The sequence below is a fragment of the Lactuca serriola genome, chromosome 4 (assembly GCF_051521515.1).
Source record: "Lactuca serriola cultivar US96UC23 chromosome 4, Lser_US96UC23_V15, whole genome shotgun sequence".
NCBI classification, from domain to species: Eukaryota; Viridiplantae; Streptophyta; class Magnoliopsida; order Asterales; family Asteraceae; genus Lactuca; species Lactuca serriola.
Genome location: NC_136411.1, coordinates 97,170,262 through 97,242,350, shown reverse-complemented (window position 1 = coordinate 97,242,350; position 72,089 = coordinate 97,170,262). Strand labels below are relative to the sequence as shown.

The following is a 72,089-nucleotide window of genomic DNA, read 5'->3' as shown; positions in this document are numbered from 1 at the left end:
AGAGGGGATCTGCACTTGCGACCGTAGAGGGCTTCGAACGGGGCAGCCTTGATACTGGTGTGGTAACTGTTGTTATACGAGAACTCGATCAAGTGTAAATGGGTGTCCCACAACTTTCCGAAATCGATGATACATGCTCTCAACATGTCTTCCAAGGTATGAATTATTCTCTCACTCTGTCCTTCAGTCTAAGGATGATAAGTTGTACTTATATCCAGCTTAGTTCCAAGAGCTTTCTAAAGGGACTGCCAAAATCTTGAGGTAAACCTGCTATCTCGATCGGAGATAATAGACACATGCACACCATGCAGTCAGACTATCTCTTGAATGTAGATTCGCGTGAGTCTTTTCATCTTGAATGTTTCTTTAATCGGAAGAAAGTGAGCGGATTTTGTCAGTTGGTTGACAATTACCCAAATGGTATCGTACCCACTTGGAGATTTGGGTAACTTAGTGATGAAATCCATAGTAATCATCTCCCATTTCCATTCAGGTATCTCAGGTTGCTGGAGCAGACCCGAGGGTTTCTAATATTCGACCTTCACCTTGGCGCAAGTCAGACACTTGCCCACGAAGGTAGCGATTTTGGCCTTCATGTTTGGCCACCAGTATAGCTTCTTGAGATCCAAGTACATCTTATCCGAACCTGGGTGAACGGAGTATCTGGTCTTGTGAGCTTCGTTCATGACAACCTCCCTGTAACCACCGAACTTTGGGGTCCAGATTCGGTCCATGAAACAATAAACTCCGTCTCCTCTGATCTCAAGATTCTTATCAATTCCCCTCAAAGCTTCGCTCGACACGTTCTCTGGTTTTAGGGCTTTTAACTGGGCTTCTCGGATTTGTGCGGATAAGTGGGAAGGGATGGTTATTGTCAGTGTCTTCGCCTTGTTGCCTGAGCTTTCCTTTCGGCTAGGGGCATCTGCCACCACATTGGCCTTGCCATGATGGTAGCGGATTTCACACTCGTAGTCACTGAGCAACTCTACCCATCGTTGTTGTCTCACGTTTAATTCTTTCTTATCGAAGATGTGTTGCATGCTTTTATGGTCAGTGAAGATCGTGCACTTGGTTTCGTAAACGTAATGTCTCCAAATCTTCAGTGCGAAGACCACTGCTCCTAACTCCAGGTCGTGAGTTGTATAGTTGACTTCATGTGCTTTTAGCTGTCTCGAGGCATAAGCGATAACTTTTCCTCTCTGCATAAGCACACAGCCTGAGCCCTGATTGGACACATCGCAATAGACAACGAAATCCTCTATCCCTTCGGGCAAGGACAGGATAGGTGCGCTGCACAAGGCTTGCTTCAACGTTTGAAATGCAGTGTCTTGCTTTTCACACCAACAAAAGGGTACACCTTTCTGTGTCAAAGTGGTTAGGGGTTTGGCGATTCTGGAAAAATTCTGAATGAATCTACGATAATAGCCAGTGAGACCCAAGAATTGACGGATTTCTATGGGTGTCTTCGGTTGCGACCAATTTTCTATCGCCTTGATTGTGGACGGGTCCACGTATATACCCTTCTCGCTTACCACGTGACCAAGGAAAGTTACCTTCTGAATCCAGAATTCACACTTGGAGAATTTCACGTACAACTTCTCTGATCTAAGAGTTTCCAAGACTAACCTCAAGTGTTGTTTGTGATCTTCCGCGCATTTGGAATAGACAAGTATGTCGTCAATGAACACGATAAAAAACTTGTCCAGAAAGGGGCGACACACCCGGTTCATCAGATCCATGAACACTGCCAGTGCATTGGTTAGACCGAAGGGCGTCACTACGAACTCATAGTGACCATATCGAGTCCCGAATGTTGTCTTGGAAACATCACTCTCATGAACCCAAAGCTGATGATACCCTGATCTAAGGTCTATTTTCGAGAAATATCTGGCTCCCTGAAGTTGATCGAGAAGGTCGTCTATTCGAGGAAGAGGATAACAATTTTTGATGGTCAGCTTATTCAATTCACGGTAGTCTATACATATCCGAAAGGATCCATCTTTCTTCTTTACGAACCATACGGGGGCTCCCCAGGGTGAGGAACTCGGTTTGATGAACCCTTTACTAAGTAGCTCATTAAGCTGACTGGATAACTCCTGCATTTCTGTTGGCACTAAGTGATACGGAGACTTGGCTACGGGGTTAGCTCCAGGAATTAGGTCGATGCGAAACTCAACTTGACATTCAAGAGGAATTCCCTGGAGCTCTTAGGGAAAGACATCAGGATAGTTGCAGACTTCGGGGATGATCTCTAGGTCTTTAACTTCTTGTTTCTGGTATAACACATGGGCTAGGAATGCATGGCACTCCTTTTGCAGAAGCTTTTGGGCTTTGATGCATGAAATGATGCGATGATTGGAACTAAGTTTATCACTGTAGATCATGAGGATTTAACCAGAAGGAAGATTGAGACGGATAGCTTTTTCATAACAAAGGATATTAGAATGATTGGGGCTCAACCAATCCATGCCAATGATAACATCAAAGCTCTTTATGGATACTGGCATAAGGTCGGTGGGAAAGGAATGATCGTTCAGGGTAAGGGTACAGCCTATGAATATGTCGTTAGCGTTCTCTTTCTCGCCGTTAGCCATCTCGACGGAAAACGTTTCGGTTAATGGTCGAGGATTATGTTTAAGAAGATGTTTGAATGAATGGCTAACAAAACTTCGTTCCGCACCAGAATCAAAAAGGATACATGCATAAGAGTTGTGGAGAAGGAACGTACCCGTGACAACGGTGGGATCGGCGACTGCCTCTTCTTGTCCCATAGTTAGAACTCTCCCAGTGTTATTGGTTGTTGTTGATTTGGGGCAGCTTCGCTTGTAATGCTCGACTTCATCACAACTGTAGCAGGCCTGACCGACACCTGCTCCAGAAGCTTGATTGGTTGGTTGGGCTGGTGTCTTGCAAAATAAACTTTTATGCCCCTTTTTACCACAGTTAGAGCATGACAGTTCATGGCATGGGCCGGAAGTGAGATGATGGTAGTTGCACTTGTCGCACCAAGGGAGGGTACCATCATATCTACTGGTAGGTGCTTGAGTGGCAGGAGTAGCGGCAGGGGTAGTAGCAGCGTGGACTGCTACTGTTTGCTGCTTCTTCGAGGGCTCCTGCGAAGAGTGACCCCTCTTCTGTTTCCAGAATTTTCTTTTCTCACCACTCTTTATTGCCGTTTCAGGATCGGTGGCCACTTTATCGAGATTGTCTCCATGATCTATCAGAGTCTGCGCTAGGCATTTATCGATGTCGAAGGTGTTTGGCTTCGCAGCCAAAACATTTCCCTTAGTTGGCTGGGTCAGCCCCCAGATAAATCTTTCAATCTTTTTGCTTTCCGGGGTGACCATTCCCAGACAGAGGGGCGCTAGGTCTTCAAACCTAGAAGTGTAGGCGGAAACATCGAAACCCTTCATCTTTAGGTTCCAAAGTTTGTGCTCCAGTTTCTGCAATTCGCCCCGAGGGCAGTACTCAGCAAGTGGGAGCTCATTCATGCTCTCCCAAACCATAGCATTTGCTACTGACAGGGTTAAGGATTTGACTCGTCCATTCCACCAAGTCAATGCCCTGTTTGGCGAAAGTGCAAGCGGCGAATTTTACTTTTTTGACTTCGGAACAGGAACAGATTTCGAAAATGGACTTAATTTTCTCAATCCGTTGAGTCAGGGCAATAACACCTCCAGTTTCGTCGAAGGATGTGGGTTTTGCGTTCATGAAGTCTTTATAGGAACACTCCTTCTGGTGTCCTTGACCACCTTCCTGGTTTTGGGGCTGAGTACCACCTCCTAGCCCGCCAGGACCGCCGGGGTTCATTTGAGACATATTAGCAGCCACAGCAGCATTAACGGCTGCTTGGAACATAGCGGGATCAAATTGAGAGGGAGGTGGTGGTGGAGGAGGATTGTTGTTCTTTGAGCTAGGTCTTTTCTTTGGAGGCATCTTGATCTAAAATGATCAAGAAAGAGAGGATGGTAAGTCCTCTGGATGGAATTAAGAGATATGAACCAAGAGATATCTCATTATGGCAGTTAGGGTGTTCTACTAAGCTATAGAACAAGAAAAAGTTACTAAAGCAAGTAAACTATCGCTAAGGAAAGAATGAGTAGCAACACTTGGAATGAATTTTTACAATGTATTCGGCTCTGACTAAAATACTCCTATAGTATGTTATGTTTTGTTGCGATGATGACTAGTTGCTTGGATATTTGGTAACTTTTAGGCCTATTGTACACTACGATCACTCCCAAGCACATGTTGGCCGTGTCTCGAATGAATATAGTTGATCAGGCTATATTGACCCTAGACACGACTACATAACTGCCCAGGTTTAACCGCAGTGCCCAACACCCAATTACTTATGTTTTGTTCTACTCATGGTTAAGGTTTCTGGCGTTTAGGTATTCTTGTATGCTTTTTGAAAAATACTTGTATTTTAAAGTATACTTTTAGTTCAGAGCGCTTCGGCCCCTTAGTGTTTGTAGTTATATACCATGTAAGGTTCGGTATACTTAGTTCACTATAAACAAGGGCTCTACTACCAATCTGTCACACCCCGAAACCGATGGCGGAAACGTTTCGGGGCGCAGGACGTCATGTAAATTATCACAACCAATGTACATAGCAAGCATAGTAAAGACAACCATTACATTACATATGAATATTTACATTTGTTTGAAAGTGGAGAAATACATATTTTATATATACATCAGTATAACAAAAGTATAGACGAGACTTCTATATGCACCGTGTTCTCCAAAAGTAAGCGAGGTACCTATATAACGTGAACCTGAGAATACAAGCAGTTTTAGAAATATCAGCATAAAGCTGGTGAGTTCATAAGTTTCCTTTAGTTTTATGAAAAGTTGTTTCCGAAGAAAATCCCATATTTTCTTATAAAAGTAGTTTGGTTATTCATTTGTTAAACAGTCTGTTCATGAAAAGTAAAGTTATCCCAGGAAAAACCCTTATTTTCCTTAAAATTTGATGGTTGGTTATCGATCCGGAATGAAGTGTACAAGTATCTACCATACTTGCATTGTTAAGTGAAGTTTCCCTGAAAGCTTGGTTATCCTAGAAAAGTACATTAGCTTTAACACGTATATAAAACTAATAAGTAGGTAGTGAACTAATTCCTAAGAGTATTGCTGATACCCTCTAGTAATCAAAACAGTTATTACTTTGAGGTTAGTTCACTAGGTTCATTATTACTTAAAAGTAAATCTCCATTATCTAAGTTGCGAGTTCTATAACCATACAATAAACTAGATATGGCTCGTAACGGGGGCCAGTATCATTTTATGACTTTCTCACCCGTAGACCTGCCGGTCCCACTGTAGCTAGCAGCAAGGTGCGGGATATTCAGTCTCGTATAGATCTATACACACAAGTCACGTTCTCCCTCCAGGAGATTCTGGTTACAGGGTTAGTCCTACACTCGCGTATCTCCGTGGAGTGTTACCAAGGACGTGTCTCCGATCTTAAGAATAACGAATTTACAAGTAATAATATGGAAAATCTCGTTTTATGAATGGCATGAATCCTTTGTAATAGAAAATATAACATTTTATAATGAATTTCACAAGTTTTCCTTGTTTTAGTTCGAAAACAAACTCTACAAGTTAAACGGTTGGTAATACGGTTTCCTATGTTAAAAGCATGTTGAAGATGTAAACATCTCATACGAAATAAAAGGATTTTGAGTACAAGTACCCTTGTACTTTTGCTTGTATCCCCCCCCCCCTGAAAACATGAAAAACACGGAAAAGGTGTAGGGGTATGAACTCACCAGACGAGGATGTGTCGGGTAGGAATCTAGGTGTCAATTTGGGGCTTGGACACATGCGAGGATCCTATGTAACATGAACTGATACACAACTGTATCTAATTAGACATTGACCCACTAATTAAGTAAGATAATACACTCTGATGCGCGAAAACACCTTATCTCAAGTGTTGGAAGTGATACGGGTTGCATCTAAGGAGTGTATGGCCTCGATAAGGAGTTTACTCTTCAAGAGTAAGCCCTTAGGGGTGTTTACGGCCCAAAGACCATATCCCCCATGAGTTTGCGGCCGTAAACTCATGGGTGGGGTGTTTTTGGGTGTTCAATGGTCTTATATTGCACAAGGGAAGGTTCTAGGGTTGAATCAAAGGCTTAGGAAGTGTTCGGTACTTGAAATGACCCAGGAAATGGGGTTTACGGTTCTTGAAGGACCCTTGGTGTGTTTACTGCCGTAAACACATGGGTTTACAGCCGTAAACTCATGTATGGCTCATTTTTGCATGATTTGGTGCATCACATGAAGGGATACAAGGTTCTAGACATTAATCCAAGCTATAGGAGGTGATTAAAGGCAATTTAACACCATGAAAAGGTTTTTACGGTCCATGAATGTTCATGGGTCGTAAACTCATGTTTACCCCCTTAATGTAATACCGTAAATTTTCAAAATAATTTTTTATTTTCAAAATCACATAATGTATCACATCACAAATCAAAATCCATAATCAATTCTTTTTTCAAAAACAAATCCCAAGATCTCTACATATAAAAATCTCCATCAGTGTGTGTGTACGTGTCAAGCCGTCGCCTTCCCACGGTCCTCGCCGGTACCTGAGACATCAAACATAACAACTGTAAGCATAAATGCTTAGTGAGTTCCCCAAAATACCACATACTACAAATACGCCACTCAAGGCTAACCCGACCCTCTGGTCAAGATGTCTCAGCGGGACCTTCCAGTCCCGCAGCTCGTCGGACCCCTGGTCCAGTCCTAGATCATTGGGCCCTCTGGCCCGATCTGAATCGTTGGACCCTCCGGTCCGGTCTATATAGTCATACAGCATACAAATAACAAATAGCATACAATCTCATAAATAGCACATAATCTCATACATAGCACATAAGACCCTCTGGTCAACTTATAATACCACTCAAGGTAACGTATAGTGAGAAGACTCACCTCGCGTGTCTCGGTAACTCGTAAAGCTCTCAACCACTAGTGCTCGATCTCCCGAGCTATTGTCCTCCTACAACACAAGTGTATTTTTTACTTAATACTACTTGACTCTGGCTGACTAATACCACGAAGTCAAACCAGTCAACACTGGTCAACGGTCAACCCGACTCACCGAGTCTGGTGTGGACTCGCCGAGTCCCTACAGGAACCCGATTCCCTCTGAATCTCTTTTAACTCACCGAGTCACTCACCCGACTCGGTTACTCAGTCCCTGGTCCGAAGTCTCTGAACAACCTGCACCAACTCGCCGAGTCTGGGATTGGACTCGGCGAGTGAACTCCATGCACAACCTCAAACGACCTTCTAAGGTCAGATCCACTCTAGTAACTCATAGATCCAGTCCCCTTAAGCTTATTGACCACGTAAAGTCCGAGTCTTGGTGCTCATTAAGCATCAAATAGCTCATTAATGGAGGTTTAGCCTCAAATACATAGATCCCAATCTAAAACCTCCATGGATGCACATAAAGCTTGGGCAAGGAGGTGCTCTGGACCTCTATGGGTCTAGATTCAGAGCCATAACTCGCCAAGGGACCTTAATGATGCTAGATCTAGACACAAATGGGTTCAAAAACCCTAAATCTATATGAACATCATAATAACAAAGAAGGATTCGAATGGTACCTCAGATGTGATGTCCTGGACCTTAGTTCTTCAAGAATCCACTCCTCTCTTGCTTCCTCTTGGCTAGATCTTCTCTTCCCTTGCTAGACAACAACTCCAAGAATCAACAATGGCTCCTTCCCTCACTTGAATCACTCAAATGTTCTAGGGTTTCACTCTGGGGACTAATGAGCGCAAATGACGGCCATAAGGCCCTTTAAATAGGCCACAAACTCGAGAAATTAGGGTTTCATTAAACGACGCAGACTCGTCGAGTCCACTAAGGCGACTCGCCGAGTCCGAGCATCAATCCGGATGAGAACCCGCGTCTCAACTCGGCGAGTCTACGCACCAACTCGCTGAGTCCCTTCTCAAAACTCAAAATAAAAAGATTAATTAATATACCTGAAATCCCGGATGTTACAATTCTCCCCCACTAGAATCTGACTTCGCCCTCGAAGTCTCATTCCTAAAATAACCCTGGATGTTGCTCCCGCATCTCCCGCTCCGGTTCCCAGGTCAACTCGGATCCCTTCCGATGCTGCCACTGAACCTGTACCAGAGGCACTTCCTTGTTCCTCAGAACCTTGATCTTTCGATCCACAATCGCAACTGGTCTCTCTGCGTAGTTTAGGCTCGCATCCACCTGAATATGCTCCAACGGCACCACTGCCGACTCGTTGGCAATACATTTCCTCAACTGCGAGACATGAAAGGTATCATGGATCTGCCCCAGCTCAGCAGGTAGGTCCAACCGGTAGGCTACCCTGCCTACCCTAGCAATTACCCTGATGGGTCCAATGTACCGGGGTCCCAACTTGCCCCTCTTCCTGAATCGTATCACTCCTTTCCAAGGAGAGACCTTTAGGAGCACAAGATCACCGACCTGAAACTCGAGCTCGGACCGACGCCTATCCGCATAACTCTTCTGGCGACTCTGCGCAGTCAACAACCTCTGCCTGACCTGCTGAATCTGCTCGGTCGTCTGGAGTACAATCTCCGTGCTACCCATCACCCGCTGCCCCACCTCTCCCCAACAGATGGGGGTGCGACACCTCCGCCCATACAACAGCTCAAAGGGTGGCATACCAATGCTCGAATGATGGTTGTTGTTATACGAAAACTCTTCTAAAGGTAGGTAGGTGTCCCAGCTCCCTCCAAAATCCAGAACACATGCTCGGAGCATATCCTCAAGCGTCTAAATCGTTCGCTCGCTCTGTCCGTCCGTCTGCGGGTGGTATGCGGTACTGAAATGCAATCTCGTACCCAACTCCTCATGAAACTTCTTCCAAAACCTGGAAGTAAAACGCACATCCTGGTCTGAAACAATCGACATCGGAACCCCATGCCGCGATACCACCTCTCTCACATATAATTCCGCCAATTTCTCCACAGAAGAGCTCTCGCTGATGGATAGAAAATGAGCGCTCTTCGTCAATCTATCCACGATCACCCAAATCGCATCAACTCCTCTCGTAGTCCTTGGCAATTTGGTGATAAAATCCATGGTAATCTGTTCCCACTTCCACTCGGGAATCTCCAACGGTTGCAGCTTACCATGCGGACGTTGGTGCTCGGCCTTAACTTGGCGACAAGTTAGGCACCTCTCGACGAACCAAGCAACATCCCTCTTCATACAGGGCCACCAATACTCCTTCTTTAGGTCCAAATACATCTTGGTAGCCCCAGGATGGATCGAGAACTTTGATCGATGTGCCTCTTCCATCAAAATGGTACGCGTCCCGCCCACAAACGGTACCCAAATCCGACCCAGAAACGTCATAAGTCCCCGACCATTGGTAACGAATTCCGATACCTGACCAACCACCCGCTCCCTCTTTTGATTTTCTGATCTCGCAGCCTCAACCTGAGCCCCTCGGATGGTGTCCAAAATCGGAGTCGTCACCGTCAACCTCAAACAGATGTCTCGCAATGGGGCACTCTCTGCCCTACGACTCAGGGCTTCGGCTACCACATTAGCCTTGCCCGGGTGGTACAGGATCTCGCAATCATAATCCTTTACTACATCCAACCATCTCCTCTATCGCATATACAGATTTGGCTGATCCATCAGGTACTTCAAACTCTTGTGGTCCGTGTATATCGTACACCGAACCCCATACAGATAGTGACGCCAGATCTTGAGGGCGAACACCACAGCCCCCAACTCCAGATCGTGGGTGGGATATCTCGTCTCATGGGGCTTTAACTGCCTCGATGCATACGCGATCACATGCCCTCTCTGCATCAACACCGCTCCCAACCCCGATATCGATGTGTCACAGTACACCACAAAATCCTCCATCCCTTCCGGCAATGCAAGCACGGGAGCTTCGCACAATCTCTGGCGAAGGGTCTCAAATGAGGTCTACTGCTCCGGACCTCATGAGAAAGTAACACCCTTCCGGGTTAACTTGGTAAGTGGCACAGCAATTTTGGAGAAGTCCCTGATAAATCTCCGATAGTAGCCTGCCAGCCCCAAGAAACTCCGGATCTCCGTGGGTGACCTCGGCACTTCCCAATTCATCACGGCCTCGATCTTGGCCGGGTCAACCAATATCCCATTCTAGTTAACGAGATGCCCTAAGAAATGGACCTCCCGTAACCAAAAATCGCACTTGGAGAATTTGGCGAATAGCCTCTCCGACCTCAGAACCCCGAGGAGCTCCCTCAAATGCTCCTCATGCTGCTCTCTGGTCCTCGAATACACCAGGATGTCATCAATGAATACAATGACTGAACGATCCAACATCGGCCTACACACCCTGTTCATGAGATCCATGAATACCACTGGTGCATTGGTGAGCCCGAATGGCAACACCACGAACTCGTAATGCCCGTAACGAGTCCTAAACGCCGTCTTCTGGATATCCTCATCCCAAACTCTCATCTGGTGATATCCCGATCTCAAGTCAATCTTGGAGAACCAAGACGCCCCCTGCAACTGATCGAATAGATCGTCGATCCTCGGCAATTGATAACGGTTTTTGACCGTCAACTTGTTCAACTCCCGGTAATCAATGCACATCCGGTGTGAACCATCCTTTTTCTTGACAAAAAGGATCGGCGCTCCCCAGGGAGAGTTACTGGGACGGATGAACCCTTTCCCCAATAGCTCTTGCAGCTGTGAGGATAACTCCTGCATCTCTGGCGGTGCCAGCCGATATGGCGCCTTAGCGATAGGCGCAGCCCCGGGAATCAAATCGATACGAAACTCCACTTGCCTCTCAGGAGGTACGCCCGGCAACTCCTCGGGGAACACATCCCGGAACTCACGCACTATCGGCACATCATCCACTGAACTTGGCCTCCCAACAGCCTCTCGTACATCCGTCACATAGGCCACGAATCCCTTGCAGCCCTGCTGCAAACTCCGCCTCGCTCTGGCAGCCGAACAGAATACCGAACCACCACGAGTCCCCTCTCCATAAACTGTCAGCACTCCCCCACTAGGATCTCGGATCGTCACCAACTGACGCTCGCAATCTATGACAGCCCCGAAACGGCTCAACCAATCTGTGCCTACTATGACACAAACATCCCCCATAGCAATCGGAATCAAATCAATCAGGAACTCCACCCCGAAGATCTACAGCACGCATCCACGTATCACCTTGGTAGCACATACCTCACGCTCATCTGCTATGGAAACCCGCAGAGGTCGACTCAACGCCTCTCTCAAAATACTAATGTGCCGACTAAAAGCTAAAGATATGAAAGACCGACTCGCACCCGAGTCGAATAAAACCAATGCAGGTACAGAACTCACAAGAAAAGTACCTACGCATAACATATAGCAATTACAATAGCATAAACTCAACATAAAATAGATAAAGATTACATACCCGCCACGACGTCAGGTGCTGCGCGGACCTCCTCCGCAGTCAGTTGGAAGGCTCTCCCCCTAGCCTTCGGTGCTTCGGCCTTCACTAGTCGGGTCTTGGTAGCTCGAACCACAGGTGCAGATCCCTGCGCTGATCTCTGAAGTTGGGGGCACTCGGCCTTCCGATGGCCGGTCTGGTTGCAATGGAAGCAAACCGAGAACCCCTTTGGACAGTCCCTCAGAAAATGTCCTTCCTTCTCGCATTTGTAGCATACCCCAGTCTTGCACGGCCCGTCATGGCTCTTGCCGCACTTCCCACAAGTGCGGCCCCTCGAACTGCCTGTCCTCAAATCAGCGGGCTTTGCCTGCTTGGCGGCCGGCTGCGACTGTGCCAGTCGCCGATCACCCCTCTGCAACTCAGTCTCCTCTCTCGCCTATGTCTCAAGCTCAATCTCCCTCTTCCTGGCATTTTCCTGGAGCTCGGCAAATGTCTGATAAGTCGAGTTCGCCACGAACTCACGGATGTCCCTCCTCAAGATGCTCAGATAACGGCTCATGCGAGCCTACTCACTGGACACCAACTCCGGGCAAAACAGCGCCCGCTCATGAAACATCCTCGTAACCACTGTCACCGACTCGGTCCCCTGCTTGAGGGTCAGAAACTCCTGAGCTAAACGTTCCCTCTCCACCTGGGGAACATACTCGTCACGAAAGATCGCAGTAAACCTCTCCCAGGTCACTGCAGTCAGCTCAGCTGTAGAATAGCTCGCGGTCACGAATTTCTACCAGTCCTTCGCCCCCAAGCGAAGCTGGTTGAGTGCGAATCGCACCCTCAAGTGCTCCAGACACAAGCACATATAGAAACACCCCTCCATGTCTGAGATCCACCTCATAGCGGCGATCGGATCCTGTGTACCATCGAAATCTGGTGGTTTCGTGTTGCTGAACTCTCGGTACAGCAACGAATCACCACCCTGGGGTCTCGCAGCAGCAACAGCTGCGGTGGTTGCAGCAACAGCAGCATCAGTCAAAGCAGCGTAACGCTCGTCAAACGTCTCGATCAGTGTGGTCTTAATAGACCCAAACATCTCCGGAATCTCGGCTCTGATGGCAACGGCCACCTCCTCATGGATGATTCGACGGATCTCCTAATCGCTCACCCCACTGCTCTCGGGGTTATGGCGTGTCCCAACCATGATCAACCTCTGAAATACAACATAAGAAATATCAGGAATACTCTCGAATATACTCACACTCGATAACTCAAACATCCTCTCTCCTGGTACCCCCAAGGATTCTTACTTGGACTGCGCACCAATCCGGTGTTTCGATAGTACAGGCCCAATACTATCGTCCACACCGAATCGATATACAACCCAATTCCTCCTCCTAGGATCCCAAATCGTAAACACTCTACTCTCGCTACGCACTGGCTAATCTCAATAGCCCTCCCCTAAGCTCCTCACTGCTATCTACTCACTCTCTCAAAGTGTCTCCTAGCAGCAGCGATCTCCTAAGCTAAGGCATCACAAATCAGGCCCACTCTAGTCCTAATAGGAATACCTAGCCTCTCTAACATGCACCACATAATATCTCATAACTCATAACATATAATGTAAAGGTATTTTGGGGATTTACCGTTCGGGCGCTGGCTGACCGTACACACCTTCCACTCTGCTTGTTTCCTAAAACCTCTTTTTCTTTTTAGAAAATTTTAGTTTTATTTGAAAATTTCTCAAATCCTCGGTTTGAGTTCAAATACGCCCGAAGGTGCATCCGAATCCCTCAAACCAAGGCTCTGATACCAACTTATAACACCATAAATTTTCAAAATAATTTTTTCATTTTCAAAATCACATAATGTATCACATCAGAAATCAAAATCCATAATCAATTCTGTTTTCAAAAACAAATCCCAAGATCTCTACATATAAAAATCTCCATCAGTGTGTGTGTACGTGTCAAGCCGTCGCCTTCCCACGGTCCTCGCTGGTACCTGAGACATCAAACATAACAACTGTAAGCATAAATGCTTAGTGAGTTCCCCAAAATACCACATACTACAAATACGCCACTCGAGGCTAACCCGACCCTCTGGTCAAGATGTCTCAGCGGGACCTTCCAGTCCCGCAGCTCGTCGGACCCTCTGGTCCAATCATAGCTCATTGGGCCCTCTGGCCCGATATGAATCGTTGGACCCTCCGGTCCGGTCTATATAGTCATACAGCATACAAATAACACATATCATACAATCTCATAAATAGCACATAATCTCATACATAGCACATAAGACCCTCTAGTCAACTCATAATACCACTCAAGGTAACGTATAGTGAGAAGACTCACCTCGCGTGTCTCGGTAACTCGTAAAGCTCTCAACCACTAGTGCTCGATCTCCCGAGCTATCGTCCTCCTACAACACAAGTGTATTTTTTACTTAATACTACTTGACTCTGGCTGACTAATACCACGAAGTCAAACCAGTCAGCAGTCAACGGTCAACGGTCAACGGTCAATGGTCAACCCAACTCGCCGAGTCTGGCGTGGACTCGCCGAGTCCCTACAGGAACCCGATTCCCTCTGAATCTCTTCCAACTCACCGAGTCACTCACCCGACTCGGTTACTCAGTCCCTGGTCCGAAGTCTCTGAACAACCCGCACCAACTCGCCGAGTCTGGGATTGAACTCGGCGAGTGAACTCCATGCACAACCTCAAACGACCTTCTAAGGTCAGATCCACTCTAGTAACTCATAGATCCAGTCCCCTTAAGCTTATTGACCACGTAAAGTCCGAGTCTTGGTGCTCATTAAGCATCAAATAGCTCATTAATGGAGGTTTAGCCTCAAATACATAGATCCCCATCTAAAACCTCCATGGATGCACATAAAGCTTGGGCAAGGAGGTGCTCTGGACCTCTATGGGTCTAGATTCAGAGCCATAACTCGCCAAGGGACCTTGATGATGCTAAATCTAGCCACAAATGGGTTCAAAAACCCTAAATCTATATGAACATCACAATAACAAAGAAGGATTCGAATGGTACCTCCGATGTGATGTCCTGGACCTTAGTTCTTCAAGAATCCACCCCTCTCTTGCTTCCTCTTGGCTAGATCTTCTCTTCCCTTGCTAGACAACAACTCCAAGAATCAACAATGGCTCCTTCCCTCACTTGAATCACTCAAATGTTCTAGGGTTTCACTCTGGGGACTAATGAGCGCAAATGACGGCCATAAGGCCCTTTAAATAGGCCACAAACCCGAGAAATTAGGGTTTCATTAAACGACGCAGACTCGTCGAGTCCACTAAGGCGACTCGCCGAGTCCGAGCATCAATCCGGATGAGAACCCGCGTCTCAACTCGGCGTGTCTACGCACCAACTCGCCGAGTCTCTTCTCAAAACTCAAAATAAAAAGATTAATTAATATACCTGAAATCTTGGATGTTACACTTAAAGACATGTTTTGGGGGTTCTAAGCTCACTCATGCAAGTTCCTAAGTCATAGCTAAGCATTAGGAGTGTTTTGGAAGGGTTTTGGGGCTTGAAAACCCACTTATGGGTGTTTACAGTTTTGGAGGGTGTTCCTCAAATGTAAACACATGGTTTTGAGGCTTTTGGATGATTCAATCACGAATTTGCATACATACCAAGCTAAACAACAAGCTAGGAAGGATTACTTACGATTTTGGAGCTTGAATGAGGTGTTTTCGATCAAAACCCGAGTTGTAGAGAGAGAGTAGAGAGAGAAAGCTATGAGGGTGGGAAAAAGCTTCTAATGGTGACCACTCAACCCTTATATAGGGTTTAAGTCTGTGGCCAGGTAGGGATCTACCCAATACCGACGTTAAACGGGGTTTATGGTCGTACCCGATTAAATGGTCGTAACTCGACTTGGTCGTAACTAAAAACTTTTCAAGGGATATCGAGGGTGTTTCATGTGTTTTTATTTCGTTCCGACACTTAAGAAATCATAATAAAAATCTTAATTGATTTGCCTAACCCAAAAGTTAAAGGAAAATTTCAATAAAAATAAATTTTATTAACGGAAATGGGTTACATTGACGGAATAACTTTCGGGTTGTCACAGCTATAGGATCAATCATGCATGCTATGACCTATAATCGACATGATGTAGCGTTTTCTATGAGCATGGTTAGCAAATATCAGGGAAACTCGGGTACGACTCATTAGATAGCGGTGATGAATATACTCAATTATTTACAAAAGACAAAAAAAAAATATGATTTTTGTATTTGGTGGAAAAAATAAAGTTGAAATGAGTGGATATAGTGACGCTATTTTTCAAACAGATCAAGATAATAGTTATTTGCAATCTGGATAGGTGTTCATGTTGAATGGTGAAGCAGTTACTTGGAAAAGTTCGAAACAACATGCAGTGATTGATTCTACTTGTGGATAAGAGTACATTGCAGCAAGTGAAGTACCAAAGGAAGCAAAATGGTTAGCAAACTTTATTGTGGATCTTGGAGTTGTTCCTTTATTCCAAGAACCAATATACATTTCCTGTGACAAATAAGGTGTGGTTGCTTTGACCAAGGAACCATGGTGGATCAAGGCACATCAATAGAAAATACCATTAGATTCGACATCGAGTAGATGAAAAAATCATGGTGAATCGAGTATCATCAGAGGATAATCTAGTTGATCCTCTCACAAAGGAGTTAAGCAAGATCAAGCACTTAGAGCATGCCATGAGCATTGTGCTGAGAGATGATGTTAGATTTTAGTAGTTAGTTGATAAATTTGATACAATGTTACATTTATAAATGTAATTGAATGTTGATTATTAAATGGAGATTTATTTATATTCATGTTGTTTGATACCATTTGTCAACTAGTTTATTGTTGTGTTTCACTTTGCATGTTTTACTTCCTGAGTATTAAGTTACTCAAATTACCAAAGTCGGTTGTACTTCTGGGAAGTTGGTACTGATTCAAGACTATCATGAATTGTTTGTAGATTGTTCATAGGGATGGAACATTTCATAGAAGTTGTTGCAATATTCACGAGTACTTAGAAAATGAGGATTATAAGTATTGGTTAAACCCACGCTTAGAGATTACCTCATGGATTTTATCATAACTAATTCTAAGATAATAATATCTTCTATTTTTAATATATATATATATATATATATATATATATATATATATATATATATATATATATATACAAGTCATAGTTTATGAATTTGTTGTACATTGGTTTGCATTAACGCAGATGTAATTAGATGTCACAAAGTGTATTTCCATGTATAATATAACAAGTAAAATGTATCCACTTTCATTATACAAGAATTACACTAATTTCACCAACTTATACCATATATACGCATACAAACATGTGTATGCAATACTAGAACTCATTATTAAAAACATGTTCCTATTATTTCTAACGCTCATTTCAGGTATCATTTATTTTTCAAGATTTTAAGGTCTTGGACTGGAACTCGATGAATTGGGGAAATCTAACTCATCGAGTAGAGGTCGATTTGGACATGGGACTCAGGGTCTACTCGACAAGTTGAAAGGCCCCAACTCGACGAGTATACATTGTAAAGGAAAGCCCTAATATTCACGGATTTGTACCACTATCTAAAGAACTTATGGCTCATTTGTAGCCTCGCTCATCGTCCTTACAGCCCAGAGAAACCCTAGATCGATCCTTATACCATCTTGAGTGTGTGAGAGAGCTTTGGAGAGTGATTTTGGTGTGGTTGTGAAGTAATTTGGAGATTGAAGAGGTTGGAGTAAAGAGAAAGGCAGTAGATGTGACATCTACTCTATTTTGGCAACCATATTGAGGTATAAACTTGCTACCTTAACTACGATTCGCTTAGATCTCATCTTGTGAAAGTATATTGTCACCTTTGGTACATAATGGTTTCATTCTACTCTATTTTGGCAACCATATTGAGGTATAAAGTTGCTACCTTAACTACGATTCACTTAGATCTCATACCATCCGGGGAAGGCTAATGTAGTGTCTAATGCTTTGAGCCGCAAGACGGCGGGTTCTCAGATTGAGAACGTTTGTTTAAGGATGACAGTGGTCTCTTCACTGCTAGATATGATCAAGAGGGCTCAAGTGGAGGGTTTGAAGAAAGAGAATTGCAAGATAGAGCAGATTCGGGGTCAGTTTCCCTTATTTGTACGGGATGGTCGGGGACTCTTGACACAGTGTAGCCGAGTGTGGGTACCGGTGACTGGGGGATTAAGACGAAAGATATTGGAGGAGGCACATAAGTCCAAGTTCTCTATACATCCGGGAGCTACAAAGATGTATAAAGATCTGAGGCTGAGCTACTGGTGGCCCTACATGAAGCGTGAGATCGCCTGGTTTGTGGAGCGGTGCTTGACCTACAGGAAGGTCAAGGTCGAACATCAGCGGCCTTATGGCAAGGTTCATCCGCTACCCATTCCTATGTGGAAGTGGGAAGATATCACCATGGACTTCATCATGAATTTACCGAGGACGGCGATGGGTGTGAATGTCATATGGGTTATTGTGGATAGGTTGATGAAGAGTGCTTAATTTATTCCGATATCCGAGAAAATTTCTACCGAGAAATTAGCAAATATTTAAGTGCGAGAGGTGGTGACTAGACACGGGGGTGCCAATGTCAGAAGTCTCTAACTGGGATGTCCGATTTACATCCAGATTTTGGAGGAAGTTCCACAAGGAACTGGGCACTCAGTTACATTTCAGCACGACTTACCACCCCCATACAGATGACCAAAGGGAGATGACGATTTAAACGCTCGAGGATATGTGGGCATGCATATTGGATTTTGGAGGGAGTTAGGATACATACCTTCCCCTAGCAGAGTTTTCATATAACAACAGTTATCATGCTTGTATCGACCGACCCCCATTTGAGATGTTGTATGTTTGGAGGTATAGGACCCCTGTTTGTTGGGGTGAGGTAGGGCATCGAGTCATGGGGAGCACCGATGTGGTTCTCAAGACTATTGAGTTGATTCAACAGGTGTGCGATAGGCTGCGAGATGCATAGAGCCATCAAAAGAACTATGTGGACCGTCGCCGATTAGATCTTGAGTTCTAGGTGGGGGATTTCGTGTTGTTGAAAGTGTCACCATGGAAGAGTGTCATTAGGTTCTGGAAGAGGGGCAAGTTAGGGCCCCGATATACTGGTCCATTCAGGATTACCGCCCGGGTGGGCAAGGTAGCCGGCCGCTTGGATCTGTCGGACGAGTTCAGCCAGATCCATAACACCTTCCATGTGTCTCATATTCGGAAGTGTGTCCCAAACGAGGTCGTGGTTGTTTCTCTGGACAACCTTCAGGTGGATGCGAGGCTGAACTACATTCAGAGGCCCATTGCAGTTCTAGATAGGAAGACTAAGGTCCTTTGTAATAAGGAAGTGAAGTTAGTGAAGGTGCAATGGCAGCACCGAAGAGGCTCCGAGTGGACATGGGAGCCAGAAGAGGAGATGCGAGACCACTACTCGGATTTTTTCGCATCAGCAGACTTCGAGGACGAAGTCTAGTTCAAGTGGAGGAGATTTGTCACGCTCGTTTCAGGTATCATTTATTTTTTAAGATTTTGTGGTTTTGGATTGGAACTTGATGAGTTGGGGAGCTCCAACTCGTCGAGTAGAGATTATTTTGGACACGGTACTCATGCTCTATTTGACGAGTTGGAAGGCCCCAACTCGACGAGTACACACTGTAAAGGAAAACCCAAATTTTCAAGGATTTGTACCACTATTTAAAGAACTTATGGCTCATTTGTAGCCTCCCTCATCGTCCTTACAGCCCAGAGAAAACCTAGATCGATCCTTATACCTTCTTGAGTGTGTGAGAGAGCTTTGGAAAGTGATTTTGGTGTGGTTGTGAAGGAATTTGGAGCATGAAGAGGTTGGAGTAAAGGGAGAGGTAGTAGATTCGACATCTACTCTATTTTGGCAACCATCTTGAGGTATAAAGTTGCTACCTTGACAAATATTCGCTTAGATCTCATCTTATGAAAGTATATTGTCGCTTTTGGTACATAATGATGTCATTCTCAAGTTTGAACTTGTCATGAGGATATGGTTTCAGATCTGGACACCTCTAGGCTTCCATGGACATAAAGTTGTCCACTTTATCTATTATAGGCCTTTTCCATTCCCTAAAACTTGTATGAACCTTAGTTTTAGTGTTTTAGCCTTTTGAGGCCTTGCGTGCACTTAAAATTTGCAACTTTACGTGGTATTTTAGTCCTAAGGGACTGGATCTGTAGTTTAGAGCCATGGATTGAAGGAACTTGACGAGTTAGGCAGCGTTTACTCGTTGTTGGGATTCTGAGTAATTTCGGTCTCCTGGCTCGAGTTTTTGGTCTCTTGACTTGAGTTTTCGGTCTTCTGGACACTAAAGAACTCAACGAGTTACTCAGGTAACTCGACGAGTTGACTTGAGTTTTCGTTTTTAAGGACTCTGAAGGAACTTGACGAGTTGCTAGATGCACTCGATGAGTTGGGGTCAACATGGACTGTTGACTTTAACTTTGACAAGGGTTGACCAAGTTTGACTTTGAGGGTATTGTTGGTATTTTGTGATTTTGATAAGTTAATCACATGGTGGTTGTAGACAGTTGAGTTGGAGCTGCAAGTTGGGACTTATCTTATCAGTTCAATATTTCTTGTGAGCTGAGTCTTTTCACCATACCAATTGGTCCAAGGAACCAAGGCCGGCCCATTATACGATATATGTATTGTTAGTTGATTATGCAACATGATGGTATGACATTCGTATGGAAGTCCCCGGGGGGTTCTCGTGGCAGTAGATTAAGACCATAAGGAGGTTCCTATGTTATTTGGTATAAGTCCTTGGAGGGTTTCCACGGCTTCCTAGTATGTTTACATGTTTAGCTTGTATGTTATTTCTATGGTTAGTGAAGACCATGAGGATGTTCCCACGGCAGGTAGCCAAGACCACGTGAGGGTTCTAGTGGTAGCTAGTAAAGACCATGAGGGTGGATGGGGGGTTGGTTCCCATGGCAGATTGTAAAGACCATGTGGGGTTTCCAGTAGCATTGGGTATATGACCTTGGAAGGTTCCATGACATCCTTATATGTTTGTATGCATGACTTATGTATTATGTGTAGCTTATAGAGCTATTATGGATTATGTGATTATGTGGTTTGTGTCGGGTGTGCTCTGGGGAACTCACTAGGCATTAGTTTACAGTTTGTTTATTTATTTCAGGTACTTCAGAGCGTAAGGGCAAGGGCAAGGTTTGATGGTGCGGCATGCACTCTCTGACATTTCACTTGGAGACACTATAATATTTGAAATAAAATGTTGATGTTATGGATTCTGAAAACAATTGTCACTGAGATTTCATATTTTATGGGAATATTTTGATTAATTAAAAATGAAAATTTTGTTTGGAAAATTTGGGTTGGTACATTATTATAATATAAGTATATGTATATGTCTATGTGTATGTGTATGTTTATGTGTGTATAAGGTAGTTAGATAAAAGTATTTAATATATAACAAAGTAAAACATAATATGGAACAAAAAGCCGACGTTTAAACCCCGAAAAACGAAGAAAAAAATCTCTAGGAAATCCCTCAGAAATTCCTACATATTTCGTAGGGATTTTGAACAAACAATTTTTTTTTCTTTTTCAAGGTTCAAACATCGTCTTTTTTCAGTCAATATTTTATACAATTTAATTATACATTAATTACATTAATTTCACCAACTTATTATATGTTATATACACATGTATGTATAATGTATGCACCATCGAAACTAATTGCTCAACATATGTTTCTCTCATTCAAATTATATCTATATGTATGTGTATGTTTATTATTGTATAATTATATGTTTTTTTGTATACACATATACATCCACTTATGTATAGAGATTAATAAAATAGTGTTTTTGACTAATGAGTCGTTATATATATATATATATATATATATATATATATATATATATATATATATATATATATATATATATATATATATATATAAAATGTATTTATGCATTTTTAAGGATAAGAGCATCCACATCGGTGGTATTTGCAAAACTTGACGCATCAGATTTATAACTTAATCCACATTAATATAATATTGATATATTTTTTAAATTGGTCCCCACTAAAAAATAAAAAACTATTTTATTTATTTTAAAATATATGTTTGTCTCTATACATATTATAAATAATGAGAATATATAATAAAAAAAATGGGTCCTGCATTGCAAGCCTTTCTAAACTTGCAAGACTAAAGCCTACATGGTAACATATAACCTATTTGCAAGACCATTTGAAAGACTGAAATGGATGGTCTAAGTAGCTAATCTATATAATTATATGGATAGAAATAATAACAGGTTGAACCCGATTTTGAATGGTGGTGGATGTAATTTTTTTTATTAAACACAAAAAAAAAAAAATTAATCAAAGCTAACATTTGCTAGGAATTTGTGAGGAAATGCCTAAAATATATGTTTTCCTCATAAATGCATAGGAACTTCCGACAAATTTACGATGACCTGTCAAATTTTCAACTTTTCTAGGAATGCCCTACAAAATGTGTAGTAATTTTCGAGGAAAACTATTTTACATGATTTCTATGAAACCCCTCGAGAATGCATAGGAACTTCCGAGGAAAAAAATTACTAGAAGAATTTTGTAGGAACAATTTTTTTCTAGTAGTGAAAGAGGTCGTTGGCCAGACCTAAACATAAGGACATTGAGCCTAAACCATAGATGATAACATACTAATAGTGAGTATACCAATCTAATGTGATTCTATATGGTGATGAGGCGACATGGTACTCATTATATTTATGGTTAGTGGTACGGAATGCCCAAATTAGTTTATTTAGCATATGTATAATGAGAATGATTCATTATAAATGTCGATAGTCACAATAATAAGGTGTTAGAAATATCATAAATGACGGGAAACAATCGTACATCTTACATCCTACCTGACTTTTTTTGAACTTAATGAAAAAATAATTACTATTGTTAATTAAAACCAGTGAGTTATCCATAATAGTAGTGAGTTATCCATAATAGTAGTAGAGTAGAGTTTTTCAACACACATACGTCCGTCTTCAAATTATACTTACGAAATCTTTAAAACAAACAAATCTCATGGATTACAATCAATCTTACTAATTTGGTCACTTAATCCTAGATTTGGAATTAGAAGCCCGTTTTACATTTCTTATTCACTAAAAAAGATACTCTTCTTTAAATATTAATTGTTATGGAATATTTGCGTGGGGTTGTTGATAAATTTCTTAAATTGAAATAGAGATGAAAGAATAGTAGTAGGTGGGAATAGGGTAGCCTTTTTCAAGAAAGTGACACCATTGTTTGATTGAGTTCACAAGTGTGTGTGGTTCCTTTATGCCTAAACCATATGAGTGTACCACATACTCTGGATTTCAACTAGGTCCCCTACCTCTCATTTTTCCCATGATCATTGTTCGCTATCAAGGTGACATACGCACATACATTAATCTAATTTGTAGAGTAAAATAGTCATTTTCGTATGTTAGTGTACGTTGAAATATCTTGAAGCCACCATACATTCATTTTAATGGTGACGGTAAATTAATAATTTGTCTATGAACGCAATTTGAAACACGCCAAAATAGCAAAACTCATGGTCTCTTTATCACAAGGACAAAATAGTAGTTTCGTTCGTTAGTATCATTTGTTTTAGTAGGGGTAGGTTAATATCGTATATTAACCGAAAAATCAAAGCTAAACCAAATTAACAAACATAATTAAATCATTTTAACCGAATCAATATAAAAAGAGGTGGTGTAGTTTCTAATTTTGATTGTTCAAGGACATATGATTCGGTTATTGTTTTTCATCTAAAACCAAAGCATTATAAATCAAATCGAAACAATAATATTAATAAATGTTATATATATATATATATATATATATATATATATATATATATATATATATATATATATATATATATATATATATATATATATATATATATATATGGGTGAGATCCGTTAAGAACTCATAGTTTTTCGAGAACCCGAAAACTTAAGATGGAACGCTAGATTAGTATTAACTCATTAAGGACATTATCATCATCTTACCAATGTTATTTAATGTTTAATTTTTTGTGTTATTGGAAATATTATAAAAAATATCTAAAAATTAGCATGTTAAATCAAATTTTTGTATTTTTTTTATAAAAAATAATAATTTTTTATTTTTTAAAAAATTCAGATTTTTTAATTTTTTTTAGAAAACATGAATTTAAAAAAAATGATTTTTTTTAAATCAGCGTTTTAGGTATATATACGCATAATTTTTCAAGTGCATATGAATATTTCTTATACTATAATAACCATAACTAGATTATTAAAAAAAACATTATTTTTTGTTTACTAATCTATATACCAAAAATTACAAGTATTTTATTCGATACAAAATAAAATATAAAAAACAAAAAAATGCTACGACATTATAAAGAGTTTTCATATCTTCATGTCAAGACTTCCATATTTTCTTTAATTCATCAATTTCCACCTCTTTAATATTCTCCACAAACTCTTTATTTAAATCTACAAGAAAATTTAAAAAAAAAATTGTTTAATGCAAAAACACTCACAAAAATGCATATGTATATATTATGTAATATTCATATGTGATTATATAATGTGATATTCACATGCGATTGTATCTTTTAAAATTCAAATGTAAAATTCACAATAAAAATTAAAAAAAAATTAACGAAGAACACTCACACAAAATGCATGTGTGCATATAGACGTAATTCATAATTCACTTTGTGATTTACATATGAATCACATGTAATACATATATGATTCACTTGTGATTTACCTATGATACACATGTAATTCATATATGGTTCACTTGTGATTTACATGTGAATCACATGTCATTCATATGTGATAACTTGTGATTTATTGTGTAAATAACATGCAATTTATATGTGATTTACATGTGATTCATATGTAATTCATATGTAATTCACTTTTTTGGATTACAAATAAGGTGAACCCTAACCCCAATTGGATTAAGAATATGTGACTTGTGATTACAAAAAGTGAAAGTATAATGGTATTATTGGGTAGATTTTTCAAACACGCTTTCAGAATAGAAACATTGAAAAAACAATGTTGTAATAGAAAGAAATAGAAATAGGATGATAGCATACACAAACAAATAAAATTCCAATTTAATTTGGTGTTGTTGTATGTAGTTGAAAATTTTAGAATGATATTATTGTCCTTTTCACGTGACCATGAGTGACGTCACATTTAACATTTTAATTGTCTTGTTTATTTGAATATTGATGTATGTGATTTTGGGATGCGTAGGAAACATAACACCTTTTTGAGTTCCCAATTGGTCTATATGTCCTACTATTTCAAGAATGGCAGTTATATTTCCACAGCTGTAACAGTAATTTGGAGCATTGAACACAATTAACACATTCTTTTCTTGAATATAAAAATTACAAAACAATCCAAACTTGTTTCATTTTATCATTGTTTATGAATATGAGGATTTGTATGAATTACGAACCTGGCACCAATTAAAACCCTCCATGAAAAGCTGATGGGATCTTGAAATGAGAGAGAATCCATTCATATGATTAAACTGAGACGTGATATCTTGTCCAAATGTATACCCAGCACTATATGGTAAGAGCCCGCTAATGGGTATTATGCAAAAGATATAAATCTTATGTGTACATGCAACCCTAAATAATTTGATCTACATTTTCTCTAACTGAACATACAACTTGAACAACAAAATAGAAAAACCCTAGAACTCAATTATATAATCAAAATACACAATTAGGGTTAGAAGATTCATACCTTGATTGTTATATTGTAATAACAATTCAAATCCTTATATTGTTGAAGCCTTGAGAGCAAGCTTCACAAATGTCATGCCTCTAATGGTTCATACCCAACACTGGCAAGGAAGAATGATTGAGAAGGAGGAGGGAGGCTCAAATTTCCAGCTAGATATCTGCTAAAGAGGGTTAGACGAAAATCATAAGGTTATACCTTATTTATGGTGCAGTTAGGAAACCCTAGAAAAGCCCAAAATCCAAGATTATCTTAAACCGGGTAATTATCCATTTTCCTATTTATCCACCAAGTATTATTCTAGAAACCCTTAGGCTCCAAGAAATCATCCCCACTTTATGGATGGTTCTAGATTTTCCTCTTGCTCAACTATTGAACAATGATAATTCAGTCCCTACACTTTCAATTAATTCTTTTAATCCTAAAATTAATTCCAAATAATTTCTGATTAAATATTAATTAAATATTAATATTTCAAATTAATATATTAAGAGATTATTTATTTCAATTTATTATGAAAAAATAAATTAATGTCTTTCTCCAAAATCATCTATCCAATTGCTAGTTTTGAAGGCAACCCAAAACGATTGACTGTACTACTATCAAATACCAATTATAGTTATGGGCTTAGATACCTGATCCAATAGTCTCCCACTTGGATAAGTCTAATAACTATAGTTTCCAATATATTCTTCAACCACTGATTAGAGAATTGTAGCTCTCCAAGCTGTTGTCGAACTCTAACCTAGTAAGTTACGTGTGCTAAGATAAGTGATCAAATATTCCTCCATTTTACAATATATTGTATAGACATGAGACATGGATTATGATCAATCTCATTGTCCAAGATTTCTTTCCCGGTTTCTGATTTACGACGAATGAAATCAGACTACTAATTGAACACATCAATTTAGTCCAAGCTTAACCAAGCACTTTAGATGTCGAAATCAAATCATCGAGGGGTCCACAGATATCGCTTTTCCCGTTAGGGAAAAAGGAATGAATAAACTTCGACTTATATGATTGTACTATTCACTCATCAAATCACACACAACAACACATTTTATAACATCAAGTTACTGATGTGTTTATGTATTATCAATGTACAACCGACTTGTAAACAAAAACTCACATATCTATGTTTCAAGAATATAAGATATTATCATCTCAAAATTACTCGTGATAAAATCCATGAAGTAATTCTTGAACGTTGGTTAATCCAATACTCAAAATCCTCATTTTCCAAGTAGTCACGAATATTGCAGCAAACTATTGTTATGTCTAATCCCCATAGACAATCTACAATTCAATTCATGATAGTCTTCATTCGCTACTTACTTCCAAAAGTACGAGCCACTGTGGATTTTCAAATAATCAACTTATTCTTGAAGTAAAACATGCAAAGTGAAACGCAATAATAACCTAATTAACTATGGTCTCAAAACTAGTGAATATAAATAAAACTCTTATTATTTAATCACCATATTAATTAGACTTTATTCATTATATAATGTTTCGAGTAACCAACTAAACACTTGAATTAAACATCAGTCATGTCATGTTATAAACATGCATACTATGTCTCTCTATTGTCCTTCCTTTGTGAACAGAATGATTAGACACTATTCCAATGATGCTCATTTTATAAATTCAAATTCATGTTACTACTAAATGTATTATAGTTCAACCTTACATGCAATATCCTTTTTTCAAGGCTCCATTTAAACTTTGTTACTTAAAACAATTCCATGGTAATGAAGTCTCATATTCAAGATACACTCCTTAAACACCTTCCTTGTATTTAAGGTTCTAACTCATATAGATATTAATAATCAACTCCCATTATGGAAACATTTCCATATTCCCATATTACCATTAATTTTTTGATCATGAATCATCCCAATCTAAGGCATGTCACTATGGTCATTCCAACCAATTTTATACTTCCAATTGTCCACAATAAACCAATCCTTTGGTATATCCTCATCATGTTCTTGACACATGTTCAACAACTTTAGTCTCACCCAATTCTAGTCCTTTTCCCTCTTAATGTCGTAGGCATTTGGAAAAATCAAAATAAGTGAATATTATAGCATATATAATCAATCCTACATCTGAAGCATATGATACATTATTCATAATGTCTTACATAAAGACTTGATATATGTTCAGTCTCTAGCTATAATATTCTCATATATCGAATTTCCTATGTTGAACTACTTCAAAACGATATTCATATATGTCCATGACTAAGTTTTATTAAACTATGCAATCTAAAGCTTTTAGATTCGAAAAGAAGTATGAGTGCCCTCTCCAATCCTTTTATAGCGAAACAATTTCCAAACTTTGCAACTTGCAAATTTGTAGAATTTGTTTCCTACAAATAGTATTGCCAACTTGCAACACTTAGCATAACAATTATGCTCCCACTAGCTTAACAATTATGCTCCCACTAGCTCTGACATGTACCTATAAATCAAATGGACTTCTAGAAATCAATACTCTTGACTTTCCTACTAAATTGCATATTTCTAGTATGTGATGCTTCTACAAGTCTTTAGTCAGACTTTGCAAGCTTATACACTTTTCATTAGATAGCATATGTGTGAGTTTAAACCCTTTCAGAACTTATGAGCATATGTCCTTAAAGTTCAAACACTTCCTTGCCATTTCTCACAATTCGAACTATGAAGAGGGATGTGGTAATCATATTGTGAATTTGAGAATGCAATTATCACAACCACTAACTATAACGATATTTATCAAATCTTTGAAATCTATTAGAGAAAGTGTTTCCTCATAATCATTTTCATGAATTAGAGTAAAACCTTTTGCCACTTAGATTTTATGGTGTATGTGTTCCCATCCATGTGAATCTATTATTTCCATCCTACAATCATATTACAAGATTTATGAAAAATTTAAATTTTAATTTAGCTTTCATGGACTGAACTTTACATTTTCTTAATTTCTTTCCCTCTAGTAGCATAAGGGCCTACTAGCGCTTCCATGTTGTTTAAGAAACTCACCTCCATTGACCAATGTACTATCACTGACCAACGTGCTCTATCTTTTGCAATCAAATGAGAACCATAGAACTCATAAGCATTGCCCAACTCAACTGGAAGGTGCACAGAAACAAAAGTGTGTCAAATTAACACGATAAGTCATCAACCTCAGGTCGTGTGCTAGGGATAACTAAAAGGTTTATTCTCAATCGACTCCTAAAACTTTTCAAGATGAATAAGACTCCCACTGACTTTTTGACATATATGTTTCTCTCTCAAGGAGCATTCTTTGACGAGCAAAAGCAAATATTCAAAAGTTAGTGTGGAATATCGACAAGGTCTTCGTTTATCCTTTGTTTTAACCAAAACATCATAACTTCCAATTCCAAATGTGCCAGAGTAAGAAAACATTATTACTTCACATTTCATGAGGTGTTATAAACCTACTTAGTAAGATATAAGTTTCATGATACGATGTGTAGTAACTAGAGCATAGCTCTAAAACATGATTGGAAACGACGTATGACTCATCTCTCGATTGAACCATTTTAACAATATCTGATTCCTCTTCTTACAATTGCACTAAAATGTTTTTTGAGGATCAATTGTTATATAGCTCCACAATCATTAAGATGATCATAAAACATGATACCAAAGTACTCTCATTTCCTTTCAGATTGGAGAAACTATTATCTTTTATGCCTAACAGATTCATCATATTCGTCTTGCTACTCTTTGAATATTTCAAAGTATCCGAATTGTGTTGAATCTTATAAACATAACCATATTTATTGAAGATATTGGTAAATCATAACGAATAAATTTATCATCCTTTGTGGTGGATCTAAATAGTTCACATTAATGTGTACTAGATCCATCAATCCTTCACTGTGACTTACATAAACATGCAATCAATGAACTATTCATAATCTTCCAAAGATCAAGATTCTCATACATCATACAATTCAAATTGCATGACTCCAAGTTTCTATCCAATTGAAACTTGGGCGATGAGAATTCCTTTTCACTTGGTTAATTATGGTAATACCACAAGTGATATTAAAAGAATCAAATCCACAATTAATATTGCTAACAATAGAAATGTAACCAACACTTTCATAAATGCCATTACAAGGAAATATAAAGTAAACCAACCAAAATTTCACTTTTATTAATAATAAACGAAAATTTTTGAACTTGTCCTTACAAGGCAGAAATGAAAAACAATCTTTCTAGACATTTCCTGAGAAATCTATCATAACTCCTAAGCAGTAGCTCACAAATATGATCATCGAACCATGCGACATAAATCTATCTTTCACGATCAGATGAAACTTACTCTTCTCAAGATTCATTCTTTCTCTTAGATCCTTCAAAACATCAAAATGTGATCATCGCATCTTGTATTAAGAATCAATGAATAGGAAGTTATTTAAAATAATGGAGTTAGATAATGGATGTACCTGTAGTGGACTCACATAATTTGACATTACCATCTCTAGGATCTTTCAGGTAGTCAGGGAAGCTTCACAACCAATTCCCCTCCAATTGGCAATAGAAACATATGGAGCTTTTTGGATTAGAGCATGGAACTATCTCAGAACTAGGATTTCTCTTTACCATATGTTCAAAGGGTTTGACATTGGCCGATCCCTTTCCATTGTCAAGAGAAACCTTTTCTGGACTACCATTGTTGCCATCATCAATGTCCATGGAAATTTGGGAGACAGGTCCTTCAAACACTTTTGCTTGACTTGTGCTCTTAAGCATTTCTGCTTCAGCAACAATCAACATATGTGTCAGATCAATTATGGTCACATTGTGGTCACTCATATAGTAGTCTTTAATGAACTGACTATATTATTCAAGAATCGAAAGTAGAACCAAGTCAATGGCTAGCTCCCTTGGGAAAACGACACCCAACATACCCAATCTGTCAATGTACAATTTCATTTTCAGAACATGCGCACACACAGACTTTCCATCTTGATGTTTACATGCCAACAGGGCTTGAGTAACTTCTTATTTTTCAGCTTGAAGACAACATGACTTAGGAAGAGTCACGGGAGGTGGAGGAGGAAGAGTTGAAGAAGCATGACTTCCAATTCCACCGTTGCTTAAAGAAGGGGACATTCTTTCACCTTGATTAACATGTGGAATATCATCTTAAGAAGGAAGAGGAAAACCACTTCCCAAAGAACGAGGAAGACCATTGTTGTCTTGACTTGACATCTATAATAGAAAAGAATTCAAGTAAGTTGATTTTAGGAAGGTAATGCATTTACCAATTTCAATATTATGAAGCTCGTAGATATTTTGAGATTCACTTAATCTAATTAATGGCATGTTTAATCTTGATTATGCTCTCACTTTTATGACTGGGATACTGAGGATCACAAACGAGATGTGAATAACCATGCAAATTAGCTTGGTACTCTTGATGTAATTTATCATCTCATTTTAATGTGTCGGTTAACCACATGCGCTCCATTAATCAACAATAATTATCGAGATACCCATTACCACCCTTTATTAGTCCGATATTAGTGTGCCAGTTAGCCACACACACTCCACTAATGACTTATAATTTGTAATGTGCAATTTCATAGATTAGCATCAAATTCACATTTTCCTAAAGTAACTAAGAGTGAGATTTTAGAAAATTAGTTTTATTTAGTTTTCATCATTATACTTTTAATGAGGTTATGTCCTATCAAACCCGTTCAGCTAACGACCCTCCGCCAATTAAGGGAGCGGTGGGTAACAGTGGATACCTAATGGCAGTCATTTTGTAGGTCGCTTCCTTAAAGTCCCCTTATAGATCGGCTTCATGAATGAGGCATACTAGCGGTTCAACTGACTTAGTCATATACATATAGTAAATATTAAACTTTTAATTTTACATATAGTATAAGGTGTATTTTAAAACATTTTAAAATTCCAAGGGTTTAATCTTTTAATAAATTAAACTTTTAATTTAATTAAATTTAAACCATTTTATGGATTTATTGATTATCTTTTAATTAATCACTTAATTAAATTAATAATAAGATCCATAAGGATGTATTTTTAAACTTTTCAAAATACCAAATATTATTTAACGTTAATTATTTATCGCAATTAATATCTAGATTTATTTATACACTTAAAAAATAATCATATTAATAAAAAAAAAACTTCTAATTAAGTCAAATACTTATCTCCTAACTTCTAAGCTTTTAATTTATTATCATAGATACATCAAAATCAGATTTGGAGAATAAGAATAGCAACTAATTATCATATAAAAACAAATTAGGCAGATAAGGCACAAAATTTTGGATCTAACAGCTCACACACCATGGAAGACGATCACCATGTCGTGTTGGGCCGATTTTGCAGGCCAACATGTCGTGTTAGAAGAACATCACATACCGTTTGATGATCATAATGACGATTCTGTTTTCTCCTCCTTGTTTAAGTTCTCCAATTGTATCAATTCAATAGAAAACTAAACCTACGCTCTGATACCACTGGTGGATATTATACAAAACCTATAAATCCTATGTGTACATGCAACCCTAAAGAAATTGATCTATGTTTTTGTAATTGAACATACAACTTGAACAACTAAATAGAAAAACCCTAGAACTCTAGTATATAATCAAGATACACAATTATGGTTAGAAGATTCATACCTTGATTGTTATATTGTAATAACAATCCAAATCCTTGTGTTGTTGAAGCCTTGAGAGCAAGAGTCACAAATTGCACGCCTCTAATGGTTCACACCCAACACTAGCAATGAAGAATGATTGAGAAGGAGGAGAGAGGATCAAATTTTCACCCGGATCTCTTCTAAATAGGGTTGTCTGAAAATCATAGGGTTATACCCTATTTATGGTGAAGTCACGAAACCCTAGATAAACCCAAATCCAAGATTATCTTACACCGGGTAATTATCCACTCTCCTGTTTATCCACCAGGGATTATTCTAGAAACGCTTAGGCTCCAACAAAATTGTACCGACTTTATGGATGGTTCTAGATTGCGTCTTTCCCAACTATTGAACAATTACAATTCAGTCCGCACACTTTTAATTATTTCTTTTAATCCTGGAATTAATTCCAATTAATTTCTAATTAAATATTAATTAAATATTACTATTTCAAATTAATATATTAGTCTCATAATCTATTAACAAATTATTTATTTCAATTTATTATCAAATAAAAAATCAACCTCTTTCTCCAAAATCATCTGTCTAATCGCTAGTTTTGAGGGCAACCCAAAAGAATTGTGCTACTATCAATTTAAGTATATATCAATTATAGTTATGGGCTTAGACACCTAAGCCAACACCCCATCCACATCTATCATCTGGATCGGACCATAATAGATCACACATCGATACTTCATGTGGAACCTATAGATACAACCAAACTCACCAAAATCAATAACAAGATTACCAATTATACACGTTTTTGTTTATTTGTGAATTATATTGTACCTTTTGTATCCGTTCTAATGTTTGGATATTGTCTAGAGTATCAAGAGATGGTGAAAGTCCTCCATGCAAGAAGAACACCTATAAACAAATATGTTGCAACAAAACATATACGTTAGATATGAGATAAGATGAAGGAATAAGGATGAAAAACATTTGTAATTATTCAAACCTAGCTCTCGATTAGTTTTATAAGTGGAAGGTAAATGGTTCCATACATTTCTATTTCCATGCTTTCTCAAACATTCATTATAGAATCCATATATGAGTCTTTACCAAAGATGTATATGACTATATGAGTAATCAACCAGTCATAAAGTAAACAATATGATTATGCAATGATTCTTTTAGTCTTACACTTGAGTGATCTGCCAACTCTCATGATTTCCTCTAAGAATCGTAAGTTTGTCTCTATAACAAACTTTTAAAGCCACCAAGAGTGACAAAGTCTCCACAGAATAATATCCATGATCTGTATTTAGTATTAACAATCTGATTACAACATTACTAAAAAAACTATTCAACTTATAATTACTTACGAGAGACTACGATTCGGATCTTGCTTGTAATTGATACACATAGTCACATAAACAACGAGATACAATAAACTATTTCACACCTGATAGAATTCGGTCCGAAGAGTGGAATTGACTTCGTCAGTGACGACTATCTAGGGTCATTCCATCTCAATTGATCGCCTTTGACACCTTGAATGCCACATCGCACCTTCATTTTGTTCATGATCTGCAACAATGAAACTTGGGCTGTTGTGGCAATTTCGTTTTTCATATAGATTTATGATCATCGATGATGATAGCTAGATCGACTAGGATCTGGATTTAGAAGCTGTAACGAGACGAGATATGGAATGATGATTAAATCTCGGATCAGAGAAGAAGGTCGTTTGGAGGAGGAAGACAAATCGTGAATCGTCCGTCGTCAAGGAGGATATATGAAGCGGGGGGGAGAGAGAGAGAGAGAGAGAGAGAGAGAGAGAGAGAGAGAGAATACAGAATGAGTTTGACGCGAACAATAGATTTGATATGGGATATTATACCTAAAATGCCCTTTGATTAATTTTAGGAAGATACGCATGTATATTATGTTTTTAAAGTATTTACAAAAATGCCACAAAACATCATGACCTTCTATTATTTTAATCTAACAACCCTTGTTTAGTTATCGGGTTCTCATGAACTGATCCTTCTCCTCTGTGTGTGTGTGTATATATATATATATATATATATATATATATATATATATATATATATATATATATATATATATATATAATGTGTAATTATAATATGAATTGAAATCTAAAAGAGAATTTATTTAGAATTATATGAGATAGTTAATCTTGAATCAAATTAATATTGTTGTACATTCAATCATTCATTTTTTTCATAGCAATGTATTTTATGTTTTTACACTTTTTATAGCAAAGTATTTTATTTTTTTTTGCTTTTTATGTTATTTTGGACCCTTATGGTTAAATGATATTAACCATTGATAATAATCATTAATCGAATGAAATTGTTGGAAGAAAAACAATATTAATCAATACTCAATAACTACAAAAATGTATTAGTCATTTATACTAGTTATAGTTTGGTTTTGACTAATAGCCGAACCAAATTATATCATACATATTCCTATATTTTGATTGTTTGTTTAAAATAGAGAAATGTTTTTGCAGAAATATAACGATAGTTTATATTGTATGAAATTTTTGAATGATTGGTATATAAAATATAGTTGTTTGTTTAAAATAGCGAAATGTTTTTCATAAATATAACGATAGTTTAAATCGCATGAAATTTTTGTACGAGTGGTATATAATCAATGTAAAAAGTATATTTTATCATTTTTAATATTTTTTCTTTTCTTTTATTTATTTATTTATATTACTTTTTGACAAAACTGTAAAAATGGTTCATGTGGTATGCATTTTTTTCGGGATCTAGTCCAAACCATAATTGTTTTTTATTGCTGGTCCTTTTGACCATGTTTGTATGTGAGAAAGGTCTCCTCCTAATTTGAAAAGACTATTATACCATTCTTCCCTTTTTAATAATTTTCTTTGTACTTAATACATATTAGAGCAAATTATACGAATAGTCTCTGTGGTTTGGTAATTTGTATGCTTGGTTCTTAAAACATTTTAACTTGTACGATCCCTAATATGTATTTTGTTGCATGTTAGGTCCCCAATTAGCTTAAAATGACTATATTATAATTATTTATATATTTTCTTTTATTTGTCTAATTTATTATTATATAAAATAAATATAAAAACAAAAATTAAAAAATCTTAAACCTTCAATCTAATCGTACACCCTAGTAAAAGAAAAGTTGATTTCCCTTTATTCATTCCTTCATGCCCATCCCTTTCCCCGATCTTGCCATCGAATCCATAGGGCTATCGCTAGAGATAACGAAACTCCATTTTCGGTGCCCCCTCTTTGTATTCTTTCTTTTCATTCTATAAAAACTCGACCCACTAAGCCTCCTCATCTTTGCCTCTCCCCCTCTCCGATTAGAGTTCTTCATCCTTTACTTACCGGAAAAACACGAAGTTGCAATTCATCGGGAAAAAGTCGAACCAGAATAATGGGCTTGCTTCATATTGGTTTGATTTGTTGCATCTCTGAGTAGATGTTTTCAAAATTTTAATTTTCCATAGGAACCACAAAAGAGAAATTTGATTTCTCCGAAAGGGTGGTGGCACTTTTCCATTTCTGAGTTTCAGTAGTTATCAAAACATGATTCATATGATGGTGTGGTCGGAGAAGATAACCAAATCGGGTAGGGTCAAAAGGGGAAGCATATAAGAGAAAGAGGTTATAGGTTTAATCATGGTGGATTTCATCAATGATTGCAGATGGTGGTTCAAGCGAAGAAGATGATGAATCTGGAACCCTCGCTTGTTTCTTGCATTTAGGATTTTCATCAAGTTTCGCTTTTCAGGATTTTGATTTTGATTTTGATTTTGATTTTGTTTAGTTTTGATTACAAGGTAACAAGTTTAATTTTGATTTGAGTTTGTTTGGGTTTTGATTTAGTTTGATATTCATTAGCTTTATCCTATGAAAATTATAGAAGCAAACACCATTGTTGGAAGATGTCGGAGACGATGATGGCTACGGGACACAATGGTGGCCATGATGCTTGCCGGAGATGATGATGACGAAGATAGGGAGGAGGGGATATAATCGAATGGGATAGAGAACTCTAATCAAAGAGGGAGGAGGCAGAGATGAGGAGGTTTATGATTTTTTATATAATAATAAATCTGAAAAATAAAAGAAAATAAATAAGGGTAATCATTTTAGGTCTATCAGGGACCCAACGCGGAACAAAAATACAACTTAGGGACCGTTCGAGTTTAAAAAAAAGTTTCGGGAACCAAGCATGCAAATTACTCCAAATTATATGGACCATGCATGTAATTTACTCTAAATATTAAAAATAAATGGACCCATATATATATATATATATATATATATATATATATATATATATATATATATATATATATATATATATATATATATATATATATGAGCTAAAAAACGCAAGATCTTTTTGGCCATTTCTCACATTCTCCTCCTCCCTTACCCACCATTATGCCATCAGATACTCCACCACACCCAAAATCATCGCCACCATCTCGGTCGAAGACAAACATTGACACAATCGTATGTATTTCAGTCAACCCAGCCATGTGCATCGATGTTTTAAGAAACGTGCTATGACATCTTGAATACAAATAAAATATATTTTGTCATAGACCCGTAAATCCATCCAATCTGCTTATAGACAAATAACTAACAACAAAATTAGTGCTTTTCCGGTGACAATGTACAACAATATTTTAGAAGCTAGAAGGGTGAAATTACCTCTTTACCCCCACTCAGTTTTATCTTTATATCCACAGGTAACAACATGTACCTTCAAAAGGGTAGTGGGATTGGTAGTGGAGGGAATTCCCCTATTTCCATGAACGTTGCCACAACAAATACAGGTGATTGACCAAATCACTTGTCTAAGTTCTTTTGTTACATTAGTAACGATCTATCTTCAGCATAACCTTTCAAAAACAAAGAATTTAGTTAACATCAATGGAACAAGACAAACAAGTTGCAGTCAAAAAGTTGAATGTGAAAGACTCAGAGTCAAACCTTCAACACCCTCGTCAAATCATCCATGTTTAAAATCGAAGTGTTAGATATCGGTCTTTTCATCACTACTTTTTTATCCATCTACATTTTGTTAACGTCTCTTGACTTCTTTTGTGAGCCACAACATCTTTTCACAATGATATTTGCTTCTAAATTAGGCTCTGTTAAAACGAGGTGGTATCCATATAGAGCTCGTCGATTGAAATAACAACCATTCCCCACATAAACCGGTCCCTGAATCCCATCTAGCCCTTTCAAGTTAATCTACACAAAATATAAATGTCAAAATTTTATTTTTAAATCTTAACAATATCGGAATTTGAATTTGAAAAGTAAATATAATTTATAAGATGATAAAAAAAATTTAATACATATCGACGGAAGGCAAATAGGCAACAAGATGTGTCACTAGCCCTTCCTAAATGGCAAAACTAATTCTTTTGAAAACAATATATGTGGCTCTAGGAGATATAAAATTAGAATGCATGACCCATTGGACTCTGTTGAGAAGGTCCACCACCTCTGGTGCGAGAAAACTAAAGGTATCAAAGGCAAAAGGTATAAACACATGTTGATTTTCTATGCATGCTCTGCTACTTTGCACAAAACAACTTTCAAAGCGACATGATTTGTTGTGAAACCCCCACTCCTCAAACTGGCGAGAGGGAGACCCCAGTAAGATCTACACAAGCATGCTTCCCTCCTACAAATCCAAAGACCACTTTGAAAATTGTAAGTTTGAATTCTATAAAAGTAAGAAACGCGCATCAAAGAAGACGATATTGTGATTAGCATATCACTCATGTAAATCAGTTCCAACATATATATCTTCTTCCTATAAGCACCCAAGATGTCGTACGAAAGAAACATGGATTCATCATCTTTACCAGACCATATGTATCAATTTTTTAAGGGAACATGAAATTCGGATTCGAGAAAGAAGAAAGAGAAATCAATTTGTTTTTATTTCTAGGCAACAAAAATGTTCATAACAAAGGGCTTTCTCCCTATTTTCTACTGGTAATTTACGGGCAAATGGACCCCTGTAGTCAGCATCAATCTCACCACCGCCTCTAGCAAATTGTAGAAGCTATGGATTTTTGCCAAGATGGCTCTGATATTTCAATTACTATGTTTGATTTCACCTAGTTTGTCAATGATTTCATTTGGGTTTCATCATCAATATTCAAATCAACTTTTCGTGTCTTGATCATGAAGGCTTGGTTAACTGAAATACATGTGATTGTGTTAATGTTTGTATCCGACGGAGATGGTGGTGGTATTTTGGGGGAAGTGGAGTATTTCATGGTGTGACTATAGGTGAGGGAGGAAGAGAATGTGAGAAATGGCCAAATGGGTCTCGTGTTTTTTTGGTGTGTGTGTGTGTGTGTGTGAGTGAGTGAGAGTGAGAGAGAGAGAGAGAGAGAGAGAAAGAGAGAGTATGTGTGTGAGAAAGAGACCCATTTATTTTTAATATTTATTAAATATTAAAAAAAAAGCGTATAATAGTTTTTTTCAATTAAGGAAGAGACCTTTTCCACATACAAACATGGTCAAAATAAACACCAATACAAAAAAATTATGATTAGGAACAAATCCGGGAGAAAATGCATACCACGTGGAACATATTTGTCGTTTTGTCTTATTTTTTTTTTTGAAAAAACTACATATTAAAAAGAACACTAGCAAAGATCTAGGAACAAAAACCAATTACAAAAAGTTTAGAGGTTGTTACATTGAACAAACCCGATTAAAAAAGAGTTTTCTATTACGATTACAAAACCACAAAAACGACAATTCTCTAATGTAGTCAAATATTTCATATCTTCTTCTCTTTGTAGTAGAGAATAACATATCCTTTTGGAACCTCAATAGAAACAATAGTGTTGTGCAAGCGATTACATCTATCACTTCCTTTTTCTAGCACTACAAATCATATTATTAATCGCATAGAACAATTCATGAACTATGTCAAACAAAGGGAGTTGAATTTCCAATCATTTAAAGATCAAATTCCGAGTTCTTTCTGCCAGCTCACACATTATAAACAAATGATCCAAGTGTTCTATAGCCACAGTACAAATCAGACATAAAATATACAGATTGTTAATCCCCTGATATTCATAATTAAGCCTAGTAGGGATTTTTTCAAGTAAAATTCTCCAAATCAAGATATCTACTTTCCTTGGGACCATTTTATTCCACCTAATATGATGATCTAAAATAGGTAATACATCCTCATTAATCCATCTTCTAGTCTTGCTAACTGTAAAAGAACATGAATTATCAATATCTCACGACCATTTCTCCTCCTAAACTAATAGGTTTACATCTATAAGTACATAAATCAAAGTTGTTAATTGAGTAAGCTCTACACCTCCTCATATAGGCCTTTACAATGCCAATTCCAAATACCTTCAAGCAGTCTATTAGCAATAGTAGAATCTATATCGATTTGTAACTCAAAAGGCGTAGTAAAACTAAGAAAAAAAATCTTGATTACCCACCCAACAATCCTTTTAGAATCTCATTCTAGCCCCATTTCCAACATGTTTTTTAGGAACCATCTTCGACATCACACATTGGTCTTCTAATCTTTTGTACGAAGCCAAAAACCGATGCCAAGGACTTGATCCACTATTTACCACAACACCTCCAAAAACCCCTTCATACTCACCATACAAAGCTTTTATGACCTTCACGCATAACAAACCTTCATCATTAAGAAATTTTCGGCACCATTTCTGCAAAAAGCAAATTTAAATGCCATCATACTTCCTATATCAATACCCCTATTTGTCTATAATTTAGAACAAACTCCCATTATATCTAAATGAGTTTTTCTATTAAAATCATCACTACCCAAAAAAATTAGCACAAGTGGCTTCAAGCTTCTTAGCCACTCCTACAGGCATAAGAAAAATCGACATATAATAAATTCCTAGCGAGGCTAGCACCGACTTAAGTAACATCGATCTACCACTTATAGATAAAGTTATAACCTTCCAAAAAGATAATTTTCATCTAACTCTATCCATCATGTTATTCCATTCTACAACCCTTGTCATGTTTTGTCCCACTGGTAAACCTAAATAAATAGAAGCCAAATTATCAAGTTTATACCCAATAACAAAAGCATAATCCTTGATCTCCTCAAACGTCACCCCCACACCATAAACATTATACTTGTGAAGATTATTTTAAGGTTTGACACCAATTAACAACATTGTAGGATGCTCACCATATTAACAATATATTTTGCATCCACTGGCACAAAATTATAGCATCATCTATATAGAATATGTAAGAGACTGAAATGTTATCCGCCCCTATTACAGATTTACAGCAATAGGATCTTCTTTATCCACATGGACCCCTTCCATTACTATGATAAAGAGAAAAGGCGGTAAAGGATATCCCTGCCTTAAACCTCTTTGTAACTCAAATTTAGGTGTAGGAGACCCATTAACCAGAATAGAAGACCAAGCTGGGATCACATATGCTTGGATTCATGACCAATATTTTCACCAACGTTCATAAATTCCATCATTTGATCCAACAAATCCCAAGATAATACGTCATATGCCTTTTATAAAATCAATCTTCAAGAGCATCAACTTATTTTTTCGTTTCTTATACCATCCCACAATTTCATTAAGCATCATTGGACCATCAAGAATCTGTCTCTCCTTAACAAATCTTGAATTCTCAATACTTACAACTAAACACCAATAAGACTAATAGGCTAAAAGTCATTGTTGGGTTTTAGTTCAAAAAGTAGTTTCATAAACAAGAAAAATATGGCAACGGAAGACTTTGATTTTTGAAATAACATAAACCTTTTATACCCACCAAGGATCTTCTTGCAAGTTTTATAAAGATTAAAACACCAACTAAAGAAGAGGTGAAGAAATAACAACCTTTGTAGTTCTTTGGGTCCTCTTGGGATGCTTGGAAGTTGATGAAGAATGTGGAACCTTTTGAGACACCAACAATGAATCAACTTGATGTAGAATGCTAGTTCTTTGTACAAAACTCTTAAGCTTTGAACCAAACCCAAGTATGGTTCAAAGAGAGCAAAATGCAAGCATCAAATCTTCAAAGTGCAATACAAGAGAAGATATGGAGAGGGAAGGAGAAACTCTCGGCCATATCAAGAGAGAATGAGGCAAGAACTTCAAGAGTGGAAGCCTCATATTTATGTTGGGTTTTGTATACTACAACATCCTATAGTGCACATACAACCCTAAATGCCTTGGATCTATGTTTTCTCTAATTATACATGTAATGGTGTTTCCAAAGCAATAAGCCTATAACTAGCATTCAAATGACATTAACAATATGAAATACTAGTTAGGATGACATACATTTTATGTAGCTTGAATCCTTGTTGTATTTGGCCTTAAGAGCTTAGCACCAAAAGTATGAATGCCTTAAATGACTCACAACTCACCTAGGACAAAGGTGGCTCTTGATAGAGAATCTCCATGCACCAAAAACACCTCCAAGAACTCCAAGAACTACAAGTGTTACAAGTGGCGTTTTTAGGCTATGGAGAACATATTTATATGTAGGGTTCCAAGGGTCATGGATATAACCCAAATCAATACCCATGGTTCTATGATCCATGGTTCATGTAGCCCAACTCTTTATGTGTCCATACATAAACTTGGTCCAACATAGATCATAATCCCAACACATATAAATATAACTAATTACCATAATTAGTCCCCATAGATTTAATTAGTCTCTTTTGATCACTAAATTAATTCCAAATTAACTCTTGATCAATACTAATTAAAACATATGATTTCATATTAATATATTAGAACTTATAATATATTAATAAATCATATATAACCTTTTCTCAAGAGTCCATCCTAACAAATTGTCCTGGTGTTATGCAACCCAAATGGACCATGCTACTCTCGGTTCGAGTACAAACCAATAATAGTTATGAGTTTAGACATCTAATCCAATAGTCTCCCACTTGGATAAGTCTAAAACTATTATTGCAAGTACGACTCCAAAACCCAACTAGCAATCGTAACTCTTAAAGTCATTGTCGAACTCTGACCTAGTCAATGACATGTCCATTAGATAAGGTATCATATATTCCTCCATTCTAGATATCATATGGAATGAGACATGGATTATAATCATTCTCTCTGTCCATATGTTGTTTCCCGATTTCCGATTTATGACGACCGACTAATTGAACAAATCAAATCAATCAGGCTCGTCCGAGCACTTGGGGTTATCATCACTAAATCATCGAGGGGCCCATAGATATCGCTTTTATCCTTCCAAGGGTAAAAGTAATGGATAAACTTTGACTTATATGCTTGCTCTATTTACTTATCATATCGCACACAACAATATGTTTTATAACACCAAGTTACTGGTGCGTTTTCACATTATCAATGTGCAACCGACTCGTAGAATGCAACTCATATCTCTTCGTTTCAAGAATATAAGATATTATTGTCTGATGATCACTCGTGATAAAATCCATGAAGTGATTCAAATGAGCTTGGGTTTAGTCCAATACTCAAATCTTATTCCAGGAGCACTCATGAATACTGCAGCTATGTCTAAAACACCTAGACACACTACAGACCCATTCATGACAGTCTTGCCTCAATACCTACTTCCAAAGTATGATTGACTATGGATGGTTTGAATAACCTAGTTATTTGGGAAATCAAAACATGCAAAGTGAAACACAAGAATAATACTAATCCTATATCGCCCCAAAACTTTTGAGTCATATTGATTACTCATTATTCATTGTATAATGTTTCAAATAATCAACTTAATACTTGAAGTAAAACAATAGTTATCCCATGCTACAAGCATGCACACTATGTTTGTATGGTCCTTTCTTTGTGAAATAGATCAATTGAACACAATTTCAATGAAACTCATTTCACAATTCCAAATCTTTACCACATATGTAAGAATACAATATTCTTTGTCATTTACTGAAATCTTTTAGATTCTAAACCTATATGCAGTGATCCTCTTGTAATGACTATGCACAAAAGTCACAAAGACTTGGCAACAGACATTACAAAGTATTCTAATAGAGAGAAATTCCATGGAAATGAAGTCTCACAATCAAAGTACATTCCTTTGAACATCCTTCTTGCATTAAGTTTTCTAATCTTACACTGATTTAATAAATTCCACCTATGGAAACATTTCCATATTCTCATTTTGACTATCACTTCTGAACAAGAGTTGCCTATTTTCAAAATATGTCAATATGGTCCTACCAAAAATTTACACCATACTTCCAGTTGTCCATGAGCAACCAATCTTTGGTAAATCTCAGATTGTCCTCGACAATTGCTTAATCATTTTAGTCTTATTTGGCTCTATTCCTTTTTCCCTCTTAATGACCTAGGCATTTGGGAAATTTAGAAAGGATGAATATTATAGCACATATAATCGATCCTAAATCCGAAGCATATGGGACAAAATTCATAATCTCTTACATAAAGATATGATACTAGACTAGTCTTTAGTTATAATATTTCTATTTCTATTTACCATGTTCTCATAATTCTAACTATGAAAAGGTATGCCGTAATCATAATCGAATTTTAGAACGTAAATAATATTTCCATATATGGAATTTCCTTATGTTGAACCATTCTAACATAACATTCATATATATACTTGACTAAATTTGACTAAAGTCTCAATCTAAGCTTTTAGAATTGAAATGAAGTATGAATTCCTCTCCCTTAATTATAGCAAAAACAACTTTTCAAACCATGAAACTTGGTGAATTGAAACCTTTGTTTTCTATAATTACTTTACTAGCATAAGACTTATGCTCCCACTAGCTTTGACATGTATCCAGAAATCAGTTGAACTTCTAGAAATCAATACTTATTGACTTTCTTACCAAACTGATACGAGACGCTTCGATAAGACTTTATACACCTTTCCTTAGATAGCTCACATGTGTGTCTATACAATTTTAGAACTATGAAAAGGGATACCGTAATCATAGTCTCAAAATTTTAGACCTTTTCCTTTGCTCACAATTTGAATTATGAAAAGGGATGTCGTAATCATAACTGAATTTGAGAATGAAAATATCACAATTTCTATCTCCTTAAAATCTAATTAGTGAAAGCGTTTCCTCACCATCATTTTCATGAATCGAAGAGAAACCTCATGACACTTAGATTTTATGGTGTATGTGTTCCTATCCATGTGAATTTGTCAAAAACATAACCACAAGAGGAGGCTAGTGACAAATCCAAACTCATATGGGCTGAACTTGTTCAATCTTAACTTCTTGCTACCTAGCAGCACAAGGGCCTACCATTTCTTCCAAGTAGTTACGCAAACAACTGAGAACTCATAGAACTCACATGTATAGTCAACTTTAACTGGAATGGGCACATAAACAAGAATATTTCAACACAATAGGTTACGAACCTCAAGTCGTATGCTAGTGATAAACAATACCCTTGATTAGTTCTTGAAACTTTTCAAGATCTTTAAGACTCCCACTAACTTCTTTATATAATATTCTCTTGTCAAGAACCATTCCTTGACAAAGCAAATATTTAAGAGTTAGTGTGGATTCTTATCAAGACAAACACTTCACACAATTGGCCTTAGTTGGTCTTTGTTTTATCCAAAACATCACAACCCACCAATTTCAAATGTACATGAGTAGAAAACATTTTACTATACATTTGATAAGTGTTTTAAACCTTCTTAACATTATGTCACTCAAGGCTGGATCTTGGAGTGTTACTCTAAGACTCAATTTTGGAACGAAATATGATTCATCTTTTGATTTAACCATTTCAACAATTCACGATTCCTTTTCTTAGTCAAACAAATGCACTAAGGATTAAGATGTCCTTAGAGGATCAATTGTGATATGGTTTTTCATAATCATTAAGATGATCATAAAACATGATACTGAAGTACTCTCCTATCTTTTCAGATTGGAGAAACTTTTATCTTTCTGCCTAATTTGATCCTTCTCATTCGTCCTGCCATACATTGAAACTTTTCCAATGTTTCCGAATTATACTTAAAGTTGTAAGCACAACCATATTTACTAAACTTTAGTAAATCATGACGACTAGCCTTATCGTTCTTTTTGGTGGGCCTGATTAGTGCACAACCAAGTGTACCCGATCTCCTAGTCCTTCACTTGATTTACACATACATGTGAACAAGGAATTAGTCTTAATTCTCAAAGATGAAATTTATCATTCATCACACAATACAAGTTGCATGATTCCAAGTTTCTATCAAACTAAAACTTGGGTGATGAGAATCTTTCCTTATTTTGTAAATCATGACACTACCACAAACGAAAGAATCAAATCCATTTTCCAATATTGCTATCAATGGAATCATATAAACAACAATTTTTCACAAACGCCATTGTAAGAAAACTAAAAATAAAAAAAACTTTTCTTTTGTTTAAAAATTTGTGGAAAACTTTTCCTTACAATGCAATTATAAATGAAAAACATGTTGTTATCTATTCCTCAACAATCTATCATGACTCTTAAGCAACTGCTCATCAAACCATGCGATCGAAATCCATCTCTTCGCGATCAGAATCAACTTACTCTTCTTTTAAGCTTCCTTTCTTTTCTTCGATTCTACAAAACATCAAAATGCGACCTAGTCACATCATGTAATAAGAATCTCCAAATAGGAACTTAATAGAGTTAGATAGTGGACTTTACCTGAAGCATAGTCAAATTCTTTTACTTTTACCTTCCTAGTGAACTTTCAGATAAATAGGGCAGCTTCCGCAACCAATGCTCCTTCTTTTGGCAATAGAAACATATGGACTCTTTGGTAATGGTACACGGGAGTATCTCAGACTTAGCCTTTCTCTTTACCATTGGGTCAAATGACTTGACCATGGCCGATTCCTTTCCATTAGGAAGATAAAGCTTTTCTGGACTTCTAATTTTACCATTGTTAATGTCCATGGAAGTTTGGGACGTAGATCTTCCAATCAAATTTTCTTTACCAGTGCTTCAAATCATTGTTGATTCGATAGCAACAAGCAAATAAGTAAGATCAATAAAGATCATGTCATGATCTGCCATCAAGGAGTGACTAAAGAACCCCGTCAACAACCAACTTCCTCGAGACTTCGACACCCAACTCTCTCATCTTGTCAATATGTGACTTCATCTTCAAGATGTGAGCACATATAGACATTGCTTACCAATAGGGATTGAGTGACCTTGAACTTTTCAAGAACTTGTGGGTTAGGGAGAATAATTGGAGGAGGTGGAGGAAGTGAAGTATGATTTCCGGTCCCATTAATGCACGGTAAAGGGATTAATCATTCACCTTGATCGCCATGTGGGATATCATCTTCATTAGGAAAGATTTATCCAAAAGGATAAGGAAGACCATAGTTGTCATAACTAAACATTTATGAGGGAGAAATTAAAGAAAGATGATTTAAGTCCTTAATATAACACCCAATATAAAATATTAAGGCTAGGACCCAACACAATATTTTATAACTTGGAAGAGGGATGCCGTAATCCAAGCTACAAAATATTTGAAGGTAGGTAAATGACGAGTTATCAATTTCCACCATGAAAAACGAAAATAAACTTTAGGTTTTAAATGAATTGAAATTCCTAGATCCTTTGAGATTCATTGAACTATTCAATGGCATGTTTAAATCTCGATTATTCCCTTCAAGTTTGTGACTGGGATGTCAAGGATCACAAATAAGGAGTGAATAACCATGCAAATTAGCTTGGTACACTTAATGTTACAACTACGTAATCAATGTGTCGGTTAACCACACACGCTCCATTGATCTATGATTAACATCAAGCTATCCTTTGCCACACATTGTCAGTCCCAGATTAGTGTGTCGGTTAACAACACATGCTCCACTAACGAATTAACAAGGTGCAAAGTTCAATTTCATGGGTAAGCACCAAATTCACATTTTCCTAAAGTAATTAAGATTGGGATTTTAATAAAGTTTAGTTACTTTATATTTATCATTATACTTTTACTGAAGGGAGAATTAATGTCATGTCCTACCCGTTCGGCTAACGACCCTCCACCAGTCAAGGAAGCGGTGGGTGAGAGTGGACACCCATTAAACAGCCATTTTATAGGCAGTAACCTTATACCTCCCCTTACAGACTGGCTTCGTGAATGAGGCCTACTAATGGTAAGACTGACTTTGTTCTTATACATATATATATATATATATATATATATATATATATATATATATATATAAATTTTAATATTATAATAGTATAAGGGTTGAATTTTAACTTTTAAAATTATAAGGGTTGGAATTAAAGTATATATGGGGGTAACTTTACAAATTCCAAAACTTGAGGGAAAGTTTTGAAAAATTCAAAAAACTTTTGGTTTCCATAACTTATGAGTTTAATATGGTTTTATGGAACACTTTCCAAGTTCCATAACTTGAGGACAAGTTATGGAAGACATAAAACTATTTTATGATGACATTTAAAAACAAGACCTTTCATTTTTCATACCCCATGAACTTTAAATGAATCTTTTTTAAAAAAAAAACTCTTCATTTTCCATAACTTGAGGACAAGTTATGGAGTTTATAAAAACCATTAAAATCAATTATTCCAATTAACACAATAATCAAATAATTTTTCTATGATCTAGATCAAACTCATAAGTGAAGATAATTCACATCAACAATTTTCAAGAAATTAGCTAATCATATAAACTAATACAAATCTTGAAACTTTGACAATTATCCATTATTTGGGTTGAATTTTAACTTTTAAAATTCTAAGGGTTGGAATTAAAGTATACATGGGGGTAAATTTACAAATTCCAAAACTTGAGGGAAAGTTTTGAACAATTCAAAAACTTTTGGTTTCCATAACTTATGAGTTTAATATGGTTTTATGGAAGACTTTTCAAGTTCCATAACTTAAAGACAAGTTATGGAAGACATAAAACTATTTTATGATGACATTTAAAAACAAGACCTTTCATTTTTCATAACCTATGAACTTTAAATGCATCTTTTTTTTAAAAACTCTTCATTTTCCATAACTTGAGGACAAGTTATGGAGCTCATAAAAACCATTAAGATCAATTATTACAACTAACAGAATAATCAAATAATTTTTATATGATCTAGATCAAACTCATAAGTAAAGATAATTCACATCAATAATTTTCAAGAAATTAGCTAATCATATAAACTAATACAAATCTTGAAACTTTGAACATAATTAAGTATTCTGGAAGTTGATTCCAAACATGCAAAATTGAAACACGATATTTTGAATTAACAAGATTTTGATTAAAAACTCTTTATTAAGACTCTTAAAAATAAATCAAAAATTGTTACAATTCATAATGTAAAATGCTTCATAAAACCTCAAACTAACAACTAAATTATTGCATCAAAGCACTATCTAGTCTCATGCCAATGGTTCAAGCATGACCATCATGTTTTTCTCTTGATAATGGTTTTGTGAATGGATCAACATGATTCTCCATAGATGATAACTGCCTCATGATGATTTCACCATCTTCTACACGACGTTGGATATAATTAAACTTCCTTTGAATATGTCACACCCCCAAACCAGAACGGTGGAAATGTTCGGGGGCGGAGGACATCATGTCAAGTACCATAACAATGAATAGTAAAGAAAGTACACACCACGATAAAATAAATATATTTGGAAAGTTTACATGATTGTATGCGTTACATGTTTGCAAAAGATATGAAATACAATATGGTGATCCAAAATATGTTACTAACGCCAGCGCGTTAGTCTTCAAAAGTAGTTGCTACCTGGTTTGGCGGTTTCCTGAGAATACAAGTTATTTCAAAGAAAAGGTGTCAACAATAAAGTTGGTGAGCTCATAAGTAGTGGTTTGAAAAAATGAATGCCATTCGAAAGTTTGTGTATGTTTTCCAGAAAATCCCTTATTTTCTATTAAATGTATGAGATGAGTATGAAAGATCGTTGTATAAACTGTATGTATTTGAAACAGGAAAATCCCTTATTTTCCTAAAAGTGAAATGTAGTCTCAAATGACCAAGACTGTAAGTTGTAAGCAACTATGCCATGCTTAAAAGAATGATGTATAATCTTATTATAAAACAAAACTATAAGAAAATCGTATTTGTAAATGAAAAGTGACTGTAATAGTCACTTTCCCCGTGAAAACATAATACAATAATAATTGTCTATCCAGTGAGTTTTTATAACCGTACTATCATAGTTTGCCTGTAGCGACGTTCTTCAGGCATCGAAATGAGATGACATTTGTCACCCCGGGGACTGTAGCTAGCAGTCAGGGTGCGGGATCAGTAGTCCCGTATAAACAGGACATCTAGCAATACCTTACTAAGTATAATGAAGATGAATGTCTCATAGATTCTCAATTAAGTCCCGTATTAAAATGAATAATGTTGTTTCTGAAATGATTATCCTTTTTCACAATGTTAACAAAGGCATAATAAAAGTGGATGTTCTTGTATGTATAAAAGTGGTATACTGAAAAATAGTTACCCTTAATATGATGCAAATGTATAAATAAGCTTATAGTATTTATAATCATGTTTTATTCCGAGAGGGTAAAGTAAGGTAAGATGTTATACATGTTAACAGATCCATATGATAGTTATTAAAAACAATCTGAAATGTATAACGAAAAATAGATGTTTTCACACAAGATTAACCGTGTGTTTACTTGTATTCTCCCCCGTAAGGTGTTAAAAGCATTTAAAAAGTATTTAAAAGCGTATAAATGGGGGTATGAACTCACTAGGTAGTTTGAAGAACGTGAGACAAAAATCGAGCAGAACTTCGACTTGTGAAAGTTGATTTCTCAATATTCTCGGGAATCTCGGGAGCGTAAAACTTCCTTCCATGTTGAATGGGTAGATGCTCTTTCTTGGCATCTTGAATTTTGAACCTTTTCAAAACCTTATCTAAGTACATGCTTTAGCTTCAACCAATTAAACGTTTAGTTCTATCTCTATAGATTCTAATGCCTAATATATAATGTGTCTCTCTTAGATCCTTCATAGTGATAGATTTTCCAAGCTAACTTTTAACACTTTGTAAGGTTGGAACATCGTTTCCTATAAGGAGTGTGTCATAAAAATACAACACTAGGAAGACCACTTTACTCCCACTGAATTTGACTTATACAAAGAGCTCATCCTCACTTCTAGAAAATCCAAATTCTTGGACCTTTCATGAAAGTAAGTATTCCGTCTATAAGATTCTTCTTTGAGTCCATAAATAGACCTTTCAAGCTAGCACACTCTATTATGATATTTCGTATCAATGAAGCCCTCAGGTTATTCCATGTGAACATCTTCTGCCAATTTCCTAATAAGGATATCAGTCTTCACATCCATTTGTCATATTTCATAATCATAGAAAGCAGATATAGCAAGCAGTATTCTAATAGATTTAATCTTGGTCTCTTGTGAGAAGGTTTCCTCATAATAAATTCAATGAGTTTTAGTATAACCCATTACAACTAATCTAGCTTTATAACTATGCACATTCTCATCCATGTCAGTCTTTTTCTTAAAGATTCACTTGCATCCAACAGTTTTGATACTAGGTGTAGGATCAACAAAATTCCATACTTGGTTATCATACATGGATTAAATTCCAATTTCTATACTCTCTTTCTATTTAGCATCATCAATGCATGTCATCGCTTCCTTATAGCAAGATAGTTCATCTAGGTTGACTAGTGTACGATCAATAATCAGAACCTATCTTTCATTTTCTATTTGCAAAGCATAAAACTCAAGAGGGAGTAAAACCCTATCAGTTCTACAAATTAGAGGAGTTTGAATTATGTGATTTTGCTCAAAAGATTGATTCAACCTCTTGATGAGTTCCAGTTTCAACTATTGGTCCTTCTTTGTTTAACTCTTGAATTTCATCAAGAGTTAGACATGAGAAATCTTTTTTCTCAGAGGCATTATAGAAAAGATATTGAAAAGACATTTATGGTTACCAAACGAAGTAACACTTTTCTGATCTTGGTTCTAGTTTATCAATCTCCTCGCGAAGAACACAAACTTTGTAACCCCATATTTTTTAAATGTGAAAAGACTAGTAGGTTTCCTATTCCACATTTTGGAAGGTGTTGTAATGACTTTCTTATTTAGCATGAGATTTAAGATATTAGTGGTTGTCTCAAAAGTGTAACCCCCGTAAAATTATTGGAGGACTAGCTCAATTCATCATTAGGTGTAGTCCCTCGGTTATCCATGAATCAGGTTCAACTCTCCAGTCTTTACTGTTCTACTTTCCTTTAGTCCCTACAAATCCAAGCAAATGTGAGTACCATATCTCGTATCAAGAATCTAAGAATTAGAAGTAGACATACTATGAATTTCAATCATAAAAATACATAACATGGTAGCTCCTTTAGCTTTGTTCTTCTTCACGTCCTCAAGGTATTTTGGGCAACTACACCTCCATTTCCTTTCTCTTGGAAATAGAAACAAATGGCCTCCTTTTGGTCGGTATTAGGTGCAATCTCATAATCAGCTTTTCTTTTAGTACCTTGATTGGGAGTACCAACATTGGCCTTACCTTTTCCATGAGAAAAGTTATTCTTTTTGTTCGCAGTGTTATACCTAATGGCCAATATAGGAGCAGTTGGGTTGGAGTTTTGTTCTTCATAATACTTGCTTCGATTGTTTTTACAATCCGATGAATCTCCATGAGGGTCTTTTTGAGATTTTTCATATTAATAGTTCATGAAAAACTGATGATATGAACTAGAAAGCGGGTTCAAGACCATGTCAATGGCCAACACCTTTGGAAATTCGACACCCAAGTTCCATAGTTGGTTAATGTACAACTTCAGGTTTTGAACGTGTCCACATACATAATTCCCATCTTGATATTTTCATGCCATCAAGGATTTGACGATTTTGAATCTTTCTTATCGATATTTCTATTTGAACATTCCATGAGATGCTCACTAATTTCAAAAACCCTATAGTTCTCAAAGCTCTGGTGACATGGGAGCAAACATGATGCAATCAACTTTAGTAGATTCTTCATCATGTTTGTTGTTAGCAGCTAGATCTTCCTGTGAAGTGTTATCATCCACAAAAGGGAGATCCATATCAAGGACATACTCTTTACCCTCGTACCTCAAGGAAATCTATAGATCATTAATCCGTTCCAAATAATTTTGACGAGTGAGTTTCTCTTTATGTTAGATCGAGATAAACAAAAAGTTTGAGTTAGGTGTGGGGGAGGAGGATGAGAAAGAAGAAGATTGGTGTCAGTCGACATCTAGAATATGAAGTGAAGTTAGCTAGTTCAAGTTTATGCTTAAAATAATTTTCATCCCTAAATAAATTATTAACAAGGCTAGGACCCATATTTCACTTTGAAATGTGGAAAGGGATGTCGTAAACACACAACAAGGTTATTTAGGTAGGCAAAGTAACTTGCTAGTTTCAAACGTTTGAAACTCCAAGCTCAATTGAGATTCATTGACATTGAATGACATGTTAATGTCGATTTTCATTCATCTCAAATTTAATGTGGGGATGTCGTAGATTATTAAATAAATGGTGAATCAACCATGCAAAACCACTTGAACCTTGACACAAAGTTATTCTCATATTGACATGTCGGTTAGCCACACATGCACCATCAACAAAATAATTCCACGATCAACATATCATTTAAAATTATATTATTAAAAATGATTTTTCGGTTAACCACACACACCCCATCATTAGAATATAACCAAAATGTGCATTTTCATAGGAAGCACACGAGTCACATTTTTTAATTATATAAAAGGGGAATATTTTGTTTTATTACTTGATTAATACTTTTTTGAAAGACAAAATCCAATATAAACCCTTTTAATAACTCCACTCTCAAAATAATATAGACGGTGAAGGAGGAAAGCGCGAAGCATAATTAAACCCGGCGTCATTAGGAATAAAAACACCTCCTTAAACCGAGTATTAGAGCGGATGAGCCTAGTCTTGATTCAAAGATAATGTCTTTTATTATTAACATGTGAGGAAACATGTGGTATTAATGTTTTACATATAATAAATAATACCATATAATAAATATAAGCTTAAAAAAATTATGTTCTTGAATTTTCTAATTTAATTCTCTTATTAAATAAAGTTGAAGATAAACATTCAAATTTTAATTGTAGTTTAAGTAATATTCAAATTTAATTACTTAATATTCAAATTAACTACAATTAAAAAATATTCCAAATTAATTACCAAATTTGAATATTAAGATTTAAACAATTAAGATAATGTCTTAAAATAGAATGTGATCCATACATTCTCGAAATTAGTCAAAAATCCTGAAATTCGGGTAGGTGCGTCGCGCTTTACAGAAAGTGTGCCACACCCAGTGATTACAGGTTTCTTTCATTTTTTTTGTTTTTCACAAAGTTTTGTACCATAACTAAAACAATTAGTCTCTCATAACACTAATAATAGGGATGGTTGACATCAAGTAAACATTACATAGGTAGCGAAAAAATTAAAATTGATATAACAAAGTGCACATGCAACCTAAGGATCTATGTTTTATTATTATAGCACCCTACTTTGAAAAAACGACACAGAGTGATGTTTACCAACCTCTTTATGAATTCATTATGAACCCGTATGTATTAGATTAGTTGTAAGATGAAGGATCCAAAGGAGAATCCCTTTAATGGAATCTGACCCATAACACCAAAAGCAAAAAGGAATTAAAGAAATCTAAGGTTTAATCGAAATCTCCAAAATGCTAAGGGAGAGTGTGTGATTTTTGTCCAAGGGAAGTGAGAGAAGGGGAAACGATTTCTAGAGGGATTGATTAGCTTCTAGGGATTAACCCTAACAGTCTATTTATAGGCAGACAATGAGTATTCGAAAAGGATACAAACTCTAAGGTTCTATCCTAATCCTTTCTTTATTTCAAACTTGCCATATCCCTATCATAGGTATATGCCAAAATCGTCAATACCCTCTTTACGGGGGGTTCTAGAATATTCCAGTTAACGCATTGGACTAATTAATATTCAAATTCCTTAATTAACTAAATCCATTTAATTAATTTATCAAATAATTTCTAATTAATTTATTAATTTCTTAAAAACTTAATACATTATTAATCTTCATTTCCTTATGCTATTTGGGTCACAAGGCGAATCCAAAAGGACCCTACTATTATTAGAAATGTTACCAAAATAGTTAATGACCTTGAACATCATTTCTAACAAGAATGTGATACATGAATTGTAATCTTGTAAGTGATTATGTATGCATGATTGGATATTAAAGGTATCTTATTGAATACCTATATACTAAAAAATGAAGATAGAGTATGATTATATGTGTTATAATCATATGAATAAATATGTATGTATGGGTAGATGTTAGTGGTGTTGTGTTATATACCTAATATATATTAATGTAGATAGAATGTGATTGACTAGATTTAAATGGTATTATGTTGACTACCCATAAGATGTTAGATGGACATAAATTATGATTATATGTTTATAATCATGTAAATAAGCATGTATGATTGTTTTAGAGTATGTATGTGTGGTTGAAGATAGAGTATGTTCGTATGGTTAAGATAGAGTATGTATGTGTGATTAGATATTGATGGTATTGTGTTAGATAACCATCATAAATTAGATGAAGATAGAGTATGGAAGTATGGTAAGATGTTAAGAATAAGATTAGGATTCCTTCGAGAATGAGATAGATGATTCCTTCGGGAATAAAAATAGATCATTTCTTCGGGAATGAGATGACAATTCATTCGGGAATACAGATAGTTGATTCCTGCAGGACATATATTTGTGTTGTTAGATAAGATTGAGAAACATTTTGTGAGCGGAATAAAGTAAGAAGTTTCTTTATAGAAACTTGATATAATCCATGAGGGATTAAGTGTAGAGGATCTGTAAGGGATCATTGTAATCTGCAAGGGATTTAATAAGAGTGAAGTTGTAAAAGGATTCGTGTGGGATCAAAGTGATGAAACTTAGTCCGAATGGTTGTACTACAGTAGATTAGATTTATGATGTTCTCCTATATGATAGATGAAGCTATCATAGACAATTATACCAGTTGGGTCTGAATGAGAATAGATAGGAAGAAGGCAAGAAGAGATGTGTAATGTCCCAAAAATAAGACCAAAAAATTTCATTTTATATTAATAAAACCAATATTCCAAAAACGTTATCATAAGAATCCAGATAAAACAAATGTGTCAAACATCACATCATATCAAAGTAAGTTAAGAAAATGCAGAACAGGGTGGTGTGTGCTCTGCAATCATCCCGAGCTCTTCCTTTTGGAAATAGAAGTACCTGGAACACAAACTAAAAACTGTAAGCACAAAGCTTAGTGAGTCCCCAAAATACCACATAATAATCATACAAATGGGCCTAGCCCTGGGGTTCATTCCAACCCAAAAAGAAAGTATGGGCCCTGCCCCGGGGTATATTTCAACCTGAACATATCACGTCACCCACACCCAATTAGGAAATGATTCGTGACAGGGCGTTACAAGATGGGAGAAAATATGAGATGGGACTAGGGGTGAAAACGAGCCGAGCCGAGCCCGAGCCTGTCTAGGCTCGGGTCAGGCTCGTTTAAGTTATATGAGGCTCGAGCTCGAGCATGGCTCAATTCGAGCTTTGTCGTACTGACCTCAGCTCAAGCTCGTAAAGAGTTATACAAGCTTGGTTCGAGCTCGGGCTCGACTTGTTTTTTATCTGACGTGCCCAAGTAAGCTTAATCTCGGCTCGAGCTCGTTAAGAAGCTTGTTTACTAATACCCTAAATCCATAATTCTCCAAATATATTTTTATTTTAATGTATATATAAAATAATAAATTATATTATATACAGGCTCGTTTAGGCTTGCAGGCCTAATCAAGCTTAATGACATAGGCTTGAGCTCGAGATTGTTTAATAAAGAGCTTAATATTAAGCTCGAGCTCGGCTCGGGCTTGTTTAAAATCGATTTCGAGTCGAGCTTTTAACGATCCGATCCCGAGTAACTCGCGAGTAGCTTGGCTCATTTGCACCCCTAGATGGGACGAAGAGTGAGGAGAAAGAATGACCTAGATTGAGAAGAGAGTAATATGTGAGAGAGAAGGGCATAAGAAGATATATAGATATAGTAAAACAAGAGGAAAGATATGAGGTGTGAAGAAGGAATAAGAGTAGCCGGGAAGAGGCTGAGATAGAGTACGAATAGAGTTTGCGATGAGTATCAAAAGAAATGAGAAGGCGTGATGTGAGATATATTAAGAGAAATCAAAGAAATAACAAGAGTAGTAGAGTATGAATACATGAAAACAAATTAAAGTATAACTCACCAGACCTGTGGTCTGATTTTATAGATTATTTCATGTGTTGCAGGTGTAGGTGACAGTCATTGTACAAGAGGATGTAGGACTTAAGAGCATAAGGATTTGGACTAGAAGTAGTTTTTATATTTGGTGTACCTTGTTTGTTTAAATTATGTTTATGACTTTATTGTAAACTCGTAATAGCCTGGGATGTAAAGTGTTTTTGAGTTATAGAATTTCACATTTGTTTATAAAACTCTGAAAATCCCTAGATAATTAGATGACAAAATTTTGGGTCTTTACATGCCATGTCAATAATGAGTAAAAATTATGCCATGAAATTAATTCAAAGATCCCAAGTCAAACATTGAAAACTCTTAACTAAGAATAGTCATAAGTTGATGAAGTAGAATAGTAGATGAGGCACTTAACACAATTTCATCAACAAAGAGAATGAGATAATTTTTATGAGTACCTTGGTGATATATGGACATAAAAGAATTTGGTTGAGTGTGAGAGAAACCATAATGCGTAACGTACAGAGAAAATTGGTGAAACCATGCTTGAGGTGACTGCTTTAAACCATAGAGAGACTTATAAAGAAGATACGTGATATGGGTGATGATAGTCTCAAAATTTGGTTTGTTAATGCATGTAAACAGTCTCCTAAAGATGAATATGAAGGAAAGCGTTCTTTACATCTAACTGATAAACTCCTAAGGATGAGATATGACAAGTCTAAGAGAAATTTGTATGGTGGTTGGTTTGATAATTGGATTGAAAGTCTCATCACAATCAACAACTAGTCGTTGGTTATGACCGTTAGCAACAAGACGAGCGTTATATCGAGCTAAGGATCCATATGCATTAAGTTTCTTCTTAAACAACCAATTACATTTAACAATATTAATATTTGGGGGCCAAGGTACAAAAACCTAAGTACCGTTAGAAATAAGTGCATTATATTCATCCTGCATAGTTTTAAACCAGTTAGGATCTCGAAAGTCATGAGAGTATTTTCGACGAACTAAAGAAGTGGTGTTAGTGTGAAGATTTAGTTTTTGAATGTGTTTAGAGATAAGTATCCATGGGGTGAATGCGGATTGGAGCGAAAGTAGGAAGAACAACCATAGAGGTTCTTGAAGTCGTACAGGTGGTAACCGTCTTGAAAGTAGGGGTTGTCGGAGTGGATGGGGAGATCGGAGGCTCATGAACCGAAGACAAATGATAAAAGATATCAGGAATAAAAGGAAGATGGGTGTGATCGAATGGGTTTGGAAATGATCGAAAAGGATCATTGAAGATATTGTGATCATCAACATCAAGGAATTCATAGTTAGGGAATGGGTTTCGTGTCGTGGAACAAAAGGGGAAAATGGATTCGTCAAAAGTAACATCACGAGAAATGATGATCGTTTTGGTAGGGAGATCAAGGAAACGAAAAAAAAATTGTGGTTTGATCGGTAACCAAGAAAGATGCATTGAGTTGATCGCGGGGAAGGTTTGTTAGTATTATTAAGGTGGTGGTAGATAAGACATCTAAAGCCTCAAAAATAAGAGTATGATAGGTAACTATTAAAGATTTGGGGAAACATAGTGTTGTTTTGAAGGGTGATGGATGATAGAATGCTTAGAATATGTGTCACCATATGAAGGGCTTTTACCCAATATGTTGGTGGAAGATGGCTTAAAATAAAAGATTATGAATGGTGTTATTGATCGTACAAAGAATTCTTTTGAATTTTTCGTTTTGTTGAGAGGTATAAGGACATGAAATATGCATATGAATATCATTTGAGTCACAAAAATGATGAATTTCGGTATTGTAATACGCCCCCATTGTCATATTGGAAAGTTTTAGTGGTGGTTTGGAATTGAGTTTTAATATGCGCATTTAATTAAGTGAAGAAATTTGGGGGAAAAAATTAGATTTTTGTCTAAGAGGATACATCCACACAACAATGCAAAAATTAATAAAAAAAATAATATAATATTTTATTCCACTATAACTTTACAAAGGTGAGAACAAAATGTCTAAATGAACAATTTCAAAATGAGACAAAACAATCTTTTAGGCAGAGCAAATGATGATCATAACATGGAATGTTTTTTATTATTAAATGAAGTAGAACTACAAATTAAATGTTGAAAAATATCTTCCAGAGGTGGCCGAGTCTATGATGCCACGTGGATGAGCTGATGGATGCAAAGGCTTTAGGTGTGGGGATGATTACGGGGTACAAATCACAAGTACTTTCACTTATATCGAGGTTATTGGCCAAGGGCACCAAACCTAACCTCCAGCATTACTGAAGTCTTGAGGAGGATCTCCAACGTCGGAAAAAGAGCTTTATATCGAGACAACGATTTATGTGTTCCATCTGTTGCACTTCGAGGAAGAAAGACCTCGTTTCCACGAAGGTTACAAGATGACACTTATGACAAATCATAATTGTAACGTAGTCGAACTTTGTAGAGAGACCGCTGAGTAAATAGGTCACTATGTCTTCCTCCGGTTATCAAGAAGATCAGTGATGGACTTTATTCAAGTAAAATATTCTATGACGGATTTCGGAGCTCGTTGTCGTGCTGAATCACGTTTGCATCTTTGGTTGTCAAGAAAGATATCTTCAAGACTCTTCCAAATTTGAATTCCAGGGGGACAAGGTTCCATAAAGCCATGACTTCATAATTGAATTGGTTATATTCCATTCGTTATCATTAGGTTTATCGTTGGAGTCAACAAGATGATCGAATATCCCGTACTTGATGCAATGTGTGAGAAGCAATTCCCTCCAATCAGCATAGTTCATACAGCTGAGATCAAGAGTTAATGGAACGACCGATTTGATATTCTTAATGTTGTATGGCTTTTCAGCTGGAGTAGCCTTTGAATGAGGTTAGAATGGAAGAGGATAAAGAAGAAGAAGAAGAAGAAGAAGAAGAAGGAAGGAAGGAAGAAGGGAAGGGTATCAAGCAGAAGGTGTTGAAGGAGTCAAAAGGTCGATGGTTAGGGCTAGGATTATAGCATGTGCTATGATACCATGTGTCGATCATATTTTCCTATAAACCAAATTAGCATTACACATAGGAATAATTTAATGCAACATACATGGCCATGGGCCGAATTATAAAACTACCCACAAGGAGCTATACATGTGAGCTTTAACACACAAATATAATACAACACCAATAAGTTAAAAAATAACTAAGTGTCGGCTAACAATTCTAAATTGTAACTAAACAAAACAGATAAAATAAACTAAAGAAAGGTATGCAGTCATATTTACAGACCAATCTCATAAAATATGGAAACCTTTTATATATATATATATATATATATATATATATATATATATATATATATATATATATATATAGGTGGGTTCAATTGAGAAAATAAAAAAGATTAAGAATGGGGGAATCATTCTCAGCCACTCATTTAATCTAAGCATAAAAAGACACGGTGGCAAACTTGTAAATATGATATAATAGCCTTCAATCACAAATACGTAAGTGTAGAAAATTAGATAACAGTTGAAATTCATTCTAATCGATCGTTATCATCCAAATTTCTCCTCCAACCTTCAACAATCATCCAGATTTCTTCAATTAAATCATCGATCAACGTCATCCTGTGTTAATCAATCATCGATCTTCGTCTATAACACGTTTATCAACATCATTCAACAGTTGACAACAAAAATTCGTTTTTTGCTCTTTCAATCCAACCTTCAATTCTCCTTGAATACGAGCATATCTTCAACATCTATGATTAATTATACTTCCAGCATCATTAGATCAACATCATCGATAATCAACAAAAAATTCAATTTGTATCATTCATTCAACATCGATCATCAAATAAAACATCGAAATTAAGGTTAGAAAAAGATCAAATCATTTTTTGTTTGAAAATTTTCAGATATTTCTCTACCAATCTACTATTTTGTAAGATTTAAATAGTCAAAGTATCATATTTATCGTATTTTTAAAAAAGTTAACTTGTATGCACTCCAACTGTTTGATGAAATGCATAAACTAAATTACCACGTTATATTCATATATGAATATGTTTTCTCACCTGAATCAATATGTGATTATTAAAACACAAAACAAATATGCAAGTCTGTATGATATTCATATGTGAATAACATATAAAATTTATATATATTTCTGAAAACACCTTCTAATATTCATATATGAATATATTGTGCAATATTCACATATGAATATACCAACTATTATTCATAAGTGAATATACGATCTAATATTCACAAGTGAATATACTATGTACTATTCTCATGTGATATACCATGTAATACTAGATAATATTCACATATGAAAATACCATCTAACATTCACAAGTGAATATACTATGTAATATTCTAATATTTAAATATAAATATACTATGTTTAGTATATGCTATATTCATATATGAATGATACTTAAATTGTAAAAAAATTAATCATAGTTTTTATTCATAAGTGAATAACGAATCTACTATAGTAAAACCTGATTCATTTTTATTCACTTATGAATAACGATAGCTGACAATATAAAAAGAAAATAATTTTTTTATTTTATCTTAAAACTATATCAATATGGATGTCTATTTGTAGAGAATAAAAAATCATGAATTTTGGTATATTTAAAATCATTTTTCGATAAAAATAGCTTCTTAAAAGTTAAAAAAAAAAAAAAAAAAAAAAAAAAAAAAAAAAAAAAACAAAACAAAAAAAAAAACAAAAAAAAAACTATGTTTTTTTTTATATATTAACGTAATGCTTAGCATAGTTTAAGGAAACATGTTTTGTATATATATATATATATATATGTGTGTGTGTGTGTGTGGAAAAGTTCAATAGAGAACCATAATTATGGGTTCTTCAAAAACCAAATCTTTTTTTTAATTTCTAGAGCTTATTCTTTATCAAAAAAAAATCTAAAAATATCTAAATTCATATATTAACATTATGAATGTGAAAAATATTTTTCGGAATCACAGTGTGAATCCAGACTCACGTTGTGAATTTTCGAAGATTCACATTAATTGTGAATTTGACTTAAAAAATATCGAATTTTATATCATTGGAAATAGGATAAAAAGTTATGAATTTCTGTATTTTTAGTTTTTTTTTTTTTTGATAAAAAATAAGTTATAAAAGTTGAAAAAAAGATTGGTTCCTTGGTTCCTTGGTTAATTATGGTTCTCTATTGAACCTCACCATATATATATATATATATATATATATATATATATATATATATATATATATATATATATATATATATATATACATATATATACATACTACTTTATAACCCGTGAAATCACGGCTACAAAATTAATTAAACTATAATAGTTAGAACACAAAATTATTAATCAATTATAATCGTTAATTTAAATAAATATGTGAAATTATATCACCTTATAATTTGTAGTAACTTTATTTTAATTTTTATTCCATTGTTATTAATTTATTGTAATTAAAGTGAAAATTTTAAAATTTGAAATAGATAATTAATAGGTTGACAAGTGGCATGCATTAAATAATAGATTTAATAGGGTGACACATGGCAAAAAAAGAATAAAATGTGTATTAATTAGGAGGCCTAATATGATGACACATGTCAAAAGAAGATTAAAACTATTCTTTTATTAGAATAGGGATATATATATATATATATATATATATATATATATATATATATATATAGTTTTATTCTCCTCTTGACATGTGTAATCTTATTAAGCCTTCTAATTAATGCATATTTTATTTTCCTTTTGATATTTGTCATCATATTATATCTTCTAATTAATACATGACATTTGTAAACCTATTTATTCTTCATTTCAAATTTCAAAATTTAAAATTTTCACTCTAATTACATTAAATTAATAATATTAGAATAAAGATTAAAATAAACTTAATACAAATTATAAAGTGATATAATTTCACATATTTATTTAAATCAAAGATTAAAATTTATATAACTAAAAAAATCTCTTAATTAATAATTTATTTAAAATAACTTATTAATAATTTTTAGTTTTTATTTTAAAAGTTTAATTAATTGTATAACAGTGATTCCCACGGGTTATATATATATATATATATATATATATATATATATATATATATATATATATATATATATATATATATATATGCAAAAAAAAGGAAAAAAAAATAAACTGAACTTGTTACTGTGCAAATATTATTTAGTACACGGTGTGACGGTGAGAGGTTTTATAAAACCGAGAGACCATTTATAATATGGTCTAACATCTGTAACAACTTTGGGCCTAAAGTGCTCAGAGTGGAGTGGAGAGTCCAAACAAAAACACTAGTAATACTAGTCTATTAAATTAGTCCATTGAGCCAACAATTTTTTACTGGATAATTTGCAATGGTGGTTTTTTTAAGGAAATTAATTTATTAAGGTAATTAATTTTTCGGTTTTTTATATCTGGATAATTTTTCTTTTGTATATATTTAGGTAACGAACTTTTACCTAGGTGTTCACATATGATCATTATGACCGACTGTAACAGGTTACATCCGGTTATAATGGTAATATGTGAACACTTTTAAAAAGTTCGTTACCTAGATGTGAACAAACCAAAAAGATAACAATAAATTACACGAATGGTCCCTGTCGTTTGGGGTAATTTGTGCATTTGGTACCTAACTTATTTTTTAACTCGGATGATCCATATTATATATTTTTGTTGTATGTTTGGTCTTGTTAATTTATTTTTTAATTAACTTTCTTATTTATGTATTTATTTTTTGTATATTTAAAAATTTTAATAGACCTTACATATCTATATCTCATTACGCTAAACCTGAAACCATATTTGAAAATTTTAATTTAGGTCCCACCGGTTACCATCTCATCTCTCATTTTTCTCAACTTCAATTTCTTTTCCATCTTTAGTGACATCGACGTCTTCATCATCCTTTCTTTTTTTGGTCATTCAACTTTGTAAACCAACACCACAACCCAATGTCTCTTCATCGAATTTTCCACCACCACAACCCAATGCATCACAATCCATGCAGGATAAGAAAATTTATACCAGAAAAAAAAAATTGGAGAACCATAACTTGAAATGCAAATCAAAACATGAAAATTCTATTAACAACAATCAAAGTTTTAACTCATCAAACGATAATATATATATATATATATATATATATATATATATATTATTGGTCTCCATTTCTGATACTTTTAGTCTCTAATAAATTTAAATTTTTATATTTAATATCTTAAACAATAAAATTCTATAAACCTACGATATGTTTTTTTCCATGTCAAATCTAGAGTTTTTTTAATAGCATATTTTAAAAAGATATTTACCAAAATGGTGTGGTTTTAAAAATATTTACCGTTTAGATTAAATTTTATACCAAATCAAGATTAGAAGGTAAAATAAAAAAGAAAAAAAATTGACTTATCAAGCTAATTAACTTTTCGATTTGTACACATCTTAGGTAATTATTTTTTTGTACACATTTAGGTAACGAATTTTTTGGAAGTGTTCACATATGACCATTATGATCAGATATAATCTGCTACAGCCACTCATAATGGTCATATAGAAACACTTCCAAAAAAAAATTATCTAGATATATACAAAAAAAAATAGTTAACTAAATATGGACAAACCAAAAAGCTAATTACCTTAATAAGTCAATCTCAATTACTTTTTATAATTAAGGTCACATCACATCGTACACGGTGACACCAACCGGCAGGAGCCAACATTTTTGTCAACATTTTGCAATTAAGTTCTAAATGGTTATAGAATATAAAATCTTAAAATACATATATTATACACAATAAAATGGTATTTTAAAATTTTTATATTTGGTTAATAATAACAAATCACCCACAAGTTTCAAGAAATTATTATTACAGTAAGTAATATAGAAGAATATATTAAAACGCTGCTTTGCAAATCATCCATGTATATTCATGTCATCATTTAAGTGTACAAAACAATATACAGGGAACACGTTACACATATATATATATATATATATATATATATATATATATATATATATATATATATATATATATATGCCGTGTAATCATTTTATAATTTGTATTAATTTTATTTTAAATTTTATTCTATTGTTATTAATTTAATATAATTAGATGAGAAATTTAAAATTTAAAATTTGAAATACGAAGTCAATAGGTTGACAAGTGACATGCATTAACTAGGAGATTTAATAAGATGACAAATGGTAAAACGAGAATAAAATATGCATTAATTAGGATATTTAATAGGATGACACATGTCAAAAGAAGAATAAAACTGTTCTTTTATTAATATATATATATATATATATATATATATATATATATATATATATATATATGAGAGAGAGAGAGAGAGAGAGAAAGAGAGAGAAAGAGGAAAGATGAATAAAAAATATATAATTAGGGTTAATTGATGACATCCAATAAGGCTATCCAGAGTAGGTGTCAACCCACACGTGAGTTTCCTATGTGGCATACATGCGGCACACTAACTCACCGGTGAACACCGCCCCATGGACTAGTGGTTTGACTATGGAGTGGGATGTAGTTTTTGAGAAGATGGAAGAAGACGCACATTTTGATTGGTTCTTTTATATTTCCCTCACATTTTCTCTCCTCTCTCATCCTTTTTGCCTCTTCACTACCAACTCACCGGTGAATACCATTTCCACAACCTAGTGGGTTGGTTGTGGAATGATAAAACACCTATGTGACACTGAGTTGGCTGGTGGTTTGGCTGTGACCACTCCCCACAACCTAAAAGCAGGATATGTGTCCTTTTAGAGTAAATTACACGAATGGTCCTTATGGTTTGCGATAATTTTCATGTTAAGTCCCAAAATAAAAATTATAAACCCACTTATGCAAAACTTAATCCACCGTCACAAACACCAAAGTTTCAACTTCCAAAAACATTTTTTGTGATCAAACATGATTATCAACGTAAAATCATTATGTTCTTCATCTGTTTATCACTATTATGCTAGAAATTAATTTTAGTGCACTAAATTGAATCACCAAGTCAATTTAAATGTGTAAATTCCAAATTCATATACAATTTCGACTTTTTCAATGACTCATTGTCAGAAGCCACCGCTTCCACCACCACAATTTTTGCCAGAAACCACTAAATATAAACATCAAATTGAATAATAGCCAAAGATTTCCGATTGAAATTCACTAAATAAAAATTGTATTGTTCTTCACCAATGTGTCTTACCAAGCACACGAATGAGTAATTTTGATATAACGCACAAATTAGAATCAAATAACACCAATTTGTCAAGAATTCTCCAATACACAACCCAATTCACGAATCATTTCATCAATATCAACCATTGATATTATGACAACCCAATATTTCAAGTCCATGTAATGACCTAAGTCATGTATTGTAATCTATTTTGAATTAATAAATATATAAAATAGTGTCAGAAATGAAATGTTCAAAAGTCTCAGTTGGGATACATAAAATGATAGTTATCGTGTCAAGGTTTTCAAAAATATAAAGAACACTCAAATCCGAGTTATAAAAAAGAAGTTATGACCAATCAAAGATCCGTGTCAAAACCAGGAAAACACCGTTAAGCATAAAATGCGAAATTCCAATAAAATTCTTTTTAGCCTTAGGTATCTAAATGAAAGTTGTAGATATCATTAAGCCGTAAACATACACAAAAAGAACGTCCAAAACTGACTTCGTATGAGGAAGTTATGATTTTTCGAAGTTTCGGATATAGCGGTAGACAGCTAAAAACTCCAAATAAAGATCGAGTGAATTTTAGCCGACGCAACCTAAACGAGAATTGAGGATCTTAACAATAGTAGTACAACGGTGAAAAGACAGACGTAAACAGACGTCGGATGAAGAAGTTACAGATTTTTAACGGATTTTTCCAGTCCCGGCCTATTAAAAATATAACATTAAAAATAAATTCAAAATTAGCCGACAAAGTCTAAACAAGAGTTGTATAGTATATTCTCACCTTCATGTGCATATAAAGAACGTCAAAAACGGAGCTCGTACGCAAAAGTTACGAAACTTCAAAGATTGGGGCGCAAACTTCGAGGCTGGTCCGAAGGGAACGCCTCGCGTTCGGAGCCCAGAGCTAGTCCCATCCGCCTGTCAAGTCCGAAGTTCGTAACCCATGACGTGCGAGGGAATGCCCCGCGTTCAAGGCTGTGTCCAACACTATAAAAAGAGTGTGAAGGCTCCGGATTTTAATTGCTAATTTACCACATTTCTCCTCAAATTTCATACTTCTACCCTCTCGAGACTATCCCGAGATCCCGGTTTCATATCCAAACCCTGACGGAAGTTCGAAGCCCCAAGATTTCGGAGAAATCGACATCTTTCCGGTCGAAGTGCTGCCCGAGAAAAGTCTCGTTTTCTTCAAATCATCAAATTTACCTGGTGAGTTCATACCCCTATATTTTCACGTTTTTACTATATTTTAGGGGGAAAATACAAGTGAAACGCAAGAAAAACTTATGTTAAAATGCAAATCGTTACATACAGTTTCAAATGCTTTATCTACATTTTATGTATAAATGTTAAATAAGTAAAATAACGTTATTACAAATGTTTTACTTTACATGCAAAGTTGGTAACACACTAATGTTTATCATTCAAATGAAACACACTTTTGAAAAACTATAATAGATATTGTTATGAGATATTCATGATATTTTACACTCTATGAACACTATAGAGAGAAAATACTTACATTTACAAGAAAAATGGACTTTTCATACGTATATCTATTTGATACAAACTTTTGTGAGACATTTAACTTCACGTACTTTCAAGTATGCATTTCAAGTCCCGTGTTATAAACCATAATCTCCTATAGGGAGAGCGTGATACTTGCGTATAGATCTATACGGGATTGACAATCCCACACCTAAACTGTTAGCTACAGTTGGACCGGCGGGTCTGGGGTGACAAACGTCATATCATTCCAACACCTGAAGAACATGGTGACAGGCAGTCTGGGTCAATAGTACGGTTATAAAAGTCACATGAAGTATTAAAACATTTGATTTACGGGGCTATCAAATGCCTTAGTGATTATATATACATATATAAATCTACTTGCACTATTTTAGGTATGGAAAATACTTATGCATTCCGGTTTTTGGAACTTTTTAAAACTTCCATTCATTTATAGAAAATATTGGATATTCTAGAAACAAACCCGGTTACTTTATACAAAATGCATATGAACCCACCAACTTAATTATTGACACTTTTTTCAAAACTACTTTTATTTCTCATGAATTCAGTAATACAGGTAAATCGCAGCTTTTGGGGAAGGAACGCTAAGGCGTCAAATTTCAAACTTATTATATCATCATAATGTAATTTCTTTTGAAACATGTATTACAATCAACTATGTAACTTTTTAAATTATATTTATGATGGTTGTGTTTACTTTCTTTACTATTTACTCAACTGTTATGATACTACATGAAGTTATCCGCCCTCGAACGATTCTGTCATTCTGGTTTGGGGGTGTGACAGATATATCGATTCAAAATTTTCAAAATTATCGATCGTACCATTGATTTCATCAAATTCATTCATAGAGGACAAATCAAACTCCTTTTACTCAACAATAATTCATAATCAAAGATCACGATATGAAATAATCATGAACAAAATCATCAATTTAAATAGCTCACTACTACAAAAACACCCTTTAATGACACGCATTGCGTGTCATAAAAGCCACAGATGACACGCAACTGCGTGTCAAGGAAGGCCCTGTCATAAAGGAAGACGACACATATTTGTTTGTCGTAAGCTTACGACGCGCTCTTACGATACACAATGTGTGTCAACGAAGGCCCTGTCGTAAAGAAGACAACACACATTTGCGTGTCGTAACCTTACGATGCACATTTACGACTCGCATTGCGTATCATTAAAACCCCCTTCATAAAGAAAGACGACACACATTTTTACGTGTCATGATTTTAAATGTTTTAAAAATTATATATTTTTATAGATGTAGTAATTTTCAAATTAAATAACACATTAGAAGTCTCATAATACAAAATAAAATACAATAAACAAGAAAGATAATTCATTGCACTAATATATCGAATACAAATAATCATTCAAATAGTAAGTAAATGTAATACATTGCTAATATTGCACAATATTTATTATAGAAAAACAAAACATGTACAACCGGTTAGATCCCTTTAAATGCTTGATTTTCCATCAATTCCTCCTAATTATCTGCCCACTACCCCTGCAGTTTAATCAAGAAACATAATCAATCAAAAACTTCAACAATTAATTTATTTCCATGTTAAAGTTAATTCTTTTACAACTATCTGTTTAGAGATACAAAGAAAAAAGGTTAAAGGATGTAACACTCCGTTTATTAAATAAATAGACAAACAAATTAATGAATGAATAGTAGCCTTAAAATCAATAATAATTTAGCAAGGTGTTGGTTTCGAGGAGTTAACTGTCATCATTTTAGAAGTTAGGGGTTAAAAGGTAAAATCTGGATTCATTTTGTAAATATTTATGAAGACAGGGGCTCCATGGTAATTATTGGGACTTAAGTTGAAAAGAATGAGAGGAGGAGGTACTAAAAATGTTAGCATGGCTGAAGTTTGATCATTGGACCTAAATTGAAATGAATTTAGAATGTTGAGGGGTAAAAGGGTAAATTATGGATTCGTTTTGAAAGAAAAGGGGGAAGGATGGACCATTTCTATTATTATGGGATAAAGTTTATAGGGGATTAGGGTATATAACCCGTCACCACCCGTCCAACCCAAACCCTCATAAACTATCTCCAGCCGCCACCCTCCTTATACCTCCCACCCCCTCCGACCACCGCCACCATTCACCTCGTTCGTTCTCCGACCACTTAGCACCATCGAGCAACCCTTGTCACCAGTAACATCGAAGACCGACAAGAAATGAGAGTGAAGCTGCACCGGTTGGAGAATCCGAGGAGCAGTGGCGTCGTTAGGAGCCGCCATCTAGCACCACCGCTACTCCTACTGTTGAGATCAAACACCGGTCCAATGCCACCACGGTTGCCACCAGTGAAGCCGAGATAGCTAAAGACCAACGTCGTGGCAAGTGTTGCTGCCATTCCTGGAAGCACCTCGTCCCTTCTTCTGTTCTGCCATTATTTACGTCGCCAGAATCACGCAGTTACCGTCATCAGCAACACCACCGGTGCCGCTAAGCGTGTACGCTGCCACTGATGTAAGTCATTACTATTGCCACCGTTTGTGCCACTATAGTTGTCCGTCGTCGCCGCCTTGCGGCAATTTCGTTGTGACTGACACCCTCCGACCGTTGCACGCCACCAGGTGGGTGGTTGGTTTCATCCTCCGAGCAAAGGCGTGTATGTGTGTTTTATTCGGCCGAAAAACTAGGAAAAGCCACCACCACCACCGTGAGGTGGTGGCTGTCACCTTGTACCACCGCCGGCCACCACAAGGGTGGATGTGTGTGTTATTTTGTGTGTGTTTGTTTATTTAGATATTGTGTTGTAAAATGTATTGTATGGCTAGATTATTCAAGAAAAATAACCCGTCACCGCCGTGAGGTGGTGGTTGCCACCTCACGCCGCCATTCTGCCGCCACCTTGGGTGGTTGTGTGCTTTTGTGTGTGTGATTGTTATTTAGGGATGCTTGGACATTTTTTTAGCAAAAATCATAACCAGCACCACGAAGTGGTGGTAGCCGCCATGAGCCGTCGTTGACCACCACTACCCGAGGTGGTAGTGGGTGGTGCCCGACTTATTTAACCCTAATTGACCTAAAAACCTAATTATTGGACTAATGGGCACGCAATTGGGTTGGAAACCCTAATTAGGGTTTAGAAAACCCTAATTTTGGATTTGTTGGTTGGACTTATCGGGATCCGCATATTGGGCCATTGGAATTGAATCATGAATGACACCCGAACACACTGTATGATTTATCTAGTTGGATGATGGACTTAATGGGTTAAGTAAGAAACACTTAACCCTAATCGTCATTTTATATGAAAACCCTAATTTTGCTTGGGCCTTAAGTTGGGTCTTTTTATTAGGCTTTGGTGATTACACTATTGATGGGCCATCCAAGAACAATCATATGAACTAGAATATTTGGATGGGCTTTAGGGTAAGGCCTATGTGAGGGGTTTGGGCCCAATTTGGAAAATGAGGCCATACATGGGCCATAACTGGGCCTTGATGATTATGAGATGTTGGACCATTGGAATGCCAAATGTTTGGACTGGAATAACTGGTTGGACCTTAGGGTAAGACCATGTAGAGGTTTGGGCCCAATTTGGAAGATTGGGCCCCATGTTGGGCTTTGGTTCATTGTTTGACTTTGGGGCCTTTGGATTGGTCCTTGGGCTTGAATCAAGCTAAGTTGGGGGTAAAGTAGTATTTTATCCCAAACATGGACTGATGGTTATGAATTGGAACCCAATTATTAATTGGGTGTTATTTTGATGTTGACAGTTCGGGAATTTGTCATCTAGCAGCTTGAGTTTTGTCCGCGGGACTTCAGCAGTGTAAGGCGAGCTACCTTCCAGCAGAGGTGGGTCTAAGGCACCAATGTCGACCCATCAGTAGGTGATTGTCTTTGTGATAATTGTCTGGTTTGCCAGTAGCTGATATGCTTTATGTGATAGGATGCTATGATATATGTGTTAGTAGTAGTAGGGGTGAAATAGTCCCCGTATACCGGTTGAAAGATACCGAAGAGGTAGACAGTACCTATGCATGCCTAGCAGTATGTTCATGATATGTTATTATGTGGTAGTAGTAGGGGTGAAATAGTCCTCGGAACCGGTTGAGATAAACCAGATGGTAGGTCGGGCACCCATATATTGTCACACCCCGAAACCGAAGGCGGAAACGTTCCGGAGCGGAGGACGTCATGAAGTATCGCAACCAATGTACATAGTAAGCATAGTAAACACCAAACTTTACATTACATAGAATTATTACATTTGTTTGAAGTTAAAGTGTTACAAGTGTTATACATATATAACATATGAAAAAAAGTTGAGACGAATCTTCTATACGTTCCGTCTTATCCAAAAGATCGCGGGGTACCTGTCTAATGCGGACCTGAGAATACAAGCAATTTGAAAATCAGCATAAAGCTGGTGAGTTCATAAGCGGTTTGTTTTTCTGAAAATGAACGAGTTTCCTTTCGGTTTTCTGAAAAAGTTATGAATCCAAGAAAATCCCATATTTTCTTAAAAGTAAAGTTTAGTTATTCGATTGTTACACAGTTTGTTTAAGAACAGTTTGTTATCTGATTATTACACAACCTGGTTAAGAACAAGTTCAGTTATCCCAGGAAAAACCCTTATTTTCCTTAAAAATTTTGTGATTGGTTATCGAATCTGAAAATAATGTACAAGTTTCTACCATACTTAAAGTGTGTGCGTGAAGTTTCCTGAAAGTCTGGTTACCCTTAAAAGTACATTAGTTTTAACACGTATATAAAACTAATAAATAAGTATAAAGTTTTCATAATCCTAATTGCGAGTTCCATAACCATACTACAGACTAGATAAGGCTTGGATTGGGGCCAGTATCTTTTTATGACTTTTGTCACCCTTGAACCTTTCGGTTCGGCTGT

At 35.9% G+C, this 72,089-nt stretch overlaps 1 pseudogene; it reads right to left on the bottom strand.

Annotated features, from left to right (window-relative positions):
- Positions 1-23,967: 23,967 nt before the first annotated feature.
- Positions 23,968-69,466, bottom strand: LOC145098645 (serine/threonine-protein phosphatase PP2A-5 catalytic subunit-like; annotated as a pseudogene).
- Positions 69,467-72,089: the final 2,623 nt, after the last annotated feature.